The 59,128-nt window shown below is 40.2% G+C and overlaps 1 protein-coding gene across 2 annotated transcripts; it reads left to right on the forward strand.

Annotated features, from left to right (window-relative positions):
- The first annotated feature begins 1,141 nt into the window (after positions 1-1,141).
- NEDD1 (NEDD1 gamma-tubulin ring complex targeting factor) lies at positions 1,142-31,811 on the forward strand. 2 transcript variants are annotated; one of them, XM_072146464.1, is made up of 15 exons: positions 1,142-1,300; positions 3,706-3,849; positions 9,845-9,939; positions 11,347-11,463; positions 11,604-11,744; positions 11,838-12,067; positions 13,576-13,774; positions 17,631-17,811; positions 18,251-18,382; positions 19,183-19,230; positions 19,582-19,781; positions 19,915-20,062; positions 24,001-24,157; positions 28,704-28,770; positions 30,250-31,811. In XM_072146464.1, exons 1-15 carry the CDS (start codon positions 1,207-1,209, stop codon positions 30,352-30,354), a joined length of 2,058 nt encoding a protein of 685 aa, XP_072002565.1. In that variant the 5' UTR covers positions 1,142-1,206; the 3' UTR covers positions 30,355-31,811. The 2 variants fall into 2 exon arrangements, with proteins under 2 accessions (XP_072002565.1, XP_072002566.1); XM_072146465.1 differs by lacking the exon at positions 1,142-1,300 and adding an exon at positions 1,340-1,646.
- Positions 31,812-59,128: the final 27,317 nt, after the last annotated feature.

Below are 59,128 nucleotides of genomic sequence, written 5' to 3' on the forward strand. Positions count from 1 at the left end.
CCTGCGCCATGTAGTATACAGCCTCCCCCCATGTAGTATACAGCCTGCCCCTTGCAGTATACAGCCTGTCCCCATGTAGTATACAGCCTGTCCCCATGTAGTATACAGCCTGCCCCATGTAGTATACAGCCTGCCCCCATGTAGTATACAGTCTGCCCCCATGTAGTATAGTCTTCCCCCATGTAGTATACAGCCTGCCCCCATGTAGTATACAGCCTGCCCCCATGTAGAATACAGCCTGCCCCCATGTAGTATACAGCCTGCCCCCATGTAGAATACAGCCTGCCCCCGTGTAGCGTACAGCCTGCCCCCATGTAGAAAACTGCCTGCCCCCATGTAGAAAACTGCCTGCCCCCATGTAGAATACAGCCTGCCCCCGTGTAGCATACAGATTAAAAAAATAAACTTAATACTCACCCTCCGGTGTCCCCGATGTTCGTTGCGGCTCCCGATCCCCATCGCGGCTCCCGGCGGCTTCTTTACTCTTCTGTCTTCTCTAGCCGGCAGTCGCGTGACGGCCGACGCACACTGTGATGCGACGCTGTCGCCGCTGATTAAGTAATCAGCGGCGACAACGCCGCATCGTAGTGTGCAACAGCCAGCAGATCGCATGGACGCGACTCTGCCGGCTTGAGAAGATAGAAGACAGAAGAGGATACACGGGGAGCCGCGAGGAACATCGGGGACACCGGAGGGTGAATATTAAGTTTTTTTTATCATTGACTCGTGTATAAGCCGAGGGGAGGTTTTTCAGCACCGAGTTGCTGAAAAACTCGGCTTATACACGAGTATAAACCCCCGGGGGCCTGGCACAGACTTCGCACCAGGGCCCATCAGCTTCTAGTTACCCCAGTGCTCTCCACCTTTTTTCCCTATATCACAAATACTTAATTTAAAAAGAATTTCATAGACAACACTGGAATATTTTAGTGTAAAAGTTGTGTAGCATTAATGTTGAACTCAAGTTATGGGGTTATTTCTGTTGCACTGGTAGGGGCTTCCTGCATAGAGGTGGCGCGACCCCATAAAGTATGATGAGAGTAACCTGGAGTATTCAACCAACAGCTTCTCCTCCCTCTGGCAGGGGACAAGGCACTCATAGGGTTAATGAGGCCATTCCCGCGGAGATCCTTCCACATCCCATAACAGAAGCGCCACCGCGCGTTCCCGCATTTCACCGGAGCGCGCACGCAGCCCCGTAATACAATGCACGAGTCAGTTGCAGAGCCTGGTGACGTCACGGCGCTGTCCCCGAACCGGGCTCAGAGTAGGGGAGGCGGGGGACGAGAGCGATTAAGAGGTGAGAGCGGGGCTTCTCCGGGCTGCGGGGGCAACAGGTTGTGGGAAGCGTTGTTGTCACTGCTGACAGCGCTGCCGCAGACTGCACTGAGGGCTGAGGACGCGGTTTGGCGGGACGTTTGAAAGTTTCAACTTTTGTGTACAGCAACGATGGTGGCGCCCGGTCACTGATACCACAACATAACGGCGCCCAGAGCGAGGCCGTAGTGACTGCTGCGTGCTGTGGCTTCTCGGTGCCCGTAGTATCCACTTCCTGGATCACCACAGAACTGTGTGCAGTGTGTCCAGTCCCTGGGGTGCCCGGGTGTGAGGCCTGACAGGCACAGAGTGACAGCCAGTGACATCAGGTGGTGACCTGTACTATGGGACTGACCCCTCTCCTGCACTGTACCTGGGGGCTCTTAGCTGGAAGTAACTGCTAAGTGGTAATGGCAGAGCAGTGTATTGTATGTGCAGGGCCTGGAAAAGCAGTAAAGAGAACATTAAAAATGAGAGTGAATTAAGTTACCCTCCTTAACTCCTATACAATGTGTTATTCTCGTGCCCCAAATGATCAAAATATAAAAACAATTATCCCATACAGTAAATGTTAAAATGGAAATCGTACAAATTACGTTTTTCACCATTAATTCACCCATCATGAACGTTTAGTGTTTAAATGCCGCTGGCCACTTCTGATGATGTCATGGGGAGCACCTAACCTCCATGGCAGTGTGACTCCTCCCATTTTAATCCTGCCAGCAACTTGTCGCTACTTCTTCACAGATACAGATGTGACAGGTTCCTATAGAGCCGTAGTCTTTTTGGCTGAAATATTTTTCCCCTTACATCTCCATCAATCAACTTTTTTTTATTATCAGGCATCAGACTGAGCATGCCCTGCTTGGCCGGCCCCTCCCATCTGCTCCTCCTTATGCCTCCTTACTATTCAGCACTTCATGTCATGTGACCAGAATGAAGTAATTTAAGGTACTTTGCATTCGCAAAATGTACCCATGTATTTAGTATTTATCTGATCACAAAAAATCATGGTAGTCTCCATGGAGGATGAGGTGGAGTAGAAGTCCATGAAGGCTGCTGTTTCATGTGGTGAGGTACATACATGGGGTACATTTTGCAAATTTAAAGGACCTTAGAGGACCTTTCACCACCCCAAATATCCTAAAGGGAACATACCATCATGTAGGCACTTGCATCCTGATTGAGGGGCACTTAGAATTTTCCTCCTAGCCCCTCCATTCCTGAGATATGACTATTCACTTTGCTGTATCGTCAGAGGAGGAGCTGCAGCACGGGAGGGGGTGTGTTAAATATGCTAATATCCGTTGACACCATCCAACGGAAACATGTCACAGCAATGAAAAGCTTGCTGCAGGACCAATTAGAAAGAGGTACACGCAGGGCATGATCAGACTTGTGGAAAACTTCTGTCAAGTTTGAATCCACTGAGAACCCTCTTACGTTCCCTGCTGTTCTGCTCTGCATATTTGTGGTAGGTGCAGGTGAGTATGTGTGAGGTGTATATCTTCAGAATAATATTAACTGATAAAGGACTTGTTCTCTACCGATGACTCCTGTCAAATAACCCTGCAAAATGGACATTACAAAGCTGGGTTCTAGTCTAGTAGCCAGTATGGTGTGGCATGCTGTTGTGAAGAGTTCACAACATTTCAGTGCATTTTAGGGCTCATTCACACTGCCGTCTGCGGGGCCGTACATGCGGCCGCAAATTTGCGGCCGCATGTACGTCCCCATAGACGGCAATAGCGGCACGGCGGGGATCCGGTGCCACACAGGTGTGGCACCGATCCGGGCCGCACACCGCAAAAAGATAGAGCAAGCTCTATCTTTCGGCGGATGTGCGGCCGTGTGCCGCTATTTCCTATGGAGGGAGGAGGGGTCACCTCCTCCTCACCTCCAGCACACGGCGGTATGCCCGCACGGCGGGCATACCGCGTGTGAATGTACCCTTACTCTTATATATCTACTGATTTCTAAGAGGTTCTGACCATATAAAGTTGTCCAGACGGTTCAATTTGATTGAGATCAAAAGACATCTACCACCAGGATAAAGGGTTGTAAACCAAGCACACTTGCATACTTGTGTGTGTGGCCCCCATGTCAGTATCCACTTTTCTTCTTAAAATTCTGCTAATAGATGTTAATGGAGCCTGCAGCCCCTCGGGCTCATTTGCATAATTTGCAGGCCATTAGAAGCTGAAAGAAGAGCAGATAAGGCACACACCAGTATGTACAATCTACAATCCTTCATCCTGGTGGAGGATGTCCTTTAAAACACTTAAAATAAAACCTAGAAAATATAACATGTTATGACAATTTTTTGTGGACCTCGTATCTAATTTATAAACTGTTTTTTTTTTTTTTTTTCCCTGTTATTTTCTCCAGGAACCACAATGCAGGATAACATCAGACTCGCTTCAGCAGGCGATGATATTAAAATATGGGACTCTTCATCCATGACTGTGGTGGAGCAATTCAATCCCCATAGTGCTACGCATCCTGTATCATCCTTGTGTTGGAGTAGTAACAGTATCCTTTGACAGGTGCACATTAGTTCTGCAGCAGACATGCTATGGACAGAGGTATCTTCTGTACCTTGCAAAATATTCAATATTGCAGTGTTCAAGATGCAACTTTATTATATTTCTGGGGTAAGATATAAATTAAAGCGTTATTAGAAATCCTAATAAAAGTCTGTATACATCTTGGCTGATTTGGAGTACTGGGTCAAATGCTGGAACATTTGTTCTTCGTGATTTAGGGAAAAGTGGGGAAAGAAACCCAGCCAGTACCTGAACAAATGAAATTATGCTCACAGTTACCAGCTACCACATTTCGGAGAAAATGCACTAAAATTGGAGAGATACATTGATCATTGATGAGGCAGGTATTTAAAGGAGTTGTCCCAGGTTGCTCGGCCTGCTGCATCGCTGATTAATGACAATATTCTCATGGTTGGTGGGGGGCATTTATGACATTTATAAACATCATTTATCACGTCAGTGGCTAAATTCAAATGGCTATGTCTCAAGAACCCTGACACCTAGAAACACAATTCTGGTATGACACTAAACAGGAGAATCTGACATTGTTAGCACCAACTGGTGGGTGTTTGCTATAATATGCTCATCGAATGGAGAGGGCCACAGCCGATGCGTAACGTACTACTACGTTAAACGTCGGTAAGGGGTTAAAAAGGGATACACAGCGGTTTTCAATTATATTACACAGCTAGCACCAACCGTGACAGTTAAGTTATTAGATACTGTGGTCAAACCCCATTGCAGTGCTTAATCAGTGATGCACATGGGCACCCCTATCTTGGCTGATGATCGTTGAGTACTAAAGTTATAATAAAAATCTTTATATAGCACCACCATATCGGAAGAAGCTCAGGAGAAGTCCTGGAAACGTGAGTAGGAGGTTAGAATTGAAAAAGAAAATGATTTAAGATCAACGGTATATCAAACAGCATGGGATGGGTGATGGACTGAGATGAGAGAGAGGTAGGGAGGTGCTGCATTGTGCAGAGCTTTACGTGTGAGGGTGATTAATTTAAACATTATTTGGAAGGAGTCAGGCAACTATTGCAGTGTCTGGCACAGACTGGAGGCATTTGTGTAGCATTTGATCTGAAAGACCAGCTTGGTTACTGCGTTAAAAATTGATTGTAGCGGAGAGAGATTGGTAAGTAAGACCGATTAGTAGGGTGTCGGTGCAAAGGAGAGGACAGAGTCTTTCACAACCCCAAGACAGTGGACTTGCTGTCTTGGGGTTATGGTGTTATTGGGTAATTTAGTAAATGGTAGACAGAAAACAACTGGCCTTCTGCAGTAAGTTGGTGTTGCATGCAGAAGTGTATAGCTGGGTATCGTCAGCATAAAGATGTTACTGAAAACCAAATCTGCTGATGGTTTATCCAACAGACAGTGTAGAGGGAAAGAAACTGAGTCCTGAGAAACCCTGACAGTAAGAGACAAGGAGAAACTATAAGTGCGGTCAGAGAGATGGCAAGAGAGCCAAGAAAATACAGTATCCTTCAGGCCAAATGTGCCAAGCATTGTGAGTAGGAGCTAGTGGTCCAAGAGATCAAGAAGAATGAAGAGAGAATAACCATCTTTGAATTTAGCAGCGAGGTTATGATTTATAAAGGAGATGTAAGGGAGATTAGAGACTGATCGGTAGTTAACAGCACTGGACTTGTCAAGGGTAGGTCTCTTTAGTAATGCATGCTTCAAAGAGGAGAGAAATACAGCGGACTAAGGTAGGGGTTGAAGATTTTAGTGAGGTGAGAAGTGCCTGCTGGGGAGAGGGACCTTACAAGTTTTGAGGGGACTGGGTAACTGATGCAGGTAGTGGGACAAGCAGATGAAAACAGCTGTGACACTTCTTTCTCTGTAATTGTCTCAAAGGAAGAGAGTGAACATGGGGAGGTTACCGGACAGAAGGAGATGAGTGGAGTTAGTGGATTGGGAAATTATTTCTTGGGGCATGCAGTAAATTTTATCTTTTGTAGGTACCTTTAGTAGGTAAGTACGTTGCTAGGCTTGGTCTTCAGCCCCAAGACCTATGAAACCTTTGGTGTTATTTGAGAGTCAAGTCTCGAGGAGCCTATTGGGATCAGTTTGGAGAGGAAATAGACTTGTTTTGCAAGGTAAAGGGCAAAGTTATGGGTTCTGAGCGTAAATTTGAAGTGAACATTTGCACTACACTGCAACAGGTTTGGGGCATGTACCAAGGTTGCTTACATCTGTTGGACTGAGGACGGTGCCACCTCATCCAGGGCTCTTTTGAGGACATGATTATAAAGGTTAGTAGCCAGGTTAGAACAGGAGAAGGAGGATATCGCCGTTTCTGTTAAATGGTGAATACTTATAGGTGCTGGTTCTAGTATGTTCTATAGATGACCATATTCTGTGAAAAACTATTGACCGTGAAAGAGAGAAGCCTATGGTCTGAATATAGAAAGGCAGTATTAGTGAAGTCAGAGACTGAAGAGTCCGACAAAGAGCAAGTCTAGAATATCTAACTCCTGGTGAGTAGGAGAATCAGAAAATCTCCTATGATGATTGTTGGAATATAAGAAACAAAGTGGTCGAGGAACTGGTAGGGTAAGCCAAGAGGATGGTATACTACAGCCACACAAATGTATGAATAAAGACAAAAAACTGAAACCGGAGGACGATGCCTCAGTGATACCTTCCATAAAGAGATGTAAACCAGCCCCTATTAGGGGGTTCTCACCTGGTGATTGTCTTATGGCAAAATGCCCCAGTCAGGGGTACATTGGTTTTCTCTGTATGGTCGTGTTGGATCCTGGCGTAGTTCTGCAGCCACTAGCCAAAAATTTCCCAAAAAGCTCCAAAAAAAAAAAAAAAAACTTGGGATACTTAAGCTTGCATAGAAAACAAAAAAATATGGCAAAAATTGTGGAATATTAGCTGGCTACCAAGGGGAGTGAACCCAAACTATTAGAGTAAATTAAATTTATTGTAAGGTACATTACATAAAATTATCGGTATAATAAAACCGGAATATTAAGTCCTTACTGACGCGTTTCGGGTGGAACACCCTTTTTCTAAGTGCAGGACAGAAATGAATAAAGTATGTTATTTTCTGCATTATTGATTTGTTACATTTTGTGCAAATCCTACTCAAACATTAGGACTGTCAAACTATGCACCCAGCTACACTGATTCTGGCTCTCTTGACATATGGTCCATTGATATGTTTAGGTACAAATAAGTCACCCGTATTATTGTTTTCTGAAAGTGATGGAGCAGATAGCACGACATTGCAGGAGAATTCTGTGATATTGTGATGTTTGAAGAAAGGATTGGGACAAAATCTCAGTGTAGAAACTCTGTGAGCAGGCGTTTTATGCAGCAGAACATCAACCGGGAACAAAACAAGAACTCTGATAAGAACATAAATAGATTGTCGAGTAAAATCAATCCATGGGGTAACTAATGTTTATGACCTGTAGCTTATTATTTCCTGGCCATTCCTATACATATACTGAAGATGTGTGCACGCTGCTGATTGATCTCTCACACTCTCTATCTTTATTCAGATCACAGTGCAGTGTTATGTCTGCATTAATGAGACACCGGAGTCAGCTTGTTTTAGCCAATGGATCATTTTTCTTTAGAAAACACACTTGTTTGCTTTACGTGGTCCTTGGTATAGACTAATAAACGAATTGTAGATCAGTAGCCAATGCGTTTCCACCCACAATGTGTAATGAAGATTTAAAAGCAATGCAAGACAATCCTTCAACCTAGGAAAGGTAATTGGTGAATTTGACATTGTTATAGTTGATCTGTTTTGCTTTTAATCACACTACGGACACGTTAAAGCTCACAGTAACACAAGGATGTGGATTTAGCATTCGGGAACATATTGGCAGTACATTATGCATTGCCACACAATAATGAATTGTATTTTTTTGTAAGCAGGTCCTGATCTTTCTGTGGTAAAGGGGCCGAGAATTTGCCACAGCAATAATTTATGTAAATGTATAAACCCCATCTGCTATACTGTGGATTAGAAAACTCTGTGGCATATACTCAACAAACCGCCCCACGTTTCCCTGGTCTCATTATGATTTATGAGGGTGGGGCTTAAAGAGATTTCCTGGAATCCTGGAAAACCCCCCAGGGGCTGATGTTGAGCAATATAAAGGGTACTTTCCCTGCTCTGTCTTCCAATTCCAGCTTTGTGGGGGTCCCTAGCATGGAGTAGCGGATGTGCGTTGTGTCTTCTGGGCAGGCCATCTTTGCCGAGGACTGGGAGACCACAATGGTTCTGGAACGAGGGCAGGGAAGGTTTTTTTCTTGTGGTCACCCTTGCCCTGAAGTCTTTTAATGTAAAGAAATCCCACAACCTGAAATATTGTACAAGTGATCATTTATTTGAAAAAAAAAAAACCCTGCACCATAAATATTATAATTGGTGTTGCTGCATCTGTAAATGTTTAGCCTAAAAAACATAATTTTATGGATCCTGCGCTTAACCGCTTAACCCAACCTGATGTACCCCATCATCATGGGCAGCAGTGCGTAAAGACGCCGTGATGTTGTGGAACGTCATGGCTTCTCTGTCACCCTGACAAAGTGCAGGGTTACAGGATCAAACATTCTTTCGTTTCTGAGAGCCAAGGCTCTGAGCAATGAACCTCCACACCCTAAATCGCACCCCATACAATTAAGCCCCTAAACTGCTCAGCTGTATACCTCTCCCCTCTGTGCTCTCTCTCCATTTTGATATAAATTTGAAGAAAACCTAAAGGATTAATAAAGCTCCTAAAAGCTGTTTTGAATAATTTAAGGGGTCACTTGAGAATTTTTTTTAATTTTTTGGGGGAATGACTTGAGAAATTAATGACGTCACAGGGAGCGACGATCCACGGAAAGATGGCGGCGTCCTCCTTCCAAGACATCTTCAGCGCGCAGCTACAAGGACCTGCGCGTACTCGTCCGCGAAGCCGGAGTTCTGCACACGCGCGGAACACAGGCCTACAGCTGCTTGATTTCGGGCTCCAAAGCCGGAAATACTGGGAGGATCAAAGAGGCTACTGGGACATGGGGTAGTCACTCTCGGCTCTGGCTACTCCACGCCCCAGTAGCCTCTTTTGAAAATTTGCATATTACCACCATTAGAGTTTTAAAAAGCTACAGGGGATGTGAGGATTAGCCTTTAAAAGGGCTATTCTCACGTACAATAGAGGCACCTACCACCTGATCTACCTTAATAGGTAGATCAGTGGTGGTAGGTTTCCTTTAATTTATGCACGCTATACATGGATCCCTTTTGACAGCCACCTCACATAACACTGTGGTACACGAGTCTATTTAACTTTGAATATTATGTACAAACAATCCCCCTCCCTCTTCCCGAGGAAAACTCCCAAAACAAAAAGGAAATCGCCCCCCCCCTTCGAGAGACTGCCACCCTCAATTACTGTACCTCATCATAGTAGTCATACCTCCACGTCTTCTACTTCACCCAGGAGCTTTACTTGCGTTTGTTACCAGCGCAGGCGAAGTACATTGTGGAAAGAATGTTACTTGTACTACTATTTGCACTTTTTAGATAAATTTTGTTTTCTAATATAGAACATTTTCTATAGAGAATGGACATTTAAACATGTATATTGCTTTATTTCTTTCACGTTCTGTTAAGATACGTCACCCATTTTATCTGTGACTAAATTTATTCTTGATATTTCCAATAAGGAAGCTGCTATATCGCTCAGGATCTAACACTGTGGTAGCCTTTGCTTTGAACTTTAATCAAAGTGAAGCTTTTCAGATCAAGAGTACTGAGGCAGTAGTTAGCAAATTCTATTTTTTGCCACTTAGAGGTCCCAGCCATTTCAAAGATTATCTAGCCTGTCGTCAGCTTTTCATTCTTTGTACTTGAACCTAAAACTGACCTTTGTTGATAGAAATGCAGGGTAATACTAGCGTTCCTCCTTTGCACTGTACAGATTGCATTGTATGGTCCCTAACTATAAGCTCAGATCATTGTCTGGTCAGCGCTTCTGGCAGTGGTGATAAAATTGTTGTTTCAAGTTGCAAGTCCAAGCCTGTCCCTTTTCTGGAGTTAGCAGAAGGAGTAAGTATTTGTCTACAATAGGAAGACCTATCCAGGCAGTCCCCTACCTAAGGACACCTGACTTACAGACAACACATAGTTAAAGACGGACCCCTCTGCCCACTGTGATTTCTAGTGAGGCTCTCTGGATGCTTCACTATAGTCCTAGATTGCAATTATCAGCTGTAAAATGTCTGTAATGAAGGTTTATTTATAATCCTTGGTCCCGTTACAGCAAAAAAAAAAAAAATGAACCTCCAATTGTCACTGGGGTAAAAAAAAAAAAAAAATTTGTCTAGATCTACAATTATAAAATATACAGTTTCGACTTGCATACAAATTCAACCTAAGAACAAACCTATGGACCCCATCTTTACGTAACACGGGGACTGCCTGTAGGTTAATTGTAAATATGTTGATGTTGCCATGAAATGTTGTCTTAAGAGCCTTGGCCAGAAATGAAATAAGAAAAAACACATAAAAATATTTTTTGTGAATGTTCTATCTACGTTCGATGGAACAGCAACTGTCTTGAATTTTTCTGGGATCTTGTTGACCACAGGAAATGTTAGAAATAGATAGTAGATATTGGTCCTACCTCTAGAACCCACATATGTCTCAGGACCAGGTGCCCTCTGACCCCCTTCTTGCAGCCCAGCTGAACTGTGAATGTGTTGGGCATGTGCGTGCCCTCTCCATCCAACTGAATGGGAGTGATGAGAATAACCAAGATTTTACGCTCTGTGCTTCCATAGAGCTTAAAGGATATCTACCACCAGGATGAAAGACTGTATGCAAATAAGCCAGAGGGGCTCCAGGCCCCATTAACACTCCATCCTGGTGGTAGATGCCCTTTAATGGAAAGTAGCCATGCATACTCTGCACAACATTTAGCCCAGTTGCAGGAGGGAGTTCAGCGGGCCCTTGTTCCAGAGGTGGGACTCACATCTGTTTATGGATATGTCATTCATGAATGGTCTAGATGGGTATAACTCCTTTTATGTAGGTGCACATGTATATAGGATAGGGCCAGCACCTGAGATGAGACTTCTCCTTTCTTTGGTGTATACCACCTCCAAAATTAAAACCAATCCTGTACAGGGCACTTTTATCAGCTTTCCAGACGTACCTTTCCTGGTTTCTAGTGACTTTGGTGAAAATAGTTTTATCTTGATGCAAATTAATGCACTGGCTCTGCAGACCATAAGTGACATAATTTGCTAATGAGAGTGTACAAAAAAGAAATTGGGAACAGGAATGTTAGGCTTGGAAAGTGGCTTCCAAAATTCTGCTTTTACTTGCTGGGTGATTCTGGAGCTGGTAGACTCCCTTCAATGAAATGGTAATGTACATATTTTACAGTTTATCTAATGTGATGTTTGTTACTGTATGGAACTGCTTGACCATTGCTGCTCTTTAAATTACTAGAAAAGACAGACTTGTGTGAATTTCAACTCCAGCTCCCAGTACGTGGTCAGTGGAGGTCTTGATAACTCTGTGAACATCTGGGATTTAAAATCTAAAAGACTCCACCGATCCTTGAAGGTAAGAAGTTTCTTATTTATCGTCTGCCTAACTGGATCTATACTCCAGTTGATTGAATAGCCTGCAGCTAGGATTTAGGAACAATGTGCATTTTACAGAACTTTTAGTTGTGACCTTTTTTGCTTCACTTTTTCTTTTAGGATCACAAAGATGAGATAACTTCGGTTACGTTTAATGGCAATGACAGCTATATTGCCTCTGGCTCTATGAGTGGGGAAATCATATTGTATAATGTTACTACCAATTTATCCAGTGCACCCTTTGGTCATGGCAGCAATCAGGTAAGGGACATATCATGGCTCACTTTTTTATTTGCTATTGTTTCTGTGTATCATGATTTTATATCCTGACTAAATGCAGGTTTCTTTCTTCAGCCTATTCGCCAGTTAAAATACTCCTATGTAAAGAAGTTTCTACTTGGTGCAGCATCTGACAGTGGCAGCGTGACGCTATGGGATACACACAGCCAGAATCCATTACATATGTTTGAGAGTGCTCATAAGGCTCCAGCATCAGGGATATGCTTCTCTCCAATGAATGACCTTCTGCTTGTCACCATTGGACTGGATAAAAGAATTATCTGTTATGATGTATCTAGCAAAATGCAAGTATTTTTGTTTATTGTATCAACATTATTTTATGTTTTATCTTACAATGCTTATTTTAGTGTGATACTATATAATCAAGTAAAGTGGCGTTTTCCTCACAATACATTACTATCCTGCTTGCTAGGACTCTTAAAGGAAATCCACCATCAAAGTCAAGCATGATAAACCAGAGACCCTTGCTCATATATCCAGGCTCTGTGACTATGGTAAACTTATTATATTTGTTATCCATAGCCTCCTTCTTTGGAGAGGCTATCACTATGCCCCCCAGAGCCCTTCTAACTAATTTGCATAATATTAAAAGTTTATTTTAGAAGTAAGGAGATCATGTAGATTACCACAGTCAGTGTCTGGATCTTTGGTTAAGTGTCTGGTTTATCATGCTTGATTTTGATGTTAGATTTTCTTTAAAAGGGTATTCTCGTCTGGGCATTCACATTTAGTTTCATTAATCTGCCATTTATAAACATTTCTTCAATAAGATGTTATTAAAGAAAATGTTCCTGTGTGCAGATAATTTTTCATAAATGTAGTGATATGGTCCCTTAGAAACAACACCCACTCCTCAGATACGACCACCTCTGCTGGACTGATTGCACAAAGAAACAAAAAGTTTCTGTATATGAAATGTCTGGGAGTTACTACATGTCGCACAGCCGCCCCGTGGTAATGATTGCTAAATCAATGTGGTCAGGCAAGACTCAATAGCGCATGTCTGGCCACTGCTGCCAAAATGTGAGGTGGTCGTATCCGAGGAAGCTATCTCGTTTCTAAGGGACAACATGGCTACATTTATGAGAAATTATCTTTACACATAAACATTTTTTAATAACATCCAATTTAAGAAATGCTTACATATGGCAAATGAATTTAATTAAATGTGAATGCCCAGATGGGAATATCCCTTTAATGAATGGTAACCTCTTACGATTAAGCCTTTGCTATGGTAAATACTTTCAGCGTGCTCGCTGCCATACCTTTGCAATGTGGAGGTACCAATATCTAGATACCAGCTCTTTATTTATAGAGGTCTGTTTCTAAATGACAGAATAAATATCATTGTTTGACCTGTATATTATCCCTCCTCCTTTTTCACCACCCTCCTGATTATTGCTATTATGTGATTGTTTGCTGCTATTTTGCTAAGCTTCTTTTTCCATGCACTGCAGTGGTGCATTTATCAAACAGGCTGACATTAAAGGACATCTACCACCACATGTAGGGGTGGTAGATTGTCCCCAAACGGATGCTCGTTCTCTTAGGGGTGATGGGGGACTCCTGCTGGCTCGCTCCAGGCAGTTTTCTATACTGAAATATGCAGAAGACGGCCTGGAGCCTGCCAGCAGTGGTCCCCCATCACCCCTAAGGGAACGAGCATCCCTTTGGGGCCAGTCTACCACCCCTAAATGTCCTTTAATGAAGTGTTACCGTACTAATGAAGCTCTGAAGTACCCAAGATCTTTCATAAGTTATGCTGAAGACAACTTTTTTTTTTTTCTTGCAGTCTTCTGCAGACGATAGTAGCTGAATCTCCTCTGACTGCTGTAGACTTCATGCCTGATGGAGCCACGCTGGCGGTTGGTTCTTCGCGAGGCAAAGTTTACCTCTATGACTTAAGAATGTTAAGTTCTCCCATCAAAACGGTGAATGCTCATAAAACCTCTGTACAGTGCATCCAGTTCCAGCACAGCAGCACGCACAAAGTGAGTTTTGCTAAAATTTGTATAATTATATATTTATTACTAAATTTCTTTTTTGTCATTAAAAAAATCCATGGGGTAAGAAGCCTGTTTTATCATAACTAGATTTAGACTAGACAGTATTTTTCGTGACCACAATATTCTGCATGGCTCATGCGCACCATACAATATTGTTTTCATAGCAAGGGATGGTAGCTATGGCCTAATAGATAGTTAACTCTATCTCTCATAATCTTTCAATGTACCCTGGGCTGCCATATGGTACCATCCACACCCCGTGATCGTTGCTGCAGGGTAGCACAGGTAGCTTGCTCCTTCTGCACCCACTCGCAGTCCATGTTTGTCCATTTTGTCAAACACCTAGGATTGGAGCTTTTCTGGTGTAAAACAGTCTGGCCCCAGCACAAGCGGGGCACTAGTTCCTGCAAACTTCTTCTGATGAAACCCCATAGGAAGAAATGGCATCAGAGGAATTGCCCTTCATGACTGCCATAAAAAGTTAGTACGGCGGTCATTAAGGGGTTAATTATTCAGCTCTCTTCAGTCAATACTTTTATAGAACTAGTTTCATCTGAAAGCTGGAATTTTTGGCAATTCTTTGTAGAGCTATAGCTCAGATTCGATGGGAAATTTTTTGTAAACAGCAATTTTAACCCCTTAACGCTCTGCGCCGTAGCTCTACGGCACAGAGGTACAGGGAATGTATGAAGAGGGCTCACGGGCTGAGTCCTCTTCATACAGAGGTGGGGGTTGTTGCATATTGCAGCAAACCCTTGGCGCTAATAACCTTTTGATTGCTGCCGGCAAAATCGCCGGCGGCATTTAAAAGACGGCGCGCGGGCGCCGCCATATTTATTCAGATCGCCGCGCCCCCGAACGTCATCGGGGCGCAGCAATTGGTTGCCATGGTAGCCTCGGGTCTTCGTTTGACCCGAGGCTTAATGGCTTCTGCAGATTCGTTACAATGAGCCAGTGGCTCATTGTAATGAATCATGTGCAAAAATGCCATGTATTGCAATACAGAAGTATTGCAGTATATGGTAGGAACGATCTGACTATCTAGGGTTAATGTACCCTAGATGGTCTAAGATATAGTGGAAAAAAAAAAAAGTTTAAAAAATAAAAAAAATTTATAAAATATTAAAAATTCAAATCACCCCCCATTCGCTAGAACTGATATAAAACATAATAAATAGTAAAAATCACAGACACATTAGGTATCGCCGCGTCCGAAAATGCCCGATCTATCAAAATATAAAAACGGTTACGGCCGGGGGGGGACCTCCGAGACGGGAAATGGCGCCCAAATGTCCGAAATGCGGCTTTTACACCTTTTTACATCACGTAAAAAAATGGAATAAAAAATTATCAAAATGTCGCACAGACCTCAAAATGGTAGCAATGAAAACGTTGGGTCATTTCGCAAAAAATGACACCTCACACATCTCGTGCACGAAAGTATGAAAAAGTTATTAGCGTCAGAAGATGGCAAAATTTATTTTTTTTTTTTGTACATATTCGTTTAATTTTTGGAAATGTATTAAAACACAATAAAACCTAACCAAAGAATAAAACTGAGGTGTTATTTGGAGCGCATAGTCAGTCGTAAAAACTGAGCCCACAAGAATGTGACGCAATTTTTCCACATTTGTTATTTTTTTTTCAGCTTCGCAGTACACGGCATGTTAAAATAAATAACATTACGGGAAAGTAAAATTTGTTACGCACAAAATAAGCCCTCACACAGGTCTGTACACGTAAAAATGAAAAAGTTATGGATTTTTGAAGGTGGAGAGCGAGAAATGAGGGAAAAAACCCTGCGTCCTTAAGGGGTTAAAGACAAGCCTCAGATTCTCAATAGGATTTAGGTTACTTTGGCTGTGTGTATAGGGTTGTTGTCCTACTGGGAGGGTAAATCTGTGCTCCAGATTTAAGTCTTTTCCTGTCTCCAACTGGTTTCCCTCCATTGTTGCCCTGTATTTTGCTCCATTTACTTTCCCATCAACTTTGACCATTTTTTTAGTCTCCGATGAAGCAAAGCATCCCCACAACATGATGAGGCCACCACATGCTTCACCTTGTCTGAGCTGTCCGTTTACTTGGTCAACTATGTCTTGTTAGGTTAGCGTTTGTGGTATTCCTTCAATTTGATGGTTTGAATAGTTCTCTGTGAGATGTGGAGAGCTTGAACTATCCCAAGTGCAGTTATTACTTTTCTGCTGTTATACTGAGATGCAGGGTGCATTCACGCGTTCAGTCTTTCAGATGCAGTTTTGGAAGCCAAAAGTGGCGTGGATCATAATGGGTGAGAGTATATCCTTGAGAGAAGCTGCTCCTCCTCTGTTTACAATCCACTCCTGCTTTGGGAATCCACTCCTGCTTTGGGCGTCTGAAAAACTTCCATGTGGACGCGTCCTAAATTACACAAGTTGTTCTCTATTTACTCAATGCAAACACCGGGTGCTGGATAGCGGCTACTGGTTTTAGTGGAAACGCGTATGTTATGAGGCCGAGCCCCGACCCCGGGCATTTGTGTTGTTTGTAAAAGCAATAAAAACGCCATGTGTAACCGCACCCTTAGGAATTTGGACACGCTGAGGGAAATGTATCAATATATCTGAGGAGGGCACTCTCTGTTGCGGAATGTGTGTGTGGTGCCGCTTGTTCCCCATACATGTAGGTCCGTATCTTGATGACTTTCCCATTCATTCCATAGTTATTGCTATTGTGCTGGATCCATATACAGGCAGTCCCTGGGTTACATACAAGATAGGGTCTGTAGGTTTGTTCTTAAGTTGAATTTGTATGTAAGTCGGAACTGTATATTTTATCATTGTAATCCCTGCCAGAACTTTTTTGGTCTCTGTGACAATTGGATTTTAAAAATGTTGGGTTGTCATAAGAATCAGGATTAACAATAAAGCTTCATTACAGACACCTGTGATAACTGTTACAGCTGATCATTGTAGCCTAGGACTAAAGTACAATAAATTACCAATATCCAGTGGTCCGTTTGTAACTAGGGGTTGTATGTAAGTCGAGTGTTCTTAAGTAGGGGACCGCCTGTAGATGCATTATTCGTTTCATACATCAGCTCCTGTTCTAGGCAAACATCAGCACTTTGTGCTGCTATATACCATTTGTCTGTTGTTTTGGGCTCTGCAAATTCTCATGTATATTATTTACAGTTCATTGTCTTGATGCAATTTTTGTATATCTGCGATCAGATATATTATATCTTTTTTGATAGTGATTCCTAACACTATCACATGTTTAGGCCCTGCTCGTTACACATGTAGGTGTGTAGTCACCTTTTTAATTTAATTTGATTTTTCTGTCCATTTTTTTTCTGTATTTATATGTCTTGTAATAAAAGTTTTTTTTTTTGTATTCTACATGACACATTCATTTCTTTAATCATGTAAAAACAATTAATCTGGCGCACTAGAGAACTGTCTAGTTTTACTCTGCACTGTCTATAGACCAACACATTAAATAAATTTCCCCCAATGGCTTTTATATTGGCCAGAGTACAGGGGGCCTAATGCATATGCACGCCACACTTATCAAGGTGTGTTTCATTTTCACAAATACTTTAATGCTTTGTCTTGCTTTACCAAATAAAATATCAATAAGATACATTTAATTTTGTGTATGTAATTTAATGATATTAGGAAAAGAACACTTTTGCTACCCACTATAACTATGTATCTTTTTTTCTTTTTATTGAGTTTGTTTGCAGTGTTTATAGTGCCTGTAAATGTTTTCATTGCACCATTGTTTTTTGAAATTTTTTTTGTATCTACTCTGCATTTCATGTCTAACCAAATTGTATATTTATTTTATAAATATATTTTAGACCAGCAAAAGTTCAAGTCGATCTTCCTTGGCATCCTCAAATGTAGCAAAGAAGGCCCCAACCAAATCAACAGCTATCATAAGTGGAACTCACACCGTAAAAGATATGCCAACACCAGCACAATCTCAAGCACCCATGATAGTGGATAGTAAAGAATCTGCAGTGAACTGTGAAAAACCTGGTATGAATGTGTTAATAGGGAATCCTTGAGGTGCCTCTGTCATGTGCTAATTTAATTTTGTTTGTCAGTCCAGGGGGCCTCTATAGGGTCCCTGGCTGGCATGATAACTATTGCACCTTCAGATTACCATGAGGAGTTGCCTTTGTTGAAGGAGCCTCGCTGGCCATTGAAGCGGGAGCCCTGCAGTCTATCACTGCATGGCTTCTGTGATGATTTCACCATCTTCTGTGCCACATGAGGAATTTGTTTTCAGTAAAGGTACATTGTAAAGCACCTGGCCAGAAAAGCACAATTTTACATCTGATCTTTCAGATGATTTCCAAATATAAAAGTAAAAATTGTTAAGTTATGTAATAATGCCAATGAAGCCAAGAACTTGTGATTACATTAATTCATTTTATGCCTTGCTAGTTAGCCTTTATTCCTCCTTTTTTTTAAGGTATTCCACATAGTTCAAGTCTTGATGTAATACCATCAAAAGAAACTGATTTTGCCAAAACGTCAGACTTTAAATCAGTGGATTCTTTTGGAAGAAGTAGTCTTGGTGACATATTTTCTCCAGTTCGTGATGGTAAGTTTTAGCTGTGTTTTAAAAGACCTGTGCAAGGTGAATTCTTGTCAGTAAAAATAAAACCAGGTTCACACTTTGGGGCGGCGTAGAGTTTTTGTTATATATAAATAATAGGCTGGGGCAGAGGCTAGCTGACTATATACTAGAGGTCAATAGGTTGGCTAGCTATATACTGGGTGGGGTGGAGGCTGTGACCAATGTACTTCCTACCATAGGCTTGTACTTGAGTCAATAGGTTTTCCAAGTTTTTGCTTTAAAATTTGGCTTATACTCGTGACAGCTTCTACTCGAGTATATACAGTAAATACAATTAATCTGGGTCCAATGCTAATCCAACACATCAGAATCGCACACAGAAGGCACTGGTGAAAAATACTCATTTGAAAAATTTTTTAGCACACCTTTAAAGGACATCTACTATCGGTTTCACTAGGCATAACCAGGTTTTCATTTGGTCTACCTCCGCCCCTCTTCATCCTATGCGATCATACTTCCTGCTCCAGCCAAAGGAGCTAGGAAGCTAGAGAGCACACACCCCACTCTCTCCAAGCTCCAGCTTGTCTAACATCACTAGACAGGCACATAATGCTGGACATATACCATCTGGTAGATGACACATCTTATGGTAGATGTCCTTTAGACTGTCTTGTGTGATTTTTTTTTTTTCTTTCTGCTGTACAAAATCCAAAAGAAGTCTGCTAACCTAAAGATGTATTCAGTTCATTTTTTACTTTGATTCTTTTTTTTATTTTTATACAGTTAATGTCCTAATTGTTCTTTGTTCTTTTTTAAATCTCAAGATGCTTCACACCTTAGAGTAATGGAAGAGTTTGCATCAAAAGGAAATGGTATGTGGTGATGACTTCCTTGTAAGCAATTATTTAATCCTTTATTACATAAATGAAAATGATATAAATGCTAAAATGTTATAAAATTTTAGTTTTAGGTATTAAAGAGGTATCCAATATGAAATCTTGTACTCGAGAAACATCACAACATACACCTATGGGTTCTTTCTGGTACTGCAGGTCAGCTTGATTGAAAGGAATGGAGCTGAAAGGTCAGACTCAACCCATGGATGTGTGTGGCTCTGTTTCTGGGAGAAAATTGGTACATTTTGGGACATCCACTTTCAGGCTGGGTTGATTATGTACTTGGATCCTATATTTCCTATCATTTTGTTTTCTTTCCTCTCTTAGACCTTGATTACTTGGCTCAGTTCACTGCCATACCCGCTTCAAGACGCCATCCGGCAGGTTCCAGTAACCAGGGGATACATTCCTCACCTTTACACTTAATTATTGGAAGTCCCATTAAAGAGGAAGAAGAGCCCCAAGATGTAGAGCACAAAACAAGAAAATATACAGTGAAAACAGATTTGAAGGACAATGTTAGGCAGGTAAATTGTTTATTATTTTTGTTTTGTTTTTTTTTGAGTGTGATTAATAAGTCATATTTGCATTGTGTATGTCATAGCCATTTTCTCTATTTGTTCATTCACACTAGTGAGTGTTTTAATTTTCCTATTCTAGCTTTCAAAACCAACAAGCAGTGAACACATTACCATGAGTTCATCACCTGTCCCCCTATCAAGGACCCCAGAGGCAACTGATCGAGTGGGAAAGCAAGTTCCATCCCAACTAAAACAAGACTTTCCAGTAAATGGTGCAAAAGTAATAAGTAAGTATGTAGTGTGTATATTGTTCACATATGTAACTGCTATACTGTGACGCAATGAGAAATGGAAAGCTTCACGGGGGTGGTACACCAAACATATTTGTGTTTGAGTTATTTTGTGCAATAAAATGCTTTCATGGAATGGATGATGGCATACTGTTGTCGCTTCCACTTTTTAACCCCTTAATGATCTGCGCCATAGCTGTATGGCGCAGAGATGCGGGGGGTGTATGTGGGCTGAGCCCTCTTCAAAAACAGGTGAGGGTTGTTGCATATTGCAGCAAACCCCCACCGCTGCAAGCACCGACCGCGGCTATTAAAGAGAACCCGTCATGCAAAATAACCCCCCTAAACTAAATATATTTTCATAAACTGCCATTAGAGAGCATTGCCTCTATCCCTTCATTGTCCCTCTACATGCCTGTAAACCTAAGCAATGAGGTCCTAAAGCTGTATGCAAATGACCTGTGAAATGTCCAATGAAGCATTAGCATATTCAAGCTGTCCACTCTATTCATGAGTGGGAGGCACAGCCACACCCCCAGTGCATGACTGACAGCCTGTATAATAATGTAAGGCTGTATAATGATGTGCTGGTGGCCACGCCCCCTGCAGCCTGTGTGTGCATGTGTGTGTGTATAGGAGAGATACAGCAGCTCCAGGCAGCCATGTTATAGCAGAACATGTCAGATTCATGTGTAGCTGATGTCTGTGTCTCTCACCTGTATATTAGGAGGATGCAGCATGTCAGCAGATACAGCAGACACTAGCCATGCTTTACTATACATTACACACAGACATGAGCAGGGGGAGGAGAGGGGAGGGTATCAGGGGTGACATCACTGCCCCCGACCATGTGACCAGCCTCATTTACATGATAAATAATAGATGATTTTACAATGATGTATGAAATAACTAGATAAAGGCTGGGATGGGATCCTTGTGAGCTGCTCCAACAGGTAGAGGTGACAGGACTAGTGACAGACCTGATGACAGGTGTCCTTTAACTCCTCCCATGCTGCCGTCAAAGCAGCCGGCGGCATTTAAAAGACGGATATGATTGTCGCTTCCCTGAACGACATGGGGGGGGGGGGGTGTCGATTGGTTGCTTTGTCAGACCGGAGGCTGCATGGTTTCTGCTGTTTTGTTACAATAAACCAGTGGTTCACTGTGTATACTGTGCAGACACTGTGTATACTGTGGTAGGAATGATGAGACCATCTAGGGTTAATGTACCCTGAATAAAAAGTGACCAAAATGAAAGCAATGAAAATGTTGGCTCATTTTGCAAAAAAAGACACCTCCCCCATGTCCGTACACCAAAGTATGAAAAAATTATTATCGTCAGAACATGGCAAAACATTTTTTTTTCTTTTTCGTACACGTTCGTTTAATTTTTGAAAAAGGGTTAAAACACAATAAAACCTGTATAAGGCATGGCGGGGACACGGCAGCGTGTGGGGAGAGGAGGAGGAGGAGGTGAACGCTGCTCACCACCGCCCCTCTCCACAGGAACATATGGCGCCGTAACCCGGGAAAGGATAGGAAATGTCCTATCTTTTCCCGGGCTACGGACCCGTACGGCGCCGTGACCCCATAGAAGTGTATGGGGGACGTATATTGGCCGTATATACGTCCCCCATACATATGTGTGAATGTAGCCTAAATTTGGTATCACCGTGATTGTACCGAACCAAACAATAAAGTAGATATGTTATTTTGAGTGCACGGTTAAAGTCGTAAAAACTGAGCCCACAAGAACGTGGCGCAAACATGCTCTTTTTTCCCAATTATTCCACATTTGGAATTTTTTTTCCAACTTCCCAGTACACGGCATGGGATAATAAATAATGTGATGGAGAAGTAAAATTTGTTGCGCACAAAATAAACCCTCACACAGCACTGTACAAGGGAAAACTGAAAAAGTTATGGTTTTATAGATGGAGAGCGAGAAATGAGCGGAAAAACCCTGCGTCCTTAAGGGGTTAAAGGAAATCTACCACCATGTTCAAGGATTGTAAACCTCCTCCGGGTCATTTGCATATTTTTCAAATACTTTTTTTTTCTTAAAAATAAGAGCTTACAGAAGAGTGGATCCTGCGAGAGGTGGCACACAACAGGATGTAAGTGTGCTTGGTTTACAATCTTTGATCCTGGTGGTAAAGATTGGTAACAAAAGTTGTACAGTTGTCAAAATCCTTACCCAGTTCCTTACATGAAAGTATGAACGAGTTTTGGGTTTTTTTTACGGTGTCATAACATTAAAAATGATATAAAATTTGTACCTCCTTGATTGTACTTCTCAAAAGAATATAATTTCTCTCTCCTACATCTCTATCATGGAAATTATATCCTGTGGTAGGAGAGGAGTGAAAGACAAAAAATGCAAAACTCCCAAATAACTGCACTTCAAGAAGTTTGATGAAAGTTCAATTGCCCCATTGTAGTAAATAGGGTCTTTTGGCACCAATGGTGTCCCTATACAGCACATAGTGAGTCTTACCTCTTTGTTTTCTCTGTTTCTATAACGCAAGAAAAATAAAAGCCTGGGGCAGATTTATCAAGCTGTCTAACACTAAGAATGTGCTTAGTTGCCCATGGCAGCCAATTACAGCTCATCTTTCATTTTTACCAGTGCTCATGAATATTTTAAAGGGGAGCTATAATTGGTTGATACAAGAAATTAGTACCACTAACTCAATACTTCACATTTCTCTGCTCTCAGCAGGCAAATTTAATTTTGTGCAAATGTTTTTTCCACAAAACATTTTTAACTTGCGATCAGTAAAAAGATGGTAAGAAACTTTAGGGTACTCCTCTTAATCCATAAGTCCATAAATGTTAAAGTGTCATACCAGACACAATAACAGGCTGTTTTACCAAGGGCTTCGCATACCGTGTGACGTTTTGGAGGTCCCGCTTCCTTCCTCAGACATGCATGAGTACCCTTAAGTTTTTTGCCATGTTTTTGCTGATTGCAAGATGAAAATGTTTGCTGAAAAACAATTTTTGGACAAATTTAAAGTATTTACCTGCGGAGAGCAGAGAAAATGTGAAATATTGAGTCAGTGGTACTAATTGCTTGTATTGACTGTGGATTTGTGAGAAATCTGAAGGTGACTCACTGTTGTGCCCTGACATTTGCCATATGTTGTGAAACACACACTGATATATCTTACGAGCTGTAATTGGTTGGCAGGGCGATTGTTCATGGACAGATAGAGATCACATGACCATCCATTTCCATTTTATGGACTGTCTGGAATGTCTGGCACATGAGGTAAAAGACAGGAGGCTTCACTTTACACATAAAGAAATGGAGCAGGACTATACTAGATGTATATTGGTAACTTACTTAAAGGAAACCTACCACTTGAAGTGGCAGGTATAAGAAGGAAATACCGAGCACCAGCTCAGGGTGAGCTGGTGCCGGAGCTTATTTTTGATAGTGTTTTAAACCGCTGTATCGCGGTTTAAAACACTTTTTAAACTTTATAGCCGAAGCTGCTTCGGCGCAGGGAGGTACGCGCTCGGCGCTTACCATGCGCACGGCTCTCCTTCACTTCCTATGTAGCCGCGCACACGGTCGCGCGCATGGTAAGTGCTGAGCGCGTACCTCCCTGCTCCGAAGCAGCTTCGGCTATAAAGTTTAAAAAGTGTTTTAAACCGCGATACAGCGGTTTAAAACACTATCAAAAATAAGCTCCGGTACCAGCTCACCCTGAGCTGGTGCTCGGTATTTCCTTCTTATACCTGCCACTTCAAGTGGTAGGTTTCCTTTAATACCCTAACACTCCCCGCCCCCGGCACTCACACATGTTCAAAAAACATGCAGCCCATTTTAACTATGTCCTTTTCACTGTGATTAATTCTATAACGATGCCTGTTTTTCCTATTAGGAATTTCTCTTTTAACTTGTGATTTTTAACTTTCAATGACAGGTCCAAAGATGTCTAACTCTCCGAGTTCTGAAATTGCCGCTTCCCTGTCAGGAAAAATAGCAGATTCTTTGGCAAGTGAGAAATCTGGAGCCCCGCTAACATCTGTTCAAATTAGTTTTATTAGAAATATGATTGAAGAAACCCTTGATGACTTCAGGTAATTTTACTAAACTTTTGATTAATGTTAAGGCATTACTTATTGAGAAAAAAAAAAAAAGTCAAACAAAGTTATGTTGCCAGCTACGCATGGTTGCTGCCATACTTGTACAGGATGAAGTTGCATAACGGTTTCATCCGTTCTTGGATACTGTTCAAACGTATAATATATAGTTGTAGTGTCACTGTATGTACTTTGCCTCTGGCCTGTATTCTACGTTTGGTAGGTGGAGTTTGGTATGTTTTTGGCACTTTTTCCCCGTGCCAATTATCTGTCATTATTTCACTTCCTTCCTCTCATTTCACAGTCTAACATACACTACTTCCTCCACCAAGTCTAGTCTATGTTCTCATTTGGCATAGAGAAATGCACAATAATTACCAAAATATCGTTTTATATTTGTCCATTATGCGGTTTCCAAGATATTCCCAGCATTATCCGTGTGCTTATTAGGTTTCTAATGCACCCGGTAGTGTCCTAGGCACCCAAAACATTTCTATTCCTCCATTGCTTTTTTTTATGCTGTTTCCTAATTGCTAAAAACTGGATATTATATGATGCCGTTAACCTTCGATCGGGGACGCAAGCTGAAGCTATGTGACCCGAGTGGTGTCATTCAGTATTGGCCGATGATGATCCAGTCACATGACATTGCACAGCATCTGGGAGCTTCGGCAGGGAGGGGGGTGTTGGTGTCAACGCATGTCTAGTCTGGGGGTGTCTGTGGTGTTGGTAATTGTCTGGTTTTGTGGTAGTGGGGGGATGGCTGGGGTCTGCGGCGTCAGCCACAGTCTGGTCGGGGTGGGTTGGGGGTTTTCTGCGCGTTGGTCATAGTCTGGTCTAGAGGTTGGGGGGGTGACACCATTGTGCTCTAATGTATATATACACAAATGTGAAGAGACGAAATGCCTCTCGGCCAAAGAAATCCCTGAGATGTTCTTAATAATGTCATGGGGTCCCTTATATTGAGGCCTACAGTGTTACTACTGTTTTATGGGGCTACTGTGACAAGGGACTGTCACACTAGCCCCATTTCATAGTATAAGATCGGGCAGCCATTGTGAGGAGAGCAGACAATAACAGACTGCATGCACGTGGACCGCATCCCCTGCCTGTTAATTTACGTGCTGGAAAGGGTAACAAACAACCTATTCCCCAACCTAAACATGTTAAAATACAGGCTCTCATAAAGTTTCTGAACCTTTCCACTGCTTAACTTTTGTGGCAGGATTGAGGTTTTAATCTTTTAACTGTTGAATAAATTTCTCCTCGTCTGGCACTTAAGCTCTTTTTGTCAGATGTTATATTAGAGGTAATTGTGTTTTACAATGGCAAAATCCCCATATGCTCAAGTTTAAAGCAGTGAAGTGAAAACGACTTGTGCGAAGCATATTTCTGTTTGTTGTGATTTATGTCCGTTGTGTAGTAGATGATCATATTTTGAAACCCCATTTGGTTAGTAAAATCCTTTAAAACTTTGTTTTATAAGACTCTACATTATGTCGCTCTGACAATGTCCTGAAAAATCCCTTCATGGGTTTTCACTATATTAAGACAGACTACCAGATGGGTTTGTCGGATAGTTCTTAAGAAGAGACGCGACTGACAGTGGGAGGCTCTGACCCTTTTCAATGTTGTGAACTGTGATAGGACTCAGGAGGAAGTGTTCTGAGCAGATAGAATTCTCACCAGCTGTTAGGATTGAAAGCCTGTGAACCACATATGTAGATCCAGAGCTAAAGTTCTCCAGAGACTGGAAAACCACTTGTCAATAATGGAACTTGCACTGCAGAAGGAATGTGCTGTTGAGACTTTTTTATTATTGGACGATTGGTATTTTCATGACGATTGTTCATTGTGTATAAATAAATTATCCAAACTCTGTTTATCTCCATATAATACATGTTTGTCATTACAAAAATCTGCACATGTTAGAAGAATGTTCCAGCACACAATGTAGCACCTTGAGAATCTCAAGCTCAGAAGGCATCTGGTAACACCACCAGAGCCCTTCATGTTGATTTTAAAAAGGAGGCCATGGATAACAATAAGAAAATTACCAGTCACAGTGCCTGGATTTATGGGTAATGTCCATGGTTTATCATGCCTGATTTTAATGGTATATTTCTTTTAAGATGGAAAATCAAACCAAATGTTTGACTAAAAGGTACCAGCCGTGGTCTGTTCATGAATCACTTGCCTACAGTAGCCGGATTTCTTTGATCGACTAGAGTGCTCTTTTTCTCTTGTGGGTTCTGTTTGTATACAGAGATCAGTAGTTATGTGGCGCCAACGTTGCATGTGTCACTGCATCTTGAATCTCCTACTGTAGTGGCATGTGTACTGCCAATTTGACGCCACGCCGGCCTCTGTATACATACAGAACCTGGCAGTGACGGCCATCACCACAGGAGAACGGGAGTGCAGAGAGACATGAGTTTAACCCCTTAACGCTCTGCACCGTAGCTCTACGGCGCAGAGGTACAGGGAATGTATGAAGAGGGCTCACGGGCTGAGTCCTGTTCATACAGAGGTGGCGGTTGTTGCATATTGCAGCAACCGATATTGCTTGGACCGATCGCGGCTATTAACCCTTTCATTTAAAAGACAGCGGCGCGTGGGTGCCGCCATCTTTATTACGATCGCCGCGCCCCCGAACGTCATCGGGGAGGGGGGTGATCGGTGGCCATTGTAGCCTCGGGTCTTCGTTTGACCCGAGGCTTAATGGCTTCTGCAGATTCGTTACAATGAGCCAGTGGCTCATTGTAACTAATGAGCTGCAAAAATGCCATATTGCAATACAGAAGCATTGCAGTATATGGTAGGAACAATCTGACCATCTAGGGTTAATGTACCCTAGATGGTCTAAGAATTAGTGAAAAAAAAAGAAAAAAAAAAGTTTAAAAAACAAAACAAATTAATAAAATATTAAAAATTCAAATCACCCCCTTTCGCTAGAACTGATATAAAACATAATAAACAGTAAAAATCACAGACACATTAGGTATTGCCGCGTCCCAAAATGCCCGATCTATCAAAATATAAAACCGGTAATGGCCGGCGGTGCGTTCCGAGGTGGGAAATGGCGCACAAATGTCCGAAATGCAACTTTTACACCTTTTTACATCTCATAAAAATTATCAAAATGTCGCACAGACCTCAAAATGGTAGCAATGCAAACGTCGGCTCATTTCACAAAAAATGACCCCTCACACATCTCCGTGCGCCAAAGTATGAAAAAGTTATTAGCTTCAGAAAATGGCAAAAATTATTTTTTCTTTTTTGTACACATTCGTTTAATTTTTGAAAATGTATTAAAACACAATAAAACCTATATAAATTTGGTATCACCGCGATCGCACCGAACCAAAGAATAAAGTAGGCGTGTTATTTGGAGCGAAGTCGTAAAAACTGAGCCCACAAGAACACATGTGCGTTTTTTTTCAATTTTTCCACATTTTTTTTCAGCTTCGCAGTACATGGCATGTTAAAATAAATAACATTACGAGAAAGTAAAATTTGTTACGCACAAAATAAGCCCTCACACAGGTCTGTACACGTAAAAATGAAAAAGTTATGGATTTTTGAAGGTGGAGAGCGAGAAAAGAGCAAAAAAACTCTGCGTCCTTAAGGGGTTAAAGGAAACCTACCACTTGAAGTGGCAGGTTTCCGATGGCAATACCGAGCACCAGCTCAGGGTGAGCTGGTGCCGGAGCTTATTTTAGTTAGTGTTTTAAACCGCGGTATCGCGGTTTAAAACACTTTTTAAACTTTATAGCCGGCGCAGGCAGGTACGCGCTCGGCGCTTACTGTGCGCGCGGCTACATAGGAAGTGAATGAGAGCCGCGCGCATGGTAAGCGCCGAGCGCGTACCTGCCTGCGCCGGCTATAAAGTTTAAAAAGTGTTTTAAACCGCGATACAGCGGTTTAAAACACTAACTAAAAGAAGCTCCGGCACCAGCTCACCCTGAGCTGGTGCCCGGTATTTCCATCGGAAACCTGCCACTACAAGTGGTAGGTTTCCTTTAAGAGGTGTATTGTTTTAATACCCTCAGCCACATATAAACTTTTCTTCTGTTTGCTGTGTGCAGCAGGCAGTTGTATGTAATGTGTGTGAGAATTTGTAGAGTAGCGCAGTATTTATTCACTGTGTGTGTAGATGAAAAGCAGTGGTTGTGGTTAGTAACTTATACTATTGATATTTGCAAAGTTTATTTGAAAGTTAGTTTAGGAATTGCCTACGCTGCAATCCAAGCTTAAATGTTGTACCGATTTTGAATTTTACCAACACACAACTCAGCCTAATACAGACTGATGTATGTAGATCCCGTTTTTGTGAATGACTGGCTGAAGAACTACAAAGGGATGTCAGTCACTGTCCAGATCTGTGACAGTAGATGTAAGTACACATGCCCTAGGCAGTGTATCGCCAAGAAAAACTATACTGGTAAAACCTAGCAACTAAAGTTCTATACTGTAACCTTGTGTAAACTAAATGTAGATAACCATTTGTATCTGCTTGTCTTGTCTACCTCTGTCATTACAGGGAAGCATGTCACAGAGATATTATCAATTTGCAAGTTGAGATGATAAAACAGTTTCATATACAATCGGTATGTATAAGAAATGTTTGCGGTTGGGTTGGATAACGAAATGAGGAATTGTTTAAAGGAAATCTATCATCAGAAATCTACTTGCTTAGTGGATCCAGATGGTAGATTCCCCAAATAAAACTCTGCCCTATACAGCTTTTACTATTTTCAGGAATGCAGCTTAAATATTTTAATTATTTTATTTATAAGCTGATTCTCTGCAGAGGCTGCTTGGGTCAAGAAGTAACCTCTGTGTGCTCCTGGGGCTAAGGCTACTCCACAGCCCAAGTATCCTTGCAGATCCTTCTCTCTGTGTGTCCATGTCTCGGAGGCATGGCCAGCCCTGTGCAGGCACATTGGCTTCCGGCCAGAGGGGAGCTCTGCTCGTGTGCCACAGGGCAAAGAAAGTGTCGCCCCTGGTAGCCTCTGCCGATAAATGGTATAAAAATAAAATGAATGTATTAAAACATTTAGGCTGCATCACAGAAATTAGTAAGAGCTGTGTAGGGCTTAGTTAGATTTTGGGAATCTACCTTATGGATTTACGAAGTATGTAGACTACTGACTGTAGATTTCCTTTTAACATCTAAATGTGTATATATGTTACCCCATGAATACTAGAAACGGCTTTTGTGCATGGCAGTTGCAAAACATATTTTATATTAACTCTGTTGGTAGATGTAAAGTTGCACAGAATTGCTGCCTCAGCATTTGTGGAGGAAGAGAATTCTTGTAATAAAACTTAATAAAGAAAGAAAAGCAGCTCTTGGTAATGTTCTTAGTTACTGGTAGTCTGTCACTTAATATTCTTTTAATGCTTTGTCCCATTAGAAGGAAGGGTCATTTCACGGAATGTGCGGTGACAGAGAGCCTAGGACACAGTGGTGCAATGCAGAGCTACTAAAATCAGAAGGGGGTTATGGGATTCTTCATGGCACTACACACAACGAGTCAACTAATTAATGTTCTGTAAGATTTAGCACACATTAAAATAGCCTATGCAGGGAAAATAACTTGTAGCAGTCGCTGCTAAGTATGTATCTTCATTATTTGTAAACCTTTATTGTATGTATTTTACGCATTTCAGGAGCTGCTTAAGGGAAAATAAAGTGAGCTCTGTCTGAGATGGATATAAAAGGACTGCCACATCCGTATGCTTGCAGATGGGGATGTTTTTTTGTTTTTTTTTTTGCCCTTGATGTTTTCTTTACCATTGGTTTCAAAACTTGCCGAATGATCTAATCTCTTCTTTGTGCCTGCTAACTCCAGCAAACTAAGTTTATATCAGTCCTTGCAGAAAACATTGCCTGCTGTTTAGTGGCCCCCTTTTTCCTATAGGTTTTTAATTGTTTTCTATTCTGGTTTTCTCTAAGCTGTAGGTTGTTTTTTCTTTAAATATGCATCACATGTGTAGCTGTGTATAAATAATGCAGTCTCCTCTTCCACATCCTTTTAAGGTTTTGTAAGTTCATAAATTCATAACTTCTTTTTTCTTTTCAGAGTGAAATTCAGATGTTACTTGAAAGGTACTCTGTAAATGAAAACTTGGTCGCTGAGATAGAAAAGCTTCGCGAAGAGAATAAAAGGCTAAAAGCTCACTACTGAGGGACACAGTTGGTGTTTTAAGTGCTTTTTCATCAGTGTTTGTCATATTGATAGGTCCTTGTATGGCAAAATTGTCATTTATTGGACCCTCACTGGACAAGAAACACTTGAGCCAAGGTAGTACTTACTACAAGGCTGTGCACATGGCTGACTCAAAGAAAAATCCACAATACTTTCCATTGCAATGTGTTAATAATGGCTCTCCTGCAAAGGAAGAATATAGTATGGATTCCTAAAGTAACACACCAGAAATGTGTGTTCTCTCAGTAATTCATGAGCATGGGAATGTTCTCTGTCTTGTGGATATTTGCTGAGGTGCCACCCCTTACAACTCGAATCAAATGATGTTACATGCATGGAAAGACAGGGTAGATGGAAGTACAGTATGTAGGAATTATTTTGTAACATTATGGTTAAAATGAAAAGGTCAGCGCAAACTATGCAATGTGTGCTTAATAAGGACTTGTCACTAAAACACAAATAGTCTATATTGAGGTCTTTGGCTGTAATTAAAAAGCATACGCTTACCTGGAGATGGGTTTGATGGCCCAACTTGGACCCATCAATACTGCATGTTTGCACTTTGCTACAGTACAGCCGGTGTGGTACACCCTGACTTCAGTGTGCATGCGCCATTGTGTACTATGCCGGCTTCACTGAACAATTCTGCAGGTGCTGGGAGCTATGGAAACAAGTGAGTAGGAGGCTTTTTTTCTACTTTTCTACAGCGATTGGAGACGCTAAATCACAGGTCTATAACAACTGGAGTGATTTAGTGTCCCAAATTGCCTTGATAGGTTTCCTTTTGAACAACATCTTCATACTTCTACATATATATTTTATTATCTTGTTTTTCTAAGCTGAAATGTAATATGAAGCAATAAGTCAAGATGGATTAAGAATAATGTTGAACTATGATGTAAATGTTCTATTGACCTATCCAAGTGCCTCTTTTTATATCTGCAACAGGCGCGATTTTGTTTAGTTTTTTTGTTTTAGTAATTCTTCAGTTATTTTTTTATAAATATCTTGTATATATTTAGATAATAAAGTTAAGGCTTTTTGTCATTTGCATCATCAGTAAATGAATGTTATTTTTGTATTTTTAAATGTAAAAAGCTATAACCTTCTAGCGTTCTTTGTTTTGTTTTATTTTGGTGTGAAACTGTCTTGTTAGTGTCACTCTAATTAACTTAAACTTTTATTTTGAATCTGATATGGAAAGTAATTTTATTTAAATCATAAATATAAATGGCGTTTTAATCCTCTTCAGCACTACATCAATATTATGTAATAAGAGAAGAAATAGTACTGTGGCTAAGTCTGATTGATGTCTAGTCAAGCATGATAACAAAAATTAAAAGGTGTACCTAGAGAATCACGGTGCCTTTATACTGATATTAAATCATTGAATGATTTAATGACCTTGAATTTTAATAAATTGCTTTTATATTCAATCATAGTGATTTTGGAGAGTTTTCAAGCGGAGCCCTTTTTACAGCTATGGTTTGTCATCCACAGCTGTTAAGAAAAGGTTGTGCTATTTGTGACAAAATACTGCTACTACTTTTGTTATATTTTCTGCACTTGTTTTAGGTTTGTGTTTGGTGCCAATTATTTTTGACTTAATGTTGCACATTCTACAAGTTAGTTTGCAGTAAATGTACCGTATTATTCAGACTATAAGATGATCCTTACTCCAGATTTAGTCTTCCAAAAAAGGAAAAATATATTTTACTCCAATTTAAAATATCCCTAATGGTTGCACAACTGCACAGCACACATAGCTCTTCTACATCCATTCATTCACATACAGCTCTGCTATACACACTTACACAGAAATGTGAACACTACTACATACATTGGCCTGTGCTGTGCACGCACACACATACAATGAGGCTCACCTCTCCAGGAGATCGTATGAAGTGCTGTCAGCACCTCACCCAATTTCCATTTCAGCGGCACTTTTTATCAAATTTTTTTCGTTATTAAATTCATAACATGAACAAGTAAGTTGGAGCTGTGCTTTAATGGTACAAGAATCAAACTATTCTGCTCTATAAATAAAATAAACTATTTGTGTAGCGATCATCAGGGTGCCTCTGCTAGCTGTAAGGCATATCCTTTCCCAAATCAACCTTTTAGGGTACACACATTCTTATCATCCTGCCTTTGGCAAAAGAAACTCCGAAATCATGTGTGTAAACCGTTCATAGGAAACAATAATTGTAAATGTATTGTGGCTGCCCTCTGTGTAATAACTGACTTCAGAACTCTTAAATGTTATTACTGAAAAGTTTATAGCCATCACCAATACCACTGGATGATATCAGCAGCACTCTAAGAAGCTATAGTAAATCAGTGGTTTGATGTAACGTTTCAACAAGGTCTTTCTCAAACACAGTTAAATCCAGCATAGTTAAGTGTGTGTATGTGTGAATAATATATACACACATATATACATATGTGTGTGTGCATTACATAAATAAGAGCTACATAATCACACTCCACGATAGCCCATATTATGTAACTTTTTTTTTTTTTTTTATAGGAAACCTATAATACCATCAGCTGGTTGGTGAATAATATATATCATATACTTAACCCCTTCCGGACGCGCGCCGTACTAGTACGGTGCGCGCCGGGTCCCGGTGCATGGAAAGGGCTCGCGGGCCGAGCCCTCTCCATAGCCGGTAAGTCTAGCACCGATCGCGGGTGCTTTCACCGCGATCGCCGCCGGCAATGCTGCCGGAGGCTTCAAAAAGATGGCGCCGCATCTTTGCTCCTCGATGACGTCACGGGGAGCGGTGATCCGTTGCCATGACAGCATCGGGTCTCACGAAGGCCCGAAGCTGTCTCGTTTTAACCCATTCATTACAATGTGCTATAAGCACATTGTAATGAATGAGGAGTAAAATCCCCATATACTGCCATATTGCAGTATGGCAGTATATGGTAGGATTGATCAGACAACCTAGGGTTAAAGTACCCTAGGGAGTCTGAAAAATAGTTCAAGTAAAAGTAAAAAAAAAGTTAAAAAAAAAATTATATTAAAAAAACCTAAAAATTCAAATCACCCCCCTTTCCTTAGAACTGATATTAATAAACCGTAAAAATCAAACACATTAGGTATCACCGTGTCCGAAAATGTCTGATCTATCAAAATATAATAACGGTTTTTCACTGCGTTTAACCCCGTAACGGAAAATAGCGTCCAAAGTCAAAAATGACATTTTTTTGCCATTTTGGAAAATATAAAAAAATTAATAAAAAGTGATCAAAAGGTAGCACAGTCCTAACAATGTTAGCAATGAAAACGCCATCAAAAGTCGCAAAAAATGACACCACCCACAGCTCTGTACACCAAAGTATGAAAAAGTTATTAGCGCCAGAAGATGGCAAAATAAAAAAAAAAATTTTGTACAGGAGGTTTTAATTTTTTTTAAATGTATGAAAACATTATAAAACCTGTACAAATGTGGTATCCCTGTGATCGTAGCAACCCAAAGAATAAAGTAGACCTGTCATTTGGGGCACACAGTGAAAGCCGTAAAATCCAAGCCCACAAGAAAACGTTGCAAATGTGTTTTTTCACCATTTTCACTGCATTTGGAATTTTTTTCCCGCTTCCCAGTACACGCCATGGAATATTAAATACCGTCCCTACGAAGTGCAATTTGTTACGCAGAAAATAAGCCATCACAGAGCTCTTTATGTGGAAAAATAAAAAAGTTATAGATTTTTGAAGGTGGGGAGTGAAAAATGGAAGTGAAAAAACTAAAAAAGGCCAAGTCGTTAAGGGGTTAAAGCAAATAATCATTAAATTTGACAGAACTATCACATATAACAGCAGTCCGGCGATCACAAAGGACCAGAAGTACTATTGTTCATGACTGAGTCTTGTCAAGTCAGCTGATTAGTTTAGACCTGCTGATGGGCCGTTGAAGCATTCTGCCCATTTCCGGTAATGCAGTGTTTACTAAGCGTCCGCTGCTAGGGTACAGTCGAGTCCAGGCCAAATAAGTGCGTGCGCATGTTAGAAATTTTCCACTGAGGCCCAGTGGACTTTAATTATGCCAATGCTCACCAAGTTTTGCCGAATCTTGAATCTGGCGCATGTGCTGGATGCTGGTGACCGAAAATCATTAATCTGTTCTGACATAATAAAACAGTTGAAATTAGATGAATGAAGTGAGGGTGAGGTTTAAACCCTAAACTCCAAACCCCAGGAGTAAAAAGAATATCTAACTGGTTTAGGGACCAAAGCCTGTTGAGACTCCCATTAAATACTTACAACTGTACCATGCTTCTGCTTGTGGCTAAAACAAAAACATGATACCTTTCTCTTAACCTTCTTACAGCGTGGGTTTTATTTTTTCCTTCTGTTTTCCTATTAGTTTTGACCTTCTGATCTTTTGATGATATCCTGAAACTAATGAAAAGGTTAATGACTTTTTAAATGTTATATGCAATAGTTTACATATTCAAGTAATTATGTAAATTTCCAGCGCTATTCTTAACCACATTAACTTTATTGTGTTTGTACGGTGCTGACATTTTTAAAACGTCCCAATTATATTTTAAATGAAAGAATCCCCACTGAAAAAAAACTGGCAGTATATTACAAGACTGGCTCTATTCTGGTACCTTGGTGCAAAAATAAACATAATTGCAAATGCCCGACTTCCACTTATTAAATTGTTATACTGTACAGGGAAATTAATACTATGGACAAGTGGGAAGAGAGTCTCCACCTATTTCTCAAATTGTTCCTGCAAAGTTTCACATTCTTCAAATTCCCCCATCATTCTTTATTCAATACAACCTAAGGAAAATACATACATTGAAAAAATTCCATGAAACTATATGAGAATACAATCTTTATTAACCATAAAGCATAACCAGGGATTTTCTAGAGTTTATAGACGGTTAAAGGGGTTATCCGGGTTTTAAAAATTACTGAGGGCTGGGGTGGGCTATTTAAAAATAATAAACATGTACTTACCTCCTCTGGCGCCGCGATGTCCCGCGCCGCGGTCCCTTCGATCCGTGCCCCTGTTTTTTTACAGGGGCACAGAAGCCACACACAGGGAGCTTCCGGTCTGCGATGTGGCCAGCTCCTCCAATCCGTCCCTCTCTCTCAGCGTTGTAAGCGCTAGGAGATGGTGTTGGAAGGGAGCTTCCGGCCGGAACCGGCGCACAGACCAGACGGGCCGCGGCGCCGGACGAGGTAAGTATATGTTTATTATTTTTAAATAGCCCTCCCCAGCCCGCCCCTCAGTAATTTTTAAGACCCAGATAACCCCTTTAATTGCATGGTACAAGAAAGTTTACAGTGCAAAAACCACAACCAACAAAGTACTACCACTAAACCAATGTCAATAGAATTGTATAAGATGGTGACCCTTACATACAAAAGCATACATATATGTTATGGTAGGAAGGCTGGCTTGACAATCGGGACAATAATAAACATGTAAGAAAACATTGGGTATGGAAGGAAGAGAAAAGACAGACACCCAGACAGAAGGAGATGAGCAGTACATTTTTTCATTCAATTGATTGTAGTAAAGGATGGGGACTGTTGGAATACTGTGTTTATCCACGACACAGTGATCATACCGGGAGGGACTGGATAGTTTGTGTTTTTTCATTTTGTTGAGGATCAGGAGATATCTGAAGAGGTCAGTGATTTAAGGGACGCGCACGGTTTTCCACAAGCGAGGGAGTAACGAGTGAGCTGTAATGAGGACAAAGCCTATCAAGGAGTGTTTTAAGGCCGACTGAGGGAATAGAGATGGCAAAAGGGCAGCGGTGTCATTTGCAGTCAAGATGCAAATTCCCATACTAAACTTATCCCAAAAAAGGTTGGAGCTATGGACAACCCCACCAGATGTGAAGCATAGTGCTGGAGCCTGTCTGCATCTCCAACATTCCGTGAGACGGCAAGGATAAATTGAATCTACTCTTGCTGGTACCCAATACCACCTGGACAAAATTTTAAAATTAGTTTCTTGTGTTTTACGTGAGAATAAGAGTGTATGGCACAGCTCAAATGCACACCTTGTAGAAACCACCTCAATGGGATGGGAGGGTGACAGAAAGGATGGCAAAATCGGGGTTGTCTGTAATTGGGATAAGAGGACCATCATAGTCAATAAGGTGAAATGTTCTAGGCATCCATTTCAAAGTCCAAAACAACTGTTCAGCTACAAATTGCAGTTTAGCAAGAAGATGATCACAAGACCGGTACACGGTAGTCCAGGGTAGAGACTATAAGAGGCATGGGGAGAGTGCCGATTTCTTTGTCCACCCAGAGTTTATCACACCTGTGATGAAACCAGTCTAGTACCTGAGTTAATGTGGCAGTGACATAGTAACCTTAACAATCCAAGAGTCCCAGGACACACAGGTGCTTTCTGCGGATCAGTGTGGATTTTGCTATTCTGGGGGGAGTTAGACCAAAGGAGCCAATTCAAAATCTCTAAATATGTAAAAGAATCTGCATGCCAAATGAAGGGGAAACAGGCTTGCAAGGACTGAACAGTGAGCGGTTTGAGCCCCTGTCTCATCTCCACCAATTTCGTAATGTTAACTTTGTGGTTGCTTAAATTACCTGAGGTTGTCAAGACTTCCATAAAATGGGGTAGTGACGTCTCTGGTTCGGTGATGTATATTAGGACATTGTCCGCAAAAGCAGAGAACTAAACGCAGCTATTTGGATGCCCTGAGTAAGTGGGTGGGAGCGGATGGCATTTAAGAGATGCATTAATCCGAAACTTGAGCATGGGGATAGTTCTACAGCGCTTTGACATAGATGGACTTGGCCCCAGCTGCTACAGAGTCTCCTCCAGGAACCCCTTTTTAAATGCAGGATAATTGTATTGTCTCATTAAAAACTGTTTAAATGTCAATTAATATAGCAAGAATTATTTGTATGAAATCTAAATAATGAAAAGTGCAATTACTTAAAGAGAACCTGTCACCAGGTTTTACCCCACTAAACTACTAACCCCCCCCCAGGAAGGGTATGACATGTCCCTTTTAAAATTTCCACTTTTTAATGTAGAAACTTGCCCAAATGATATAAAAATTTCCACCGAAGTCAGGCATATATGACGTTTCTCACCTCTTTTTCACATGAGATGCATCATATTTATTAGTTGCAGGGAGACCGTCTCTTCAGAAGCCCCTATCATGGTGCAAAGAAACCATGTGTCATATTAAAGATAAGAATCTCCTCTTTCAGATCACACAATGTTAATGGTTCTGTAAGCTACAGAACTAGACATTTAGGCAGTTCACCATTAGGCGGGAACTGGATCTTTTATCTGCAGCTTGCATTTCTAACTACTGTATGTCTTTAGTTGTTTGCATCTCTGATTCTGTGGCTCATAGAACTATGTGATCTAAAAGATGATATTCTGTCTTTAATAATGCAAGAGGAGAAGAAAAACAGCTTAAAGTGGTGCGCTGGTAACTTTAGATGCACATGGTCTTCCTCGTCAAGGAAACACTAATTTAGCTTCATTCCAAATGCTTTTAAATGAAGCATAGAAAAGGTAAAACGTTTCGGGTAAACTCCCCTCGTCAGACCAAAAGCAAAGTGTTCCGAAAAGATCCACAGAACAGCAGTAGGGTGTGGAATGTGCGCGTTTGCTGCTTCAATTGCCTGGGTATCCCTTATCTGTATTGACATTATCACACGAGGCACCACCCTCTTGTTTTCTTTTTTGTATATTGTCTTTATTCTCTTTAAAATGACACAAAAGTATGTTTCTATGCGTGGTAAAAATATGCCATGGTAATAATAGGCCATGATTTATTGAGTGAAGCCACCTCCAGTCTCTTACTTACATTTAAAACTCGGATAGAGATTTATCATATGTAAAATAGGGGCCATGCCCCCCTTGTTGCTACTGATAGATCAGGCTGAAGCATCTCGGGTGGGTAGCATGGCCGGCGAGCAAACATACGCCAGGGTGGACCACCTTGAAGTTTGCTTCTTTTGAAAAAGAACGCAGGCATGGGGTGGGTAGAAAACTGGCGTAGAAGCCGATTAGAAGATTATCCCTTCTAGACAGGTTTCCTGGATTAAAGAGTAGTTGATTAAAAGAACAGAAGGGTCAGATAAATTCACAACTAGACACTAGGCCAAATCTGCCTCTGCACCCCCTCTGTGTTCTTCTGCCCATGAATAGAAAATGTTTATTGCTGCAGACCTTCTGACCCCAAATGCCATGTATATGCCTTGTTTTCGTAATTTGACTATTTAGGATAATGGCAAAACTATACTTCAAAGGCAGCCTTGTCATAATTCATAGATTTCAACTTGTCGATGAATCGCTTATCAGGGTCCTTAGTTACCTTTCAAGTGTTGAGCGCCAAGGATTTCGGAGTTAGGAAGTAAACAATATAGTTATTAGACAATTGGACATAATGGTGTTGTTTGGTATTGTTGAATTTGTAAATTCATGCTGGGAAATGTGCTGGGAATATATTCTTCTTAGGAGACCACTGGAAGAAGATATGGAATATTTAGGAATATGTCCCCAAGCTTACACCTTCGTACAGGTGTAGCCACACCCTATCAAATCACAAAGAGGGCGGGATTTGGTAGAGATTTCCAAATAACATGCCACCATCTACTCTATCAGTCATCTTAAGACTTCAATACCATCTGAAAAACTGCTCAAGAATTCTTAGCTGGGTCTCACAGCGGCAAGTAAGTGCAACTATTTAATTAGGCAATTTTTTTTCTCCTATTTTTGACTGTTTTGCATGTTTAGTATGTACCGTATATACTCGAGAATAAGCCGAGTTTTTCAGCACAAAATTTGTGCTGAAAAACCGTAACTCGGCTTATACTCGAGTCTACAGGAAAAATTTGACACTGTACTCACCTTTCCGACGTCCCCCATAGGTCCGATGCTGCCGTCCGATGCTGCCGCCTCAGGTCCTTCGGATCCGCTTCAGGGTTCTTCCGCTCTCTTCGGGTCCCCTTGTGATGCTGGTGACTCACAAAATATAAAGGCGGCAAGTGGCTGACGTCCAAAGGTCGCACTAACATTTTTCTGGAAGGGTAATAATACTCCTTTTACCATTTTTGAGGAGTATTTTTAGCCGAGGAGGAGTATGAAATTTTCAGTAATACAAATATATAACTCCTAGTCGTATATATATCTATTAATGTCTATTAACAATCTAATAAAGGTCTATTAAAACAAGAAAATCATTAAAGCCTGAATTTATTTATTTATTTATTTTTGGTACAAGTGGTGCACAACTTTTTCATTGTCTTAACCTACAGAGCGGGTCAGGGCTGATTCCGGCCCTAAAACCCCCATAAAGTGGACCAGATTTGACGCCGAAGCTAGACCCCCCCCCCTGCACAGAACGGACCAGGGCTGACAAAAACACTCCCTATAGAATGGGCTGGGGTTGACGCCCAAGCTAGACCCCCCCACAAAGCGGATTAGAGCTGATAACGGCCCCCAGAAACCTTCCCCCTATAGAGTAGGCTGGGGCTGATGCCGGCCCCAGACCCCCCAACAGAGAAGGCCAAGGCTGATGCCTCTAAATTTATTTAATTTATTTTGAGGGTGTTACACTTTTTTTTTTTTTTTTTTTACACTGTTTATTTTTAACTTAATTTTTTTTTTTTTTTTAAATTACAAATTTTTTACAGGGGCAAATATGTTCACTGCTAATCCTATATATAGATCACAGATATCAAAGTAATAATGGCAACGGTCCATTGGATCACGGTTATCAGTGATGTGTATACAGAGACCTGCAGAGAGTAACACGCACTACACACGCCACACGGCACGGACACAAACTAAACACCGCATGCACACAAACTACACATAGTATACACAAAGCAAGCACACGGGACCTGGCCCACTCACTACGCACAGTACACATAGAGTGCAGTGAGTACAGTCTGGTCAGAGTTTGCACTCACCTGGCCCTGCTCTCCGGTCCCGCCAGAATCACATAATCGCTGACACACACACGCCTGCCGGGAGAGCTGGAGCAGCAGCCCCGAAGCCCGCATGTCTCCCCCGGGGCCTGCACTCTAGCTGGGGGTCTCTCCAACGCGCCGCTGACAGATCACTGCGTCACGTGTCCTGCGGAGTGTCCCGGTATGCACTGCAATCGCGCCACTGATATTCCTCACCTTTGCAGCACACGCCCAACCGCTCAGCCTGCGTACTTTGTCGCATGGCAATTATTTTGGGGGGAAATGGTGCCTCATTGTGCTTCTATGGCGCTTGGTGAGACGTTAATGCGACCTCTGCTGACGTCATTTTGTGTGCTGGCTGTGCGTGTAGACCCGAAGAGGAGCGGAAGAACCCAAAAAGTACCGAAGGCCCCGAGGTGGCATCGGAAGCAGAAGAGGACCTACGTGAGATGTCGGAAAGGTACAGTGTAAATTTTTTTTTTTTTTTGGCATACTACAGGGGTTCTCAGGCTTTATACTACAGGGGGCTGGCTGGCTATATGTGACCGGCTGTGACCAATGCATTTCCCACCCGCGGCTTGCACTCGAGTCAGTGGGTTTCCCAGTGTTTTGGGTTAAAACTGGGTACCTTGGCTTACTCAGGTCCACTTATACTCGAGTATATACAGTATATTGTTTTATAACCTTTTTACCTGACAATTGTATATTTTGTGTGCACTGTACTTTTGTATATTAAATTTATTTAAACTTAATAAGACTCTGCTTAGAATCTAAGTTTCTTAGAATCTAAATTTCTTTTTTAATGTTTTTTTTTTTTTTCAATGAACAAAGCAATGTTACATACAGTAGTTTGTGCTGCAACCCAACATACTTGGTTGCAGAGTAATCATTGGACAGATATCTTTAAACATTACAACTGTTGATCAGTTAGTCATACATTTATGAAGATCAACCTTAATGTTCAGCTGAGTTTTGGGTTAACTGGAGTGTGCCTGTCCAGTGACCTGGATCTGGTGCTGTTATCCTTCTTTGTCTCTTTTGCATAGTTAGAGATGGGTCCATATTTAAATGATAACATAACATAATAAAGTTAATGGAACTTAGCCAATCTATCAAAACCAAGTTATAAAAAAAAAATAAAAAAAAATAAACAACAACTTTTGGGATGAAGCCTACACAGAGGGTGCTGGAATTATTTTGGTTTGGCAACAGATAGCTATCTCTTTACATCTTATTATGTTGGGCATTTTAATTGTACTAGGTTGTATGGTGATGACCATTTATAAAGCTAGTGGTTGTAGAAAGTACTAGTCATCCAGGTGTCCCAAGTTTTGGTTAACTTTGATATAGTTGAGAGCTGGTATGCCAAGATTTTCTCGTAAGCACAGGTCCTTTTTATCTGCTCTATAACCTCATTCATAAGGGGGGCTTCTATTGATTTCCAGTGTTGCATGATCACCAGTTTTGTTGCCATAAAGATATGGCCTATCTCTTAGGTAATCCTCCTGCTTCTCTTCTTTTGGTCATTAAAGGGGTATTTTCATCTGAGCATTCACATTGTTTCATTAAACTGCCATATATAAACATTTCTTCAATTAGATGTCATTAAAAAAAAATGTTCCTGTGTCAAGATAATTTCCCATAAATGTAGTGATATGGTCCCAAGGACTGTGCACAACAAAATAAGAGGTTTTTGTATATGTAATGTCTGAGAGATACTGCAAGTCCCACAGCCGTTCTGTAGTAATGAACGCTGAAGACATGTGGTCAGGCAGGGCTCAATAGCGCATGTCTGGTCACTGCTGCCAAAATGTGAGGTGGTCGTTCCCGAGGAAGCCATCTTGTTTCCAAGGGACAACATGGCTACATTTATGAAAATTTATCTTCACACAGGAACATTTTTTTTTTAAATGACATCCAATTGAAGAAATGTTTACATATGGCAAATGAATTTAAGGAGCGGGTAATTCTAGGTTTTTTATTTTGCCAGATAAATCTCTAGGTGGGACTTGGCTTTATGGAAGAAAGTTTTGTTAATTTGTATGGGAAGTGTTCTAAATAGATATAGGAATTTTGGCAATATCATAATTTTGAAGGTGGCATTTAGGTGTTTGGAATAATCTATTAGTTTTGTTTTAATAGACTGTAGAGAATCTAAATTTCTGAAGGGATCACACTACTAGTATCAATTCTTTAGCAATCAGATGGATAGTTGCATAATTGTAAGCTAAGGAAATTAAGTGAGGTGCCACCTTGGCAAAGGTGAGAAATGTTGTGCCACTAGTCTACAATTCCTGTGTGTGTTTTTCTATCCCAACAAAATAACATATCTCTTTATATAAAATTACCATAATTTATTAAAAATATTAATCAATAGACCTAAACTGGAATACCTGTTACTTATATTGTACAAAGTGTATATTATCAACATGTATTTATACAACAATCTATGCAGATGTAGCCCTAGTACATATTCTTTTGTATTTATACACATACAGTATTTATAGTATTTCAATATAATATAAAATATCTAATAACTTGACTCATCTCATGTGAAATTTGGGTGAGAAGAGCCATATTTTTGGGGAGATTTCACATAGAAGAAGAAATTCTAGAAAGAACATTTCCTCTACCTGAGGGGGACTAGTAGTTTAGTGGGGTAAAACCTAAAAAAACAAAATATAGTATGAATACATCTAGAATTATTATTTCTGACAAATATATGTCTTGTATTCTGCACTCTTTAATAAAGCTGTGACTGCCCCAACAGATTATGCCATCAAAGACATTTATACCCCATCTTTGTGATTGTGGATCAGTGACATATCCCTGTGATTCTCATAATCATAATACAGATGTAGTTCATATACATATGTTTGTATCCATACTGTACACAAGTCTTAGTAATAGAGCATTTGTTGTCAGAGGCTTTTTAACTTAACTCATATGCTTGATACAGGCAAATGCAGCAAACTGAAATTGTTCGGCTCAGCATTCTTGAGCTCCCGTTTCGTCTGCCAATGTCTAATTCAATAGATTTTAAAACACACCAAAAGATCCCGCAGCTCGCAGTATATTTTTTCGATTCTGCCTTAAACTTTTATCATCCAATGTATCCTGCTGCTTCATATGAACCACAGCAGGTGCATTAAATTTGTATGAATCGCAAAATGAGGCTGGATTTCTAGCGGCAGTTCAAGTGTATAAAACAATATGTTGCCCCTTAGCCTCTGGCAATGTGGTTCTATTTTTAAGATCAGGTTAAACAAGTTCAGGTCACGGAAATAGATGGCCAACGTAATTACACGGTAAAAAGTAAAAAGGTTTTATAGACAAATAACCTTTTTTCCCGACAATTTCAGGATCTTACTTTATGCATTTTACAATTATGTGCTTAAAAGTGTGTAATTAAATAAAGTGCATAATGTTCAAAACTATAAAATAAACCTGAATTTGTAGACCTTTAAAAACTTTGCACTAAACATCGTAAAAATAATTATGCTGTTAAAAAACACTCTTTTGTTACATAAATCTTTACCATTTTGCTATATTCTACCGTATATATGAAATGGATCAAAGAACCCCATAAAAGAATGGATCTGTTAAAAGAACTGTCTTTTCAAATACATATGAGAATGAATATGACACTGAAGAATCCTTTGGACTGTATTATAACCATGATTTTTTTTCCAATACTTTCTAACCCTGTAAATTTTGTTGCACTAAAAAGAGATAAATCTGTTACACAAAGTGGTAGTGACTGCAACCCAAAACTTGGATTGCTTCAGGCAAACCTTGGGTGGGAAAAGCACATGTTTGGGACAGATGAAATGTCATCCACACATAATGCAAAAAGTTAATAAAGAAATCAGAACACATTTTAAATATAAAAAAAAATAAATTTATGTTCTGGAATTTCACTGAAGCATTTACCTTTTGCACTGAAAAGTATAAAATTAGTAGCATACCCACAATAGAATCTGACCAGTTTCAGGGGTATAACAAATCTCTTCCAATATCTGCAAATTGTATTTTGTTGTAAATTCCATTCGATGTAGGTGCTTTTAGGTGCTAAAAGCAATATATATATTTTTTTAACCTAAATTTGCACCGTTTTGGTATTACATCATGGTGCGGGCTGCTTTAGCGCCCCCATGGTGTTTGCACAAGTTCAGAAACTGAGGCTATTCTATTGCAGCAGGGGCCTGGCATACACTGACAGAGAGTCTCCTACTATAAATTTAACCCCTTAGATAACATTTATATATAAATATTTTATTTAAAATAAAGGTAACGGCCAGTTCACATCTGCATTCAGCCTAACACTTCGCATTCCATTTTGTAATGTTAATAACGGATGACTAATGGATCTGTTTATTCTCCATTGATTTCAATGGAAATTTAACAGTGTCCATTAGTATTCGTTTTTTTCATCATCCGTTATTTCTGTGGACAGTTGGACATGAACTCCAGCACAATTGTGTCCGTCTAAAGTAACTGATAGCTAAGAGATGATCCTTTTCCGTCCTTAATTTAACATGGTTTTGTATGTAAGACACTTGGTCTTGTTTTGTATCATTTTGTACCATCAAATACTCTATTCCTTTTTCAGACTGAGCATACTAAATTATAATATATATTTTTAACTGATACTAATAAAGAGCACTGTATCTGTTAAAACATATCCATTAAAAACACGGATACTTTGCTCATTTAGTATCAGGATCTGTGATCTATGAGGATATCAGGATCTATGAGGATCTGTGAAAAATGGATGGCTGAAAAAAGGTCAGGTTTTACGGTCAAGATTTGGCAGGGTTTTCTGCGGGTAGCCTGAGGAATTGGTTTTAATGTCACAGTCTAAGAGACATGAAGTAATATTTAATGATTAAATAGGTAGTAGGGGCACAAAGAGTCTCAGGTAGTTATGCACTATGGCAAAGAGACAACATGTAGATCTGTGCGTTTCAGTGTTCCCTACTGTGATCGACATTGCTAGACAGACATTTGGCCAGAACTTAAAATCTCCAAATGTTTTTGAAAAAAAATGTCATGCTGTCATCTTCAGCTGTTACGTTCCAATTAGAAGTTGCTAGACATGAAAAATGGATGCATTCCATGTAGCCTGGATAACACTGTATCAACATTCCTATGTCTCCGGTCATGTCAGGATTGTAATAAGGCCAAGATGAAAATATATACACTCCACCAGCTCGGCTTCAAATTCTCCTTGACTCCTTACCTTGATCTTTGGCAGTATTTTAAGGTTTAAAACAAGAAGCTATGGATTCATTGCCAGTCATATTGTATATGAAAGACACAAGTAGCATGCTTCTCCTTCAACTTTCTGAATAGCCAAAGGAAAAGGCAGTTATTGAGCTCCCGGACCCTGAGGCTTATTTAATAAGACAACATGAAAGTAAACTGCAAATGTTTGCATTTTTTCTTTTTGGCCAGTTTTCTTAATAGTCTTCGAAATTCTGCGGCAATATATCTAAACTTTTTTTTTACCATAAAGACTGCTTTGGGATGACACATTCTCTCTCTGATGTTTTTAGTAAAACACATCAGAACCATCCACAATATTTACAGTATTCGAGCATGAAATATTCTCCATGACAAAAAGTTTTTGTTTGCTACATAAAGGCACTTTGTCTAGTTATCTAAAATTTTATCTTCAGCTACGACTAAATGTATGCATACAGTCAACTTTTATAACTACAAAGATAGCTTCTACAGAGCATATTAAGCAGTGAATGTGAATCATCCTTTGTACACACTACAATATAAAACTTACATGGTTTTTACAGTGCTTATGCGTTATAGAATACATAAAGACAGGCTAAACACCAGAAACATACAGCAAAAATGGAAATCTGAAGGAGCACATATAAAACATTACACAGGTGGTAAAGTTGAATGTAGGATACTCAGTAATTGAATACAGAGGCGAATACAAAACTTAAAATGCAGAACCAAGCAGTTATAGCGCGCTAAACTCTTTTGGCACAGGCATGATCATACTGTAAGTCGGTGTACTCAACTCATGTCTACACGAGGGAGCAATTGGTTGGGTAAATAGGGCAGCTGCATTCGACGATGGTGGTCCTTGAAACACTGAGCATCCACTGGCTGGATGCCAGAAGAGGAGCCGCGATGACATCGGGGGAGCAGCGCTGCGCATCGGGACCACCGGAGGGTGAGTAAATAGTTTATTTTTTTTAATTCTGGGCTGACTGTATACTACTGGGGGCATGCTGTATATTACTGGGGGGCAGGCTGGGGTGGCTGTATACTACTGGGGGCATGCTGTATACTACTGGGGGCATGCTGTATACTACTGGGGGCAGGCTGGGGTGGCTGTATACTACTGGGGGCAGGCTGGAGTGGCTGTATACAACTGGGGGCAGGCTGGAGTGGCTGTATACAACTGGGGGCAGGCTGGAGTGGCTGTATACTACTGGGGGCAGGCTGGAGTGGCTGTATACAACTGGGGGCAGGCTGGAGTGGCTGTATACAACTGGGGGCAGGCTGGAGTGGCTGTATACTACTGGGGGCAGGCTGGGGTGGCTGTATACTACAGGGGCAGGCTAGGGTGGCTGTATACTACTGGGGGCAGGCTGTATACTACTGGGGGCAGGCTGGGTCAGGCTGTATACTACTGGGGGAAGACTGTATACTACTGGGGGCAGGCTGTATATTATAGGGGGCTGGCTGGCTATATACTTGGTTGGGTCTGTGACCAATGCATTTCCCACCCTCGGCTTATACTCGAGTCAATATGTTTACCCAGTTTTTGGTGGTAAAATTAGGGGTCTCGGCTTATACTCGAGTATATACGGTACTGGTATGAGAACCTTAAACAATCTCCCAGTGATCATGGCAATTGATCAGCACCCTCCATTGATGTCACTGGGGGCGCTGAGCGGCATTTAAACATGACTGCTCCCATGAACAGACCTGTTAGGTGTCATGGTCAAACAAGTCAACTAATAGAAATATTGATAATTTAACAGAGGTGTATATTTTTATAACAACGGTCTAGGACTAGGCAGGATCTCCTTATCCTCCAAACGAATCGCTCTTATGAATAGTGTCCTATACAACGACCACTTGAAACCGTAGTTGGCTTATTCAAATTTTACTTAGTTGTTGTATATACAAATATTTACATATGTTTCATTTCACTTTTCATATCTTCTTATACATTTGATACATTAGATACATTTTCATGACGTGCAATACGTTTTAGGCTAGTAAGGATAATAATGTGAGTGTGCTACCCTGTTTCCCTGAAAATAAGACAGTGTCTTATATTAATTTTTGCTCCTAAAGTGGCACTAGGTCTTATTTTCAGGGGATGTCTTATTTTTCCATGAACAAGAATTTACATTTATCGTTGAACAAAAAATCTACTTCTCTTATGACTCTCCAAACTCTGAATTTCATGCTGTATTTCCTGTGAATCCATTTCTATTAGAATCATTGGCCCCAGTCTCTCATGTTTAGTAAAAGCACTTTCCATAAATGTCCCTTCTTATCCTGGGAGCTGCTGGGATCACATTAGCAGCACAACAGTCAGTGATTTAATGCCATTAATTCTTCCCCATTTCACAACTTTCTGCAGCATCTAAAAGATTAATACTAATGTATAGTGTGGGGGGAGCTGCTGCAATGACTGCTGCTAGGTCTTATTTTCAGGGGAGGCCTTATATTTCTAAGCCTGAACAAAATTGTACTAGGTCTTACTTTTGGGGGATGTCTTATTTTAGGGGAAACAGGGTAGTATCTAGACATATCTGGAGTTTCACCTCTCTCGGCATTCAGCGGTGTCTTCACACTACTCACTTAGACCCCAGGGCTGAGCCATGACTTAGACTCAGTCTAGTCTAAGTCATGGCTCAGCCCTGGGGTCTAAGTGAGTAGTGTGAAGACACCGCTGAACGCCGAGAGAGGTGAAACTCCAGATATGTCTAGATACTAGCAAACTCACATTATTATCCTTACTAGCCTAAAACGTATTGCACGTCATGAAAATGTATCAAATGTATAAGAAGATATGAAAAGTGAAATGAAACATATGTAAATATTTGTATATACAACAACTAAGTAAAATTTGAATAAGCCAACTACGGTTTCAAGTGGTCGTTGTATAGGACACTATTCATAAGAGCAAACAAGTCAACTACCACAATCTGTACCACTACCGACTGTGGAAGTTACTGGCAGGTTTAAGCTGTATAGTACAGCTGACACCTGCTGCGTATAGAGAGGACTCAGCTTCGTAAGACGTATATAGTTGTACGGCAGTGAGGAAGTGGTTAAAAATGGCCACCAGTGTTTATACACAGGTTATTCTTCACTGGGAATATTTATAGTGGCACAATTGTCTGTGTCTTAACAAACCTATCTTTGACTAAATACAGAAATTGAGCTATTCTTCAGTGTATGTATGACTAGAAAGATGCAAACATAGTTATTACGGCATATTGGATTGTACATTAAATAGCTTACTGTATATCAGAAAATCATTCTCTGTAAACTAAGCTTAAAATGGCTTAAAGGAAACCTACCATTTAGAATGGTAGGGGTAAGCTGTAAGTACCGAGCACCAGCTCAGGGTGAGCTGGTGCCGGTACTTACTTTCGTTAGTGTTATAAACCACGGTATCGCGGTTTTAACACTTTTTAAACTTTAGCAGAAGGGGCTTCGGCGCTGCGCGCGACCGTCCGCGCGCAACATCTCCGCTATTTCCTATGTAGGCGTGCGCACGCAGCGCCGAAGCGTCTTCTGCTCTAAAGTTTAAAAAGTGTTAAAACCGCGATACCGCGGTTTATAACACTAATGAAAGTCAGTACCGGCACCAGCTCACCCTGAGCTGGTGCTAGGTACTTACAGCTTACCCCTGCCATTCTAAGTGGTAGGTTTCCTTTAAGGGGTTTTCCCATGAACAGGCCTAATAGGACTAGCTTTTGCGAGCTGTGCGGGTCTCAGCACAGGGGCCTAACTTTAGTTTGTGGGAAAACCCCTTTAAGGTGTACCTAAACATTCACCAAAAGTATATAAATCAATAGTGTAAATGATAATTGTAAACATGTGATATGTCATTATAGAAATATGTTAGTGTGTGCTGCTTTCCCCCTTCTTTTCCTCCTTATTTAAGCAGTTTGTCTAAATCCGCTTTCTATCCTGTCCTCTGACAGCTGTGAGAGAAAGAATCCCGATAAAGTATCGAATTTTTCAACTCTTTACAGACTTTCACTGAATAGTGTAATCTCCTGTGCGACCCAAATCAGAAAACAAAGTGTTCTCGAAGTATGGAAGTTAATAGTTAATTATTAACCTTCTGATCTGTCTGAGTAGGATAGATTTCAAAAGGCTGTCAGGTACACTGCTCAATTTAGGAGAAAGAAGTTGAATAAAGTCACCCAGAATCTGCTTTACTTAATGAAGTATATTACAAAGTTTACTTGCACCGTTTAATTCTCAACTAATAATTATTATTTATTTCAAAAGTTTTACTACAAAAATATTTTCATTTTCCAGAAACAGTACTACTTTTGTCATTGGGCCATGCCTGGTATTGTGGATTAACGTCATTTCACTGTAAAGCAAATCTAATCTGAAACACAGAATAAATTCGCTGACCTAGAGTTGTGAAATCATGTTTTCTATAGTCAATAGCTACTAAATCCTAATGGAGCTTTGTGGTAGCTTATTTTTCTTGTGTTTTGCAGTGGATTTGCTTCTACAGATTATATATTTCAGTTGTGTGGCTTGATAATGAGGCTGACTTTTAGTATTCTGAAAACAGGATTGTGTTGTTGGCAGGAGATCCTTAGTGATTTAATGACCTTCTACATTTTTTTTCTTTAAATAAATTGTTTGAGACTTAAATAGTTCATTTGCAAAGTTATCGATATCCGAAGAGAAAATACAGCCCAATTCAAAAGGATTTGATGCTGTTTTAAGCTAAGCTCTGCAAATCTCCGTCAGCATCAGACCATATATTTATGTAAATGGAAATAAAGTTTGTCAGTATTAAAAGTTATCTTTGTTATTCTGTTGGTGGGTCGCCCGAAGCCTTGTTCTAGATATCATTACTGCATACACTTTAGAAGCTAAGCTACATTGCTCAGCTGGAATGTGAAGAGCTGTAATATATGCACACTAATGATAATGAAAGATGATTGTTAATTACAAAATATGTAAAATCATTGTAGAGTGAATTAGATCCCGAGGCAGATAAAATCTAGCCTCAACTGTAGCATTACAACCAAAAGTGTTCTGTCATTTTTCTAACTTTGCCTATGATTAGTCATTTTACACACTGTCACATTTAAGAATTGTGGCTATTTTAGCAGGAACATCTAGGCTTAGTTTGGGGAAAGGTCTAGGGCTACCTCAAAACATTAGTCAGTAGTGATCCTTCATTGTCATTATGAAAAATAGCAGTGTCTTGTATATTTCATTAGTCTAAATGTACTTATATTTTACTAGATGTAACATTAAGGCTTGTAATGCAGAAAAGTGAAGACACAAAATAAAGTACAGCATAATGTTCAAAGGCCTTTACACAACAGGATAGGTTATCAAAACACATCAGTGTAGTCCAAAGCTCTGGCCCTCATCCTTCAATTGGTTTTGGTTACATCCAGTGCCAGAAGAAATACAGAGTATGTATGTGGAAGTCACCAGGCTGTTTAAATGCAGCTTGGCTCTCATTCAAATTGGACATTTCTGATATGGTAATTAGTGATGATTGGACCAGGACTTTTGCCAGAACAGGGTTCAATTTTTAGCCATACCTGATAACTCTGGTTAATGGGCAGCAGAGTAGCCAATCAACCAGTATATTTAGCCCCTAACAACCACAGCCATGGCCAGTCTGCAGAATGATTGGTAGAGAGAGAAGGCTGTGAGTGACACTGACAAACAGTGATAAATGCATCTGTTTATTCTTAAAGTGCAGTGTAAGGGTACATTCACACAGCTGTATGCCTGCCCGGCTGCATACCGCTGTGCGCTGGAGAGGAGGAGGAGATGACCCCTGCCCCCTCCATAGATAAAAGCGCATGCTCAATCTTTTCCCCTAGTATGGCGCGGAATGGTGCCATGCATGTGTAGCACAGTACCGCTGCCGGGCCGCCATTGCCGTCTATGGGGCCACAAATTATAATAATATGCCGGCCTATACATCCCAGCAGACAGACGTCTGAATATGCCCTAAGTGATAACTACATCTGTTTATTCCTAAAGTGAAGTGTCAATGATAGCTTCATCTGTTTATTGCTGAAGTCCAGTGTCCATGGCAACTGCATCCGTTTATTCTAACAGTGCATTATTGTTAATAACTGCATCCGTTTTGTCCTGAAGAGCAGAGTCAGTGATGACTTCATTCATATATTTCCTAAGGTGCAGTGTCAGTGATAAATGCATCCATATACTCCTACATATAGGAATATATTCCATAGCGTATTATGGTGCGTTGATGTTAACAACAGCATTTTATTTGTTCTTATTTGTATTTTATTTTTTTTTATTTCTTTATTTTATTTTTTATGTTATTATTTATAGTACTTTTCGTAGCCCATGTTTTGGCAAGTCAATTGCCTGGCTATTACCTCCATTTTGCAGCCCTCTACCCCTCACTACCCTCATTCTACAGCCATTTTTGGATCAATGGGATTTCAGTGGGGTTCGGATTTGTGTTCAAGTTTGGGGGAAGCGCAGATGCCCAAACCACACCTTTTCCAGAAGATTGACCAAACTTGTCAAACTTGCAGCGCTGCACAGAGCTTGTCCCTGTTCCCAATGGGACTCACAATCTAATCAACCTATCAGATCTTTACCTTTATACATTAGAAATGTTGATATCTTCCCAGGCTGTTGTAACATAGACAGACTGTTACAACTCTAACATTCCCAGAATTATGTAAACTTATTCAGTTTATTATAAACTGGATAAGTAAAGAAATACAAAGCTGTGTGATTCTAATTGTAATGTTATATTTAGATTAGACTCATCAAATCTCTGAGGCTTCTTCTCTTTATTATCATTATTACTTCTAACAGTCTAATTTATTTCTTTAATTTATTTTTGTCTTTAACATAATATTTATAGAAAATTGCAGCAATAACTGAAAAGCTCAGGGTGAATTCAGCATCTGCTGTCCCATTCTCATTTAGCAGTACAGTAATGTATCTGCTCAATAAATGTACCTTTTAATAATCTTACAATGATAGATTTTATTCTATGTAAATATTGATATTTCAGGATGACATCATGCAGAATACAATAATTTTTTAATATAAAATAAAAGGTTATTCTCTTCCTTCAAATATTATCTTTGTACCATATACTTAACATGTAAATTAAATTCTCTGATGCCACAGAGCTAAAAGTACAGCTTTATGTTTCCATCTGTGCAAAGACATAAGACTCCCTTCAGGATTGGTAAAATAGTAGGTCTTCTTTAATCAGAAGGTTTGACTTTGTTTGTTTTAAGACTATTTTTATTTTACCCTGAAGGGTAAAATATATGTGTGGCACCCTCAAAAAAAACATAATTGTACCTAATTGTACCATATTTGTACCATAAGTGTAACATAGCAATAGTGCAGAAGATGACGCTACTGTAGGTGCATTGGCTCCGACTTTTGAGTGGAGCTACAGGCAGTGTTTCTTCAGCCAAACCAATATCAGCAGTACACGACTAGTTCACCACAACACTGTTAGCACCACAACTGTCACCCCTCGTGTAGTGTCCCCTACACATGTCTGTCTAGTCCATGTCTGTTTGTTATTGTGGCGAGTATATTGTTGTACCGTAATTGCTTCCCCCATATGTAATGTAATGTATTCACAAAACCTGTTTTGTGCTGTATTGCAATTTCCTGTAACTATGTTTGTATGCAACCAACAAACTAGCAACATGTAAGAGCGCTCCTCTCGAACTATTTATGTATTTGTAACTTTAAACCTGTGTCTAACTTTGTAACAATTGCTGGGACCCTACATACAAAATTATTTCCCCCAAGGGGATCAATAAAGTTGTATTGTATTTTATTGTAAGATGTTGCCACACCCAGACCCTGGATCCTTGGGAGACCATAAGGTGCTCCTCATATGAAAAGACTGGTACTATATATTATATATTATAGTTAGGGGCCTAGTACAGAATTTGCATTGCAGTCCAGCAGCTTTGTAAACCCCTATACGCAGGGTACTTGCGATAAAGGTTAGTAAATTAGGGTGTGCAAAGTACTTTATAAGACAAACCTGAAGGCATAAATGCCTGGTTATAAAATGATCCCTATATCTTCCAATATATAATAGTACTGTGTTTATTATAGTACAGAATTTGCATTGCAGTCCAGCAGCTTTGTAAACCCCTATACGCAGGGTACTTGCGATAAAGGTTAGTAAATTAGGGTGTGCAAAGTACTTTATAAGACAAACCTGAAGGCATAAATGCCTGGTTATAAAATGATCCCTATATCTTCCAATATATAATAATAAACATTTACTGAGCAGCAGTATCTGCTCATCTTATCTCATTTGCTTTGTGTTGAAAAGAATTTTAAAAAAAACCCCAAAAAACTGTGGTATTATTGCCAACTGTAATAATGTAAATGTAAATGTAAATTTATTACAAATAGATTATTTTTAAGCTTTCTACTTGTGTCTAGAGAAGCAATAAAGTGAGCTGCCAGCAGTCACTTTTGGGCTCATCTTGTGAAGTCCCATGTCAGGAGGACTTCCAGTGGGTCAGGGGGCTGTGCACTTCTTACTTATTGCAAAGGGCATCCACAGTAATGAGCACAAGGTCACCTGACCCACTGCAAGTCCGCACCTGATCCACCGGAAGTCAAAGAAGGTCCCTAATGTGGCTGCTGGCGGGTTACCCGCAGTTGCTCTGGGCAGCAGGGGAAAGTTTACTAGGGTGTGTACAATATGAGTGACCCAAGGGGGGGGGGATTTTGCCTACCCTGTGAAACATTGTTGTCTGTGCCCAACCCTTCAATGTTTATAAAGAAGATTAAATGTTGGCAATGAAAAAGAAAAATTATGTTGATAGCAAGTGATTGTAATATTACTTTAACACAGCCTCATATTATGATTAACAGGTATAAAAAGAATCGCAAAGACTTGACTAATGTCTAATCACTGTGTAATTAAAAAAGCAGTTATTGATATTAACAATGGGAATTTACAGATATGTTAGAAAATATAACATTTAATATTGATCCTTTTTCATTTGAAGTTGTACAACCAAGTCCTGATAACCGCTACCCCCTGCTGAGTAATGCATTTTATAACTCACCAGGCAAAGTACTGTGGGTGGAGGCTAAAATGACAAATTTCTGCTTTTACAAACATGTTAGTCACAGTATAATTCATTCTCTGCTGTTAGTCTGATAACACATTATCTTTAGCAGATATTTAACTGCTGCAATACTCTAACCTATAAACAAGAATATAGCTCCGAATACTGGGGCATTTATGTTTAGTCAAGCCACCCATTGTATCACAGTTTGAGACCATTAGGGTTATTTTTTATTTTAGTTGAACGTAATTTTTCTCTTCTCTTGTGGTAGAATTGTCCTTAAATGAAACAAACTCTTTTTTTTATTTAGAAAGTTTTTTTTATATAGTAAGGATTTAGTGATTGTCAAGAAAGTAAAAAGCAAAGCAAACAGATTGCAAGTGCCAAGTATAAAAATGGATGCTAAGTTTCTAACAGCTCATTTTAAGTTCCCCACACAGATACTCCAATTTTAACACCTTAACACTTTCCCTGCCAATAACGTATCTCGTATGTCTGCAGAAGGTGGCACCACAGTGACCAAGACCGTATCTAATACACGCTGGCTATAACTTTGGATTGGTGGCACCTAGAGACACAGTTCTCCTTTTTCATATGATACTACCATGTTCCGTGTTTCCAAGAAAATAAGACATCCCTCGTAAATAAGACCTACTGAAGGTATTTCCATGCGTCTATGCTTGCAAAGCCTCCGTTGACAGTAAAATCTAGTGGCAGTCATTCAAAGCAGACACCATGCCATAAATCTGTGCTATAAGAGGTTCGCTGGTTATGCTGATGTTTGTAATGACACGACTACACTTTATTAATAAATGTACATTTTTTGTCAGTTTAAAGGACACCTGTCAGCTAGAATTATAGCCCACACCAAAGGACCTTTTATAAATAATCTCCTCAGCCCCTTTGTAATCATATGCAACATGTTTCTCTATGTTTTATATAACTTTTATAATTTAATCTTAAACCTATGACCCATAATCTGATGGATGGAACTTTCCCTGCAGTTGTATACATGACTAGGTGCTCTGCGTGCTCCCCTCTCCTCCTCTGTCTCTCCGCCCCTTCACTTCCCTTTTATTGTAAATCCTGTGCTTGTAATGCCCGCATCCAGCGTGACCCTCTTGCTGTGCCTGCGCCATGGTTTGATTACAAATAGTCCTCTTTGAGTTTACGTGAGCAAGACATGGCAGGCATGTGCAGCAGTAGTGAGAGGAGAGAGCTGGATACTAGGAAATGCTGGCAAAAGAGACTACTGTGACCGAAGAGGGATGCCTTCACCCTGCTGTGCCACGACCTCCACTCTCTATAAGAAATTCTCTTAAGACGATTTAGCCGAGTTAGTGTCCGTAAGTAGGGTGGGGTAGCTTGACTTTATAGTGCAGCTGCCTGTCCCTTGACTGGCACAGAGGACATCAATAACAGTTTTTTTAAAAATAATTCTAATCCCATGGATATAGGCAATATTGGAACGTATAAAGGAAAAAAAATGGAGATGAGGCAGCACTCCTGGAAAAAGCTAGGTGTTTATTCACCACAAAAGTGGTACAAAAGTGTACAAAAAATATTTGCAGAAAAAATTATATTGCAACTAATTTTCTGCAAATCTTCTTTGTACCACTTTTGTACCACTGTTTCACTACTGTATGGACGCATATGTGTATATATGTATATATACTCTTCTGTTTATATTGATTACACAAGCACACCTGTAATTAATTATGCTTATGCTTGCTTATGTCACTTCCTGGGAGTGTATTTATACTCCACCTGTAACTCTCATTGTTATGCTTGAAAATAGCTCCATTAAGGGGCTGAAACGTGGCACCTTTCACATTGGATGAATAAACACCTAGCTTTTTCCAGGAGTGCTGCCTCATCTCCATTTTTTTCTTCATTATTTGCTTACCTTGAGTCGGCCAGCGGTGGCTTGCACCCACACTGGGACTCTAGTCCCCACCTTTACAGTGCTGCTCTACCTTCACAGTTGTATTTACCGGAACACGTATAAATATATCTAAAATATGCTGTGTGGTGTTTGTGGGGAGGGATAAAGGTTCTCTTTTACAGTGAATATCACTTGTCTGGCACCTAAAAATACAAACCCAGTATCATAGGAAAGATTTATTGCATATTCTTGAGTATAAGCCTTCCCGAGTATAAGACAAGGCCCCTAATTTTACCACAAAAAACTGGGAAAACCTATTGACTAGAATATAATGCATTGGCTCCCAGTAGATAACCAGCAAGCCCCCAGTAGTATATGCTAGCCTCTATAGCTAGCCGCGCCTCTGCTGGCTAATACAGCAGAGTGAAGAAGAGGAGGATGCACGGAGCATCGGGAGCACCAGAAGGTGAGTGTGTAAGTTTATTTTTTATAGACTCATGTATAACCCAAGGTGGGGTTTTTCAGCACATTTTTGGTGCTTATACACGAGTATATTCGGTATCCAATTGCATACAAGAAAAAGAGTGGCATTCTTTTTATTTTCTGATCAGCATTATTTACAAATCACACAACACATAGAGTTGGTCTGTGATTTCTTAAAAAAAGGATTTTGATTTATTGCTTTGAGTGTTATATACTTTAAACATATTTGTACATTGCAACCAAACATTGAATGGTTTTTGTGTTAGCAATATTGGGAGTCTACATTTTTTAATGTTGGGTATTGTGGTACATATAAATCTGCTCATTTTACGTCATTATTGTTATGTATCTAATTAGACATAAACCTCTTCCTTGATGTAATTTTTAAAAATAATTTATGTTGCATGAGGGTGGTATAGGGCTCAAAAAAATACGACCGTCAATGCCTGCTTTCAAAATAATAAATAGGTTTTAGGGGTGCATTTAGTTTTAAATGTGTTTAATTGCTATATTTTGTAGGTTGTGCTTTAACATTTCTGGCTGAAAAGCAGTAAATTTGTATACATTTTTTAAAAAAGGAAATCCAACATAAAAAACATAAAAATGAGCATTATAAACCAGGGACACTTACTTATTTGATTGAGGCTCTGTGACTGTGGTAATCTTCTTATATTTGTTATCCATTGCTTACTTCCTTCTAGAATCAACTTTTAAAATGATGCTAATGAGCCTGAAGGCCTCCTATAGGTGTTACAAGAGCCCCTCAGTGCTGTAGTGCTAGCAGCTCCAGGGTTTGATCTAAAACGCCCTGGTGTCCTATAGTACATGAGTACAACATCTCTTGCACCCATACAACAAGTTATGTCCACATATGGGTTGTCTTGAATCTTGTTTTTTCAAGGCGAAATATAGGTTATAAAAATACGAATTTGCGTTCCATATGTCCTAATGATGAACTTTTATTAACCCTTTTTTTACGCTATATTTAAAAAAGAACACACATTCAATAAAGAACACATTCGATCTTAAAAATTAAAAAAAAAATCTCTCGTATAGTATACAACTTTACTTGAAGGGGTACTCCCACCCGGGAATTGATCCTTTGCATAATATTGAAAAAACCCATGTGAAGATAATTCCATATAAATGTAGCTACTATTGAGCCCTACCTGACCATCTGTATTCGGCATTGTTTACCACAGGATGATTGTGAGACTTGCAGTAACTCCTAGCCATTTCATATGTAAAAATAATTAGTTTTTTTTGTGCAATCACTCTTGCAGAGGTGGTTGTATCCAAAGACAACAATGTCATATCCAAGGGACAATATGACCACATATATGGGAAATTATCTTCACATCTTTAATGGGATGTTATTAAAAAAATTAAAGAAATGTTTGTATATGTCAGATTAATTCAATTAAATGTCAATACCAGATGAGAATACCCCTTGAAATAGTGCAGTGCATTATATTGTCAGTTGCTGACACTTCTATTCCATTCTATTAGGCCTAATGGTTAGTAAGCACAGGCAACCCTGAGGACCTTTGGTGGACACTCAGCTGCCATGCAATGTTATTGGCACCCTGCAATCCTTTCTGCAGAATGCAATGTGTTGTCAACTTCTTTTGATGCGGCACTGTTGAGAGGTTTAACATCAAAAGAAGTACCCTTAAAGACCACTGCATCAGGTTTTTATGGCAGCCATTAAGGGGTTAAACATTGTGCTATTATACAGAAACAACCTGAAATGACATAAAGGAAATTTGTTTGAGAAGGTTTCAACTGTGATAGTAAGGCTGATACAGAAATAGATAGATGTCATTCTAAATAGCTCTAATAATAGTGATGTGCAGCACTGGTGACGGAGCTATGTGCTATTTACCCTTAAAAACAGCTTGATAAAGTATAATTATCAGCTAAATGGTGATCATTTGTTGTCTGACATCCATGTGTGTAGGTGGTTGGGGAGATACTATCATTCATGAGCATCTGTGTGACTATGACTATGAAAACAAGTAAAAATTCTTCCAAAAATTCGGTCAGTAATGATCCAAGCAATATGTCTTTATTAGCTTCTGTGGTGTAGGATTTGATTGTGTGAAAGAA

This window comes from Engystomops pustulosus, chromosome 4 (assembly GCF_040894005.1).
Source record: "Engystomops pustulosus chromosome 4, aEngPut4.maternal, whole genome shotgun sequence".
NCBI classification, from domain to species: Eukaryota; Metazoa; Chordata; class Amphibia; order Anura; family Leptodactylidae; genus Engystomops; species Engystomops pustulosus.

Bases quoted from the DNA above. Each gene is read 5' to 3' on its own strand.
- NEDD1 (XM_072146464.1), top strand. From the start codon at position 1,207: ATGCACGAGTCAGTTGCAGAGCCTGGTGACGTCACGGCGCTGTCCCCG. The intron at 11,464-11,603 runs GTAAGAAGTTTC...TTTTTCTTTTAG, and splicing joins GACTCCACCGATCCTTGAAG to GATCACAAAGATGAGATAAC. The intron at 13,775-17,630 runs GTGAGTTTTGCT...AATATATTTTAG, and splicing joins AGCACAGCAGCACGCACAAA to ACCAGCAAAAGTTCAAGTCG.